The following is a 72,089-nucleotide window of genomic DNA, read 5'->3' as shown; positions in this document are numbered from 1 at the left end:
TTCTTAGAAATTTCTCTTATAATTGTAATTGTTATTTTTTACTTCTGAGTTTTATTTACAATCAATCTTAAAAATAATCCAACTTAATCTTTAATTATTCTTTTTGTTTTCATTTTTTTAAATTTAACTAAATACTTATAATTACAAGGTTAAATATGTAGTCCATGTGAATTCAATAAATTATTACTTGACGACAACTGTACACTTGCAATTTTCTCACATCACTTCCTATGAATTGATGATTTGGGGAAGTATCTGGGGGTCCCCACTTAGCATAAAAGGGTAAGTAAGAATGTGTATAAAGGAGTCCTGGACAAAGTAGGATAAGGGCTCAACAATTGAAAAATGAATAGCTTATCCTTTGTTAGAAGAGCTACACTTACACTATCTATGTTGACAACCTTGCCTTCCTATGTTATGTGAACAATTTTTTCTCCTCGTCAACTATGTGATGATTTGGATAAGAAACGCAAAGGTTTACTATGGAGAAATATAGCTACACAAAGGAGAATTCAGCCTATTGCTTGGATTGATATTTGCAAACCAAAGCCTAAGGGTGGTCTTGGTTTCAAGAGTGCTAACACTTAAACTCTTGTTTCGTGATGAAGAATTTTTGGGAAATCTATATGCAACCTCAAAATTTTTGGGTTTAACTATGGAGAAAAGTCAAACATTAGAAGGGAAATTGAATGTCTGTCAAAAACTCGCACTTTTTTTAGTAGTGAAATAGTTTTACTAATAGTAAAGAATACAATAGAAAAGGTAGATGAAGCACACGATAATTTTTATACAGTTCTCAACCTCTAATACTACATTAATTCTTAATCTAACCAGATTGAGTTCTACTATCTTTAAAAAGATACAAGTATTCTTTTAACAAGCCACTTCTGGCTCAAATCGAAGTGTTATTTGAATTTCCTCTTCAAGCAATCTACCCAAGTATTATTTCAACATAAAGTTTCTCTAGGCTTCAACACCAAGTATTCTTTAACGATTAAGTCTCTTTAGGCTCAAATGAGTATTCTTATACAATCAAGCATCCCTAAGCTCAAATGAGTATTCTTTTATAGACAAGCCTTTCTGTAACGACCCACCCTAGGCCGTCACATCAATAACCAACCAAAATAAAATAATATAAAATAAAGAAAATAGAGCAAAAGTCAGCTACGCTAGAGTGTAAATATACAATAACATATAAATTGTTTCCAAAATATATAATATAATCTTCTATAACAGAGTCATCATCCTCAGTAAAGTTATACAGTAATCCAAAAAGATAATATAATTACAATGTCATGAAAACATCAAAATAAGACACCCTAGGTGCTGGTCAAGCTCTAAACCTAGCCACTTCTCAAAGCAGCTATCCAAAAGACTCCTTGCTATCCCAAAGCCTCATACCTGATCTGCTCCCCCATATAGTGAGATCATCACAGTCCACATCATGGAAATATAAGGGTTAGCACATATAAAACCAATCATAGTACATCATAATAAAATATCATTAAACAGATATTTATCCACAGTATTTATCCAGACCAACAAGTCATTTTCAACCTAAATATAGACCAACCCAAAATATAATGTATACACGTCCATGCCAATGTATACATATTTTATGATAATAAAATAATCCAAAACCAATGTATACAATCCATACCATATGTATACATATTCCATATCCAAAACAAAGTCACACCACTGTATAATCCATGATGTAACCAACACATCCAAACCAAATGTTGGCCTCAACACCATCCAAACCAAGTGTTGATACGGTGAAACATGTCAGCAACCCATGTCCCACGCCTAACCTCTCATGGAAAATATACAGTTGGATTACGTCGTCACGTAACCCTGGTGGGGCCACCTCATCCATCGGTATGACTCGGCCTAGACCCATACCGGTAGCAAATAGAATACTTAGAGGAGTACTTCAGAATCCACCTAACATCTGAAGTGGTTTATTATATAACCTTTGGAAAAGTTCCACATTGGAATCCTCACCATGGGATTCCCAAATTCCATATTTTTCCAAAGATTATATCATGATCTCACCAAGAGATCTAATCCATACCATAACCTTACTCCTTTAAGTCCTATTTACTTTTCCAAACCACATACACATAGCATATTCCATAATTAAACATAACTATAACCATGCCAATTTGTCAATATAATAATAATATAAATAATTAAATATCCAAAACAACCATCAATTGATCCAAATTATATTATGTGAAATGAAAATCTCCACATAAAATAGCATATTAAAATTTTACTATTCCTATCATGCTCATACGCACTAGATTAATTTTATAAGCACTACCCTTACTTGGATAAACCTGAACTGAAACTCGGGCAGAACCTTCTCCTCTTTCTTGCTTAAACAAGAACCGAAACTCGGGCAGAATCTCCACCTCTCTCCTTAAACAAGGATCGAAACTCGGGCAGAATCTCCACCTCTCCCTCCTCTTTTCTCTCCCCTGGCAGAACCTCCTCTACTGGATTCTTCTTTCTCTCTCCTCTTTTCTTTTCTCCTCCCCTCTTTTTCTTTCTCTCTCTCTCCTCTTTCTCTCTCTAGGATTCTCTTCTCTCCAGTTATATTTTTTTTTCACCCCCCCTGCCTCCTATTTATAGGCAACCAGAGTCACCCGGAACGGCCCGTATTGAATTCGGAACGGCCCGTTCCGAATCTTTCAAATGTACGCAAATTTTTAAACTGGAACGGCCCGTTCCAAAATCGGAACGGCCCGTTCCCAAAAAGCAGAACGGCCCGTTCTAAAATCAGAACGGCCCGTTCCGAGACTCATCCAGAACGGCCCGTTCTCCTTCCGGAACGGCCCGTCCTCCCTCCAGAATGGCCCGTTCCAAAGTCAGAACGGCCCGTTCTCCCAGTTGGAAAGGCCCGTTCTGGACCCGTTCCCAACTTAAAATTTAGTGTCTTTTTATTGCTTGGAACGGCCCGTTCCAATTTTGGAACAGCCCGTTCCAAGTTACCCATTTACCCCTCAAACTTTAATAAAATTTGCGAAAATGCCATTAATAGAAATTACAAAAATACCCCCTTTAGAAAAATGAATATTACAATTCTCCCCAACAACAAAAATTTTTGTCCTCGAAAATTCACTTACTTAAAAAGAGATATGGGTATTGATCCTTCATCTTGTCTTCCAATTCTCAAGTGGCTTCATTAGTAAACTCATCCCAAATAACCTTCACCAAATTGATAGTTTTACCTCGCAATTGTTTAACTTTCTTATCTACTACTGAAACTGGCTGTTTCTCAAAAGTTAGATTCTCTTTAATTTGCACTGCCTCTGATTCCAAGACATGACTCGGATCGTGAATATACTTTCTCAGTTGTGAAACATGGAACACATCATGCAGATTAGAAAGGAATGGAGGTAAGGCAATCTGATATGCCACTAGTCCAATCCTCTTGAGAATTTGATACGGCCCTATAAACTTAGGGTTCAACTTCTTAGCTTTGATAGCTCTTCCCACACCTGTGGTAGGAGTTACCTTCAAAAATACATGTTCTCCCTCTGAAAACTCCAAAGGTTTCCTCCTCTTGTCTGCATAAGACTTTTGCCGAGTCTGAGCAGCTTTCATTCTTTCCTGAATTTGTTTCACCTTTTCAGTAGTCTGTAAGATGATCTCTGGTCCCACCATCACTGATTCTCCCTCTTTAAACCAACACAAAGGTGTTCGACATTTTCTCCCATACAGAGCCTCAAAAGGTGCCATTCCTATACTTGCGTGGAAACTGTTATTATAAGTAAACTCAACCAAAGGCAACATCTCTTCCCAATTCCCTAGATGATCCAAAATACAAGCCCTCAACAAGTCTTCCAAAGATTGGATAGTCCTCTCAGACTGCCCATCAGTCTGTGGATGATAAGAAGAACTGAGTCTTAACTTAGTCCCTAACGCCTGATGCAAACTTTGCCAAAATCGAGAAGTAAAACGAGGATCCCTATCAGATATGATACTGGAGGGCACACCATGTAATTTAACAATCTCCTTAATATACAATTGAGTTAACTTTTCCAAGGACCACTTTATATTCACTGGAAGGAAATGAGCACACTTAGTTAATCTATCCACGATCACCCAAATAGAATCACAATTCTTAGCAGATCTTGGTAATCCATCCATGGTTATACTATCCCATTTCCATTCTGGCACTTCCATCATTTGTAACAAACCTCCTGGTTTTTGATGTTCTACTTTAGCTTTCTGACACACAATGCAAGATGCAACATACTCGACTATCTCCCTCTTCATACCATTCCACCAGAACATTTTCTTCAAATCTTGATACATTTTTGTCATACCCGGATGTACACTCAACTTACTTTTATGACCTTCCTCAAGTATCAACTTCTTCAACTCCTCATCTTGTGGAATACAAATTCTACCCTTGTACCTCAAGATTCCATCCATATCTTGTTCAAATCCTTCAGCTTTCTCAGAACCCAACAACTCTCTAACCTTATTCAATCTCGTATCCTGAACTTGTTTTTGTTTCACCATCTCCAAGAAATCACTAGTTATGGTAGTCATACCACAACTAATAAAATCTGGGGCAATCACAACATTAAGATTCATATCCCTGAATTTCTCTACCAACTCCATCTCTCTAACCATCATTTAAGACATATGAAGAGATTTTCTACTCAAAGCATATGCTACCACATTTGCTTTACCTGGATGGTACATTAACTGAAAGTCATAATCTTTCAAAAACTCAATCCACCTCCTTTGCCTCATATTTAACTCTTTCTGATCAAACAAATATTTTAGACTCTTATGGTCACTGAACACATCAAATTTTGCTCCATAGAGATAATGTCTCCAAATTTTTAAAGCAAAAACCACCGCAGCCAACTCTAGATCATGCGTAGGATAATTCCGTTCATGAGTCTTTAACTGCTTAGATGCATAGGCCACAACCTGTCTATCTTGCATAAGAACACATCCTAAACCTTGATGAGATGCATCACAATAAACCTCAAAAGATTTATTAGGATCTGGCAGAATCAATACTAGAGACGACGTCAACTTTTCTTTTAACTCTTGAAAACTCCTTTCACACTCCTCCGTCCATATAAAAGGATGATCCTTCCTGATCAGTTGTGTCAAAGGCATAACTATTTTAGAAAATCCTTCTATAAATCTTCTATAATAGCCAGCCAATCCCACAAAACCTCTAACTTCAGTAACTGATTTCGGACGCTCCCACCTCAAAACCGCTTCCACCTTAGTAGGATAAACTGCAATTCCTTGTGCAGAAATCACATGACCCAAGAACTTAACTTCAGATAACCAAAACTCACATTTTGACAACTTTGCAAATAATTGTTTCTCCTTCAATACTTGCAAAACTATCCTCAGATGTTCTCTATGTTCCTCCATAGATCTAGAATAAACCAGAATATCATCAATAAACACCACCACAAACTTATCCAGAAAGGGTCTGAAAATCCTGTTCATATAATCCATGAAAATAGCTGGAGCATTCGTCACTCCAAAAGGCATGACAACATACTCATAATGGCCATACCGAGTCCTGAAAGCAGTCTTTGGTATGTCTTCCTCCTTTACCTTAATCTGGTGATACCCATATCTCAAATCAATCTTGGAGAAAATAGTAGCTCCCCTTAACTGATCCATCAAATCATCTATTCTTGGCAATGGATACTTATTCTTAATTGTCAATTTATTTAACTGCCTGTAATCCACACATAACCTCACGCCACCATCCTTCTTCTTTACCAATAACACGAGTGCTCCCCACGGAGAGACACTAGGTCTGATCATCTGTTTCTCCAAAAGTTCTTCAACCTGCTTCTTCAATTCAGATAGCTCTACTGGTGCCATTCTATAAGGAGAAATAGACACTGGTCCCGCCCCTGGTATAAGATCAATACTAAATTCCAACTCTCGCTTTGGTGGTAATCCCGGAACATCATCCGGAAAAACCTCTGGAAATTCTCTAACAACATCAATACTATTCAAAAAAAATTCATTCTCTATACTAATAAAAGATAAGATCATAAACCCAAGAGCTCCACCCTTTAACAACCCATCCACTTGTCCACTAGAAATAAATCTCTTCTGTTCAACAGTAGGAAAGATTAATCTCTTTTCTGAACAATCTATCAAAATCCTATTGGCAGAAAGCCAATCCATCCCTAAAATCACATCCAACTCAGATAGAGATAAACAAAACAAATTCACTTTATAACAACGCCCTTCCACCTCCACTGGACATTTCAAACAAACCTCAGAAGTCAAAACAGACCCTGAAGCTGGGGTAGAAACAACTAGATCCACACACAAAGAATTCACAACCAAATTTAACCTTGCCACGCACTCATAAGAAATAAAAGAATGTGAAGCACCAGAATCAAATAAAATAGAAATATCATTACCATCAGCTTTGCCCTTTCCCTTTACCAGATCGGATGATGTTTCAGCTTCAGCACCTGTCAAAGCAAAAACACGGCCTGTTGCAGTAGGCCGATCCACTTTCTGGTTCTCTCTAGCTGGAATATTTTTGACATTGCAATCTTTAGCCATGTGACCCACCTTGCCACATTTAAAACACGTATAGTTCTTTGTAGGACAGTCCTTCATCATATGTGGGCCTCCACAGATATAACATCTAATACTCTGAACATCTCTTGTGGTAGTAGTCCCCATCGGTTTCTTATTAGCATTTCCAATTTGAAACTGAGATGGTCTCTTTTGAGGATGTTTCCCCCTCCCAAATCCAGATGATCCCTCTAGACCCTTTGCCACTCTATTTCCTCCTTCAAATCTCTCAACTGTTTTTGCCTTTTCAACTAGAACTGGGAACTCCATAATTTCCATAGGGACAATAGTCTTTTTCAGCTCAAATCTTAGACCCTCACTAAAATTCCTGCATCTCCAGGCTTCAGTGATAGCTTGAGAATAATACCTAGCCAAGTGTTCAAACTTGACCACATACTCTTGTACTGACATATTTCCTTGTTGCAGTCTCAAAAATTCAGCTTCCTTAGCATATTTGGCGCTATCTGGAAAATATTTCTCTAGGAATAACTTTTTGAAATTTTCCCAATTTATCGCCTCCCCTCTAGCTTCCATCATAGCTTGAGCACCTTTCCACCAGAAACTAGCCTCACCCACCAACATATAAACAGCATAAACTAGCTTCCTCTCCTCGGGGCATTGCATCACCATGAAGATTTTCTCCATCTCTTCAATCCATTGATCAGCAATTTCAGGTCCATCAACACCTGTAAATTGAGGAGGATTCCCTTTTCTGAACTCTGACAAGCCCCTATATTCATCAGGTACTTCAGTCTTAGCTGCTTCAGCTGCAGCCCGGTTGGTCTCCATCTGAGCCAACAAAGTATTTTGTTGTCCAATAGCAGCAGCAATTAGCTCCATAGCCTGAGCAATCTGCCGCTCATCTACACCTGAAGAAGGATGAGAATGGTTTCCCCTACCAACCATCCTAATAAAGATAAAAGATCAAGGAACCCATGAGTTTACACTAAAACACATAAGAAATTCCTTTCAAAAAAAATCTATTTCCACTCAACAGAAACATAATAAGACCATTTCCCACAAACCCTAAAGAGACTCGACCAGCTCTGATACCAAAATTGTAACGACCCACCCTAGGCCGTCACATCAATAACCAACCAAAATAAAATAAAATAAAATAAAGAAAATAGAGCAAAAGCCAGCTACGCTAGAGTGTAAATATACAATAACATATAAATTGTTTCCAAAATATATAATATAATCTTCTATAGCAGAGTCATCATCCTCAGTAAAGTTATACAGTAATCCAAAAAGATAATATAATTACAATGTCATGAAAACATCAAAATAAGATACCCTAGGTGCTGGTCAAGCTCTAAACCTAGCCAGTTCTCAAAGCAGCTATCCAAAAGACTCCTTGCTATCCCAAAGCCTCATACTTGATCTGCTCCCCCACATAGTGAGATCATCACAGTCCACATCATGGAAATATAAGGGTTAGCACATATAAAACCAATCATAGTACATCATAATAAAATATCATTAAACATATATTTATCCACAGTATTTATCCAGACCAACAAGTCATTTTCAAGCTAAATATAGACCAACCCAAAATATAATGTATACACGTCCATGCCAATGTATACATATTTTATGATAATAAAATAATCCATAACCAATGTATACAATCCATACCATATGTATACATATTCCATATCCAAAACAAAGTCACACCACTGTATAATCCATGATGTAACCGACACATCCAAACCAAATGTTGGCCTCAACACCATCCAAACCAAGTGTTGATACGGTGAAACATGTCAGCAACCCATGTCCCACGCCTAACCTCTCATGGAAAATATATAGTTGGATTACGTCGTCACGTAACCCTGGTGGGGCCACCTCATCCATCGGTATGACTCGGCCTAGACCCATACCGGTAGCAAATAGAATACTTAGAGGAGTACTTCAGAATCCACCTAACATCTGAAGTGGTTTATTATATAACCTTTGGAAAAGTTCCACATTGGAATCCTCACCATGGGATTCCCAAATTCCATATTTTTCAAAAGATTATATCCTGATCTCACCAAGAGATCTAATCCATACCATAACATTACTCCTTTAAGTCCTATTTACTTTTCCAAACCACATACACATAGCATATTCCATAATTAAACATAACTATAACCATGCCAATTTGTCAATATAATAATAATATAAATAATTAAATATCCAAAACAACCATCAATTGATCCAAATTATATTATGTGAAATGAAAATCTCCACATAAAATAGCATATTAAAATTTTACTATTCCTATCATGCTCATACGCACTAGATTAATTTTATAAGCACTACCCTTACTTGGATAAACCTGAACTGAAACTCGGGCAGAACCTTCTCCTCTTTCTTGCTTAAACAAGAACCGAAACTCGGGCAGAATCTCCACCTCTCTCCTTAAACAAGGATCGAAACTCGGGCAGAATCCCCACCTCTCCCTCCTCTTTTCTCTCCCCTGGCAGAACCTCCTCTACTGGATTCCTCTTTCTCTCTCCTCTTTTCTTTTCTCCTCCCCTCTTTTTCTTTCTCTCTCTCTCCTCTTTCTCTCTCTAGGATTCTCTTCTCTCCAGTTATATTTTTTTTTTCACCCCCCCTGCCTCCTATTTATAGGCAACCAGAGTCACCCGGAACGGCCCGTATTGAATTCGGAACGGCAAATGTACGCAAATTTTTAAACTGGAACGGCCCGTTCCAAAATCGGAACGGCCCATTCCCAAAAAGCAGAACGGCCTGTTCTAAAATCAGAACGGCCCGTTCCGAGACTCATCCAGAACGGCCCGTTCCTCTTCCGGAACAGCCCGTCCTCCCTCCAGAATGGCCTGTTCCAAAGTCAGAACGGCCCGTTCTCCCAGTTGGAACGGCCCGTTTTGGACCCGTTCCCAATTTAAAATTTAGTGTCTTTTTATTGCTTGGAACGGCCCGTTCCAATTTTGGAATAGCCCGTTCCAAGTTACCCATTTACCCCTCAAACTTTAATAAAATTTGCGAAAATGCCATTAATAGAAATTACAAAAATACCCCCTTTAGAAAAATGAATATTACACTTTCTAGGCTCAACCCTATAATAATAGTTATATCTGGGTAAAGTTTTACAAATGTTGTTTCATCTTACAAATAATACGTGATACAACCAAATAAGAATAATGTCTTTACAAAAAGAGTGAATAAATATTTGTACAAGATATTTTTTTTTTGTCATCAATCGATTCTTCTTTCTAATCTTGAAGTTTTTTAGATAGTAGTCAGGATGAAGATAATCGTTGCAAAACCTTGAGGTTTATCACAACCTTGCTTCATCTATCTTCGTTATGGGTCCCTTAAGATGAGAAATGCTCATTGAAACATTAATTGCATTTCACCAAATTGACACTTCTTATTTGATCAAGGAAGTTACTTATCAAGGGTAAACTTTTTTATGTTCATCCTTTAGGAGGAGTTTAGTACACGAAATGTTTTCACTTTTTTGAGAATTTTAAATCGAGAATCTTAGTTTTTCATGTGTGATAGCTATTTAAGAAAAAAAATTCCTAGGAAATATAATTTCTTGAGGACCATTTTTATCTTACTTTTCCACAAATTCATTTTCATAGGAGAGTGTGAGAATTCAACTTCCCCAAGTTAGGGAGAAAGTTATATATATATATATATATAAACCCACATTATCACATTTAAAATAAAAAAAATACATATTTAGGATTCATCTTCTTTCAAAATATTCATCTTCTCACATAATCCATTATTCATTTTTCAAATATAGAGAAAGAAATAACAACATGATGTACTCTCTCACAAACTCCATGTAAGTCCTTCTCTCTCTCACTTTCTCTCCTATTTTTGTATCTCTATGTGATGTGAATATTTTTGTTGATTCAAAACTTATTATTTTTGTCATCTCCTATTTGATTGATTTTGTGTCAATACCTATTTGATTCAATTGTCAAATTGTGTGTTTTCGTGATTCCATCAAATACAATTTTAATACACAAAAGCTAATTAATATTTTTTTATCCATTATCATTTGAACAATAAACACAAAAATATATTAATTTTATTAACTAATTAAAATATAAACTAAATTAAATAATTCATTAAGCATATTATTTTTTTATCTTTTTATTTTTAATCACTTTTAATTATATATTTTTTAAGAACAAAAGGAAATCGTACAACATTTTATGTATAAACTATTGACAAATTATTATATTGTGTTTTTAATTAAAAATATTTGATTGTTTATTAGGGAGGAATTGCTATTTATTTATTTATTATAACTGATGGAGGACCATCCTTGAAGCATTATATAGGGCCTATCACAAGGTCCTTGGGTAGGAGAGTAAAGGAAGATGAAGGACACACCACACCAAGAGCCATGATCATCATGTGTATGGATTTTGAGCCCTCTCATTAATTTGTTATTTTCTTTTCCTATTTTGACCTTGTATTTTAGTGTACATTAGATATTAGGATTTTATTTTGTATTTCTATTTAGCCTTTGTATTAAGAGGCAAAATTAGTCTTATGATTTATTTTAGGACTTAAACCTTAATTTAGAATGTCAGAGTCCATTTCTTTCTTTTTCTAGGCCTAAGGGTATTTTAGTCTTTTAGGAGAGATGAGAGCCATTTCATTTGGGTTGCATTTAGGGCTCATTTAGGGTGCATTTGGACTTGAAAATTTTGGCCAAATGCTCCCAAGAAACCCTAGATGCCTTTCTCTCTCTATAAGTACTCTAGGTCATCCACCTTGTAGCCACTTTGGAAATTAATGATATTGAGTGAGCCTTGTGCCTCTTTATTCCTTCCTTAGTCCCCTAGGAACTCCACGACCCCCTATCCTTTCCTCTCTTCCTTGAGTGAGCTTGGGTCCCCCTTGGTTGGCCTTCATCATCCTAGGTGAAGTGAGCTAGCCTAAAGGAGCTACACCACTAAACACTTTCCCCTCCCTCCTCCATTTTGTGTGTCACCCTTCACCTCCCTAAACACCATCTCCACCACTTCCATACCCTTGAAAAGATCACCTTTCACGTCAACTCAACCTTCGAGAAGAGAAGGAATGAACCACTAGCCCTCATGGAGAAGTTGGTTCCATCATGTGGTATCAAGAGCCTTGGTTGTCTTCAAGGGTAACTTGTCTCTTCTCTTTTGTGTCTTCTAAATGTTTCTTATCATGTTTATGTCTTCTCATATATCTTGATGTTATCTCTCAAATATTGCTTAAAATTTTGTCTTCTTATTGAGTGGTTCATTGTTGGTTCATGAGCCTTCCTTGTTTTGCTTTAGGTTTCCTTTAAATAGGTTATTGTGTGCTCCTCTTCATTTTCATCTTTGCTGGAAATTTTCTTTCAAGAACATAATGAACACTTTATGAACCCCTTTTATTTCTTATTTTTTCAAGTTTTGTCTAAAGTTTGTGTTTACCCTCACCTTTTCACCCAAATACAAAGTATGTGCATAATACCTTTACTTGATGCATGTAACATGGAAATGAATGATGCATGTTTTCCCTTCTAGGTGGCTGGCCGAAATTTTCCATGCTCCTTAGAGGTCATTCATGTATGTTATTTAGTTCATGACATGTTCCAAAAGTTTGTTGAATCCCATGTGGATTTGTCTCCTATACATGCATGGTTATCCACTCTTACATGCTCATCATTACATGATCATCCCTTGTCCTTTGTATGACAACCAAGTAGTGTTTTGTGCTAAAAAAATCTTCCAAGAATTTGTGTGTGCTTACTAAAAAATCTGCACCAAATTAGTACGTAGTACAAGACACATTCCACCTTACAAAAGTTTCTTTTTGCATGCCACTTGTCCTTTTTGTGCTACTTTTAATTCACCCACAAGTGTAAAAACCAAGCAACATAACAAGATTAAAATTCAAAAAAAAATTGACCAAGGGGCTGCACAAAAGCTGGCGTGAAAATACAAAAAAAAATTCAAAGGGAATTTGTTGCTTGACTTGTGGAAAATTACCATTTTACCCTTGCACACTTGGAGTGGACATGGACCATTTTGAGACCAAAAACCGTGGCTGGACATTAAGGAAGAGACCTCACATTAATGGTTTTTTTTTTAAGGAAAAGGAATATTAAACACTTAATTCTATTTTAGAACCCTTTTAGGATTTTCCTTTGAGTGCTTGCCTTTTTAAATGTGCCTTAATTTTTTTGCTTGTCTTTCTTGGAATTCCTTGTGTTTTGTATTATTAATATTCCCCTTGAGTTTAGCCTTTCTAATTGAGCATTTTTAGTTTTTATTTCTTTGGCCTCCTTTCTTGCTCTTGGTTGGTTTGTTTCACTTGGTGTAGATAAAGCCTACTTCCACACTTCCATACAATTTTGGGGAAGATTGAGTTAGAGGAGTTGGTCGTGAAATCCAAAGAGATTTGGGAGGGATCCATCACAAACTTAGAGTGCCAAATACATTGGGAGGAAACTAACCAAGTTTGTTCATTGTGAAGGGAACACCAAATTGGAGCTTGAAGATTTTCTTGTTTTTTGTTCCTTTACTCCTTTTTTTGCGCCAATTTGTGTTGTTTTGATTGGGCAACTTGTAACAACCCAATTTTCACAGATTGTTTGAGGGCCCAAAGGCCCAATAGGGGTGATTAGTAGCCTAGAACGAGTTGTTCCCAAATTGGAACGGGCCGTTCCAAACTACTAAAATGAGAGTGATTTTGTATCCCAGAACGGGTCGTTCCCAAATTAGAACAGGCCGTTCCAAAATATAAAAATTGTCTACAAATTTTAGATGGGAACAGGGCGTTCCCAAATTGGAACGGGGTTTTCCAAAATTGGAACGGAGCATTCCAAATCACCAAAAATGCCTAAAACCCTAATTGAGAACGGGCCGTTCCAGATATGGTCGTTGTGGGTTAAGTGCAAACCCAGAACGGGCCGTTCTGGTTTGAGAACAGGTCGTTCTGGATGTGAATTTTACACATGTCGTTAGAGTCCAGAATGGGCCGTTCCGGATTTGAAACGGGTCGTTCCGGCGACGCCTGATGCCTATAAATAGAGCGCTTTGGCACTCCCAAAATCACACTTTTTAGTTCTGACTTCTTTCAATTCTGACTTCTTTCTTCTACATTCTCTTCTTTTCCTTCTACACTCTCTGAAGATCGAGGGGCACTCAGAGGAGGAGACCAAGGAGATCTCTTAGTTTCACCTACTTTTATCCAGGTACAGGGGAAAAGGGGATTATTTGTATGCAAAGTTACATGAGGGAATTGGGTAGAAGAGGAAGCTCGTAGGATTATGAGTAATTTTGGAGAATTATTGGTCTTATGTGATTCTGTATGTATTATTATGAATATATATTTAATTTGTAAGAATGATGATTTGGGAGAGAAAAAAAAATTATAGAAAAGTGCCTATAAGTTAGGTTTTGGAAAATTTGGATTATTTCTATTTGAGAAATTGATGATCCCAATAGATTCTGTATGTATTGAGGATTAGAAATATATATTTAATTTGTAAGAATGATAATCTAAGAGAGAGAACAAAATTGTATAAAAGTGCCTATGAGTTAGGTTTTGGAATAACTGGGAGTTTTACCGTTATGTTAAGATTATATTAAATTGGTAATTTCATTGATTATTATACCAATTTATGAATTGTTATTGTTATATAACTTGATAAGAATTGATGATCTAGATGTGAATTGCTTGAGGGGTGTGTAAACCTTTTTTTATTGGAGATATGGAATTGTGTATGTGATATGGAATTGAGCTATGAGATGAGATATTGTATGGATATGATTAAGATTGTGATTGTGGTTCCTCATACATATGACCAGGGATGAGACGACCCTGGGTAGGTGATGCTTCAGGAATGGCGTGCCCCTGGCATAGTGTGGGATGAGTGAGGCAATTAACACGCATCACTTATGTCAAATATGGCAGCCTTGGCATGGGGTTAATTGTAAGAGATTGTGTGGATTCTAATTTGATTGGGGTTCCTCACACTAATGATCAGGGATGAGACGAACCTTGAGTAAGTGATGTTACAAGGACGAGCGTGTCCCTGGTATGGTGTGGGATGAGTGAGGCAATTAACCTGTATCACTTGTGTCAAATGTGGCATGGTCTTGGCATAGTGTTAATTGTAAGATTTGTGTGGATTGTGATGGATTGATGTAATTGAGATGTGAAGATGATGAATGATTGATAAATTATGATATATATAAATGCTTGTGAATATTTCATTAAGGAGTTATGATAAGATTATGTTGTGTTTTTCCTTGTGTGCTTTCCATATAGATGTTTTCTTTTCTCACCGTACAACTTATGGATGTTTTAGGTGAGGAAGATTCGGCAATGAGTGGCATCTAGAATGCCAACGGTTGAATTGTGGGTATGCTCTGATATTGTGACATCGGGGCAAAGGATTTCTAGGACATGAAATTTTTATATGGATTTGGAGCTGTATTTATTATTTAAAAAAAACAATTTGTAAACTCTTATGTTTCATTTTCTAATTTATTTATTTTCAATCATTTTGGATATTAAAGAACATTTGTGAAGGTTTTTATTCGAACCCTTTTACCAACGTTGAAAGATTTATTCTTTAGCTTATTTACATTGTTACAATATATGTGTTGGGGTAGTAAGGGTGTCACACAACTTGTATCTTGGTCCTTATTCATTCAATTGGGTTGTAATTGGCCTCTTAAATTAATTAGTTTTAGGAGTATTTTCATTTAGTACTTGTGGAAGTGTCTTGAAAACTCCCAAGGTCACTTCAAGCTTCCACCCTAGGACCTCCGACTAATATATGCATTATTGCTTTCCTTTAGCTATCTTATTGATTCCTTAGGTTGTTGTATGTTCGTTTAGAGGCTCCGAAAGTTTCCTACTAGGGGTCCGAACACAAACTCACTCTTGTTGTGCTAAATTGTTTTTGCGAGAAAAGTGAAAAGGGGCTTAGTGATTTCTACTTGAAAAGGCTTGGTTTTTAAGAGATTCTTTGTAGTCCACCTCCCTTGATAGTTCACTTTGTGCACTTAGGCCTCCTATCACTATTCTTGCCCTCAAAAAATCTTTTGTGAAAACCTTTTATTACTCACTCTTTGTGAAAATATTTTCAAGAACCTCTTTATGAAAACCTTTCTTGATCAAAGATGAGTGATCATTCAAGTGTACATGGACAAAACACCCATAGTAGTAGACATAGTCTTAGGGATGAACTTAGGGAACTTATGGAATACATAAAAAGAAAAGAAGAATAAAATGAAAAAGAAAAGGAAGAATATAAGAGAAAAGAGAGAGAAAATGAGAAAAACAATAAGGAAATAAAAAGAGATGCTAGCAAAACTAGTCATGGGGGTTAGTTGGGGGATCCAAACCAAGGGTTCCCTCAACTAGGTCCCAAAAAGGCAAAGGGGTAAGAATCCCTAGAAGTGAAAGTGAGGGTAGTCAACACCCTACAAACCCCCCAAGTGATAGCCATTATAGTAGTCATTACAATGATGATTACTATCAAAGGCCACCAAGAACCCATAGGTCAAGGGAGTCTTCCAATAAGGAACCTAACCTCAACCTTCCTTCATTTTATGGAAAAGATAATGTTGAAACTTATTTGGATTGGGAAATGAAGTTTGAGCAACTCTTCTCTTTCCATGGGGTAAGTGAAGAGAGAAAGTTTTCTTTAGCAACCCTTAGCTTCCAAGGGCATGCTATGTATTGGTGGACCTACTTGGAAAAAGAAAGAAGATTGCATCATGAACCCCCAAAACAATATTGGAATGAACTCTGTAGTGCCTTAAGAAGGAGGCATATTCCCCCATACTATGATTGTGAGCTTATGGATAAGCTTCAAAGGTTGAAACAAGGGTGTGGAGGAATATAGGCAACAAATAGAGTTACTAATGATGAGGGCTGGTATAAGGGAAGAAGAGAGGACCACCATTTCTAGATTTCAAAGTGGTCTCAATCTTGAAATAAGAGATAAAGTTGAACTTTTGCCTTATAGATATTTAAATGAACTTGTTCAACTTTGTTCAAGAGTGGAGCATCAACTCAAAAGGAAAAATTTTAGAAAAGACTCAACTCCCTCTTATTCCAAGAATTTCAAGAAGGAAGGACCCTCTTCCAAACCTTATTCCAAAGAAAAATAAAAAGAACATGACAAAGAAAAATCCTCTCTTAAGGCTCCTTCTAAAGAATCTAAGTCAAGTGACATCAAGTGCTTCAAGTGTCTTGGAAAGGGACATATTGCTTCTCAATGTCCCACAAGAAAAACCATGATTTTAAGAGGCCAAGACCACTATAGTAGCCTTGAGAAAGCTACTTCGTCTTCTCCTACTTCAAGTAGTAAGGATGAAGCCATAGATTTGGAAGAAGAAATCTTACCTTGTAGTGGAGACTTACTCATGGTTAGGAGGCTTCTTAACAACCAAACTAGTGATATTGACCAATCTCAAAGGGAGAACTTATTTCACACAAGATGCAAGGTTTTAGAAAATACTTGTTCTCTCATTGTAGATAATGGGTCTAGTTGCAATTGTTGTAGCACTAGATTGGTTGAGAAGTTAGCCTTAGCTATAATACCCCATCCTAGACCTTATAAATTACAATGGATTAATGAGGAAGGAAGGATTGTAGTCAACCAACAAGCAAACATATCAATCTCCATTGGCAAATATAAGGATGGAGTTTTGTGTGATATAGTGCCATTGGAGGCTAGTCATGTTTTTCTTGGGAGGCCTTGGCAATTTGATAACAAAACCATCCACGATAGCCTCACCAATAAGATAAGTTTCCAACACTTGGGGAGAAAAATCATTTTGTGTCCTCTATCACCTTCTCAAGTGAGTGAGGATCAAATCAAAATGAAAGCTAAGAGGGAAGAAGAGGAAAACAAAGAAAATCAAAATCAAAATCAAAAAAGAAGAAAAAAAAAGTCCTCCTTCATGGACTAAAGAAAGGGAAAAGAAGGTATCAAGTTTAGAGGCAAGTGTCCCCTCTAAAGAAGTTGTTCACAAGAGTCACTTATCTCTCAAAAATGATATTAAAAAAACACTTTTGCTTGAATAACCTTTATACCTTCTTTGTTTCAAAGAGACACTCACTGACACTAGTCATGAACTTGAGTCTCTACCTCAAGAGGTCCAAATACTTTTGCAAGAATTTGATGATTTATTCCCTTAAAAGGTTCCAAGTGGAGTTCCACCTTAAGAGGAATAGAGCATCAAATAGACCTCATTTCGGGAGCAAGTCTACCAAATAGGCCCGCCTATAGGACTAATCCCCAAGAAACCAAAGAGATAGAAACTCAAGTTGAGGACTTGTTGAAGAAGGGATGGGTTTAAAAGAGCCTTAGCCCTTGTGCCGTCCCCGTTCTTTTGGTGCCTAAGAAGGATGGCAAATGGAGGATGTGCACGAATTTTAGAGCCATCAATAACATCACCATAAAATATAGGCACCCAATCCCTAGGCTAGATGATATGTTGGATGAACTACATGGGGCCATCATATTCTCCAAAATTGATCTTAAGAGTGGTTATCACCAAATTAGAATCAAAAAGGGTGATCAATGGAAAACCGCTTTTAAAACCAAGTTTGGTTTGTATGAATGGTTAGTGATGCTTATGGTCTCACCAATGCCCCTAGCACCTTCATGCGCCTAATGAATCATGTACTTAGGGATTGCATAGGGAAATTTGTAGTTGTTTATTTTGATAACATTTTAATTTTTAGTAAATCCTTAGATGAGCATCTTGGACATCTAAGAAAAGTCTTAATAATTCTTAGGGACAACCACCTCTATGCCAACTTGGAGAAATGCACCTTTTGTAAGGAAAATGTGAACATTTTAGGTTTTATTGTTGGCAAAGGGGGAGTGCAAGTTGACCCCGAGAAAATAAAAGCCATCCAAGATTGGTCCACCCCAAAAAGTGTGGGAGATGTGAGGATCTTCCATGGTTTAGCAAGCTTCTATAGAAGATTTGTCAAAGACTTTTCCACACTTACATCCCCACTTAATGAGCTTGTTAAGAAGGATGCTCCTTTCATTTGGGGTGAAGCCCAAGAAAAAGCTTTCAATGATCTTAAGGAAAAGCTCACCAATGCACTCATTCTAACCCTCCCAAACTTTGCTCAAACCTTTGAGCTAGAATATGATGCGTCCAGTTTTGGCATAGGTGCCGTGTTACTTCAAGGAGACCACCTCATTGCTTAATTTAGTGAAAAACGTCATGGGGCCATCTTGAATTATCCCACCTATGACAAGGAGCTTTATGCCCTTATTAGATCCCTCCAAGTTTGGGAGCATTACTTAGTGACTAGAGAATTTATCATACACACCGATCATGAGTCACTTAAGTACATTAGAGGGCAAGGGAAGTTAAACAAGAGACATGCCAAGTGGGTTGAATATCTTGAGCAATTCCCTTATATTATCAAATATAAGAAGGGAAAGAATAATATGGTGGCAGATGCTTTATCTAGAAGGCAGTCATTACTCTTTTCCTTGGGGTCTCAAATTCTTAGTTTTGATAATATAAAGGAGTTGTATGATGATGATCAAGATTTCCAATCCACCTTCACCAAATGCCTCCAAAAGCCTTTTGATGGGTTCTATCTTCTTGAGGGGTACCTTTTTAAAATGAGAAGACTTTGTATACCCCAAGGATCCATTAGAAAGATTATGGTTAAGGAAAGTCATAAGGGAGGTCTCATGGGCCATTTTGGGGTTGATAAAACCCTAAGTCTTTTAAAATTTACATTTTATTGGCCACAAATGAGAGTGGATGTTCAAAGGCATTGCTCCAAGTGTATCACTTGTCTTCAAGAAAAATCAAGAGTAATGCCTCATGGAGTCTACACCCCTCTTCATATAGCTAGCTCCTCTTCGGTTGACATTAGTATGGATTTTGTACATGGTCTCCAAAGGACCCAAAGGGGGTTTGATTCTATCTTTGTGGTTGTGGATCATTTTAGAAAAATAGTTCATTTTATACCATGCCACAAAGTAGATGATGCTAAGTATATTGCTAAACCTTTCTTCAAGGAGGTGGTCCATTTGCATGGGTTACCCAAGACTATTGTGTCTGATAAGAACTATAGTCACTTTTGGAAAATTCTTTGGGAAAAACTAGGAATAAAGCTTGTCTATTCCACTACTTGCCACCCACAAACCGATGGGCAAACCGAAGTAGTGAATAGGTCCTTATCCACATTATTAAGGATCATTTTAAAGGGGAACAAGAAAACTTGGGATGAATGCCTCCCCCACAGAGAGTTTGCCTACAATAGAGTAGACCACAAGACTACTAACCTATCTCCTTTTGAGGTTGTATATGGCTTTAATCCCCTTACCCCACTTGAATTGATCCCACTCCCTAATACTACTTCCTTGTACCACAAAGAAGGAGTATCTAGGGCTGAATTTATAAGAAAATACCATGAGAAAGTCAAGAGCCAAATTGAAAACAAACCGAAAAATATGCCAAGTACAAACAAAGGGAGGGAAAAGGTAACCTTTGAAGTTAGGGATTGGGTTTGGCTTCACTTGAGAAAGGATAGATTCCCTACTCAAAGGAAGTCCAAACTAAGCCCTAGGGGAGATGGCCCTTTCCAAATTCTTAGAAGAATTAATGACAATACATACATCCTAGACCTTTCCTCTGATTATGGAGTTAGTTCCTCTTTTAATGTTTGTGATCTTACACCTTTTGTAGGGACTAATGACATGGATGAGGATGACGATTTGAGGTCAAATCCTTCTCAAGAAGGAGGGGATGATGGAGAACCATCCTTGAAGCATTATATAGGGCCTATCACAAGGTCCATGGCTAGGAGAGTAGAGGAAGATGAAGGACACACCACACCAAGAGCCATGATCATCATGTGTGGATTTTGAGCCCTCTCCTTAGTTTGTTGCTTTCTTTTCCTATTTTACCCTTGTATTTTGGGATACATTAGATATTAGGATTTTATTTTGTATTTTTATTTAACCTTTGTATTATGAGGAAAAATTAGTCTTATGATTTATTTTAGGACTTAAACCTTAATTTAGAAGGTCAAAGTCCATTTCTTTCTTTTTCTAGGCCTAAGGGTACTTTAATCTTTTAGGAGAGATGAGAGCCATTTCATTTGGGCTTCATTTAGGGCTCATTTAGGGTGCATTTGGACTTCAAAATTTTGGCCAAATGCTCCCAAGAAACCCTAGATGCCTTTCTCTCTCTCTATAAGTACTCTAGGTCATCCACCTTGTAGCCACTTTAGAAATTAATGATATTGAGTGAGCCTTGTGCCTCTTTATTCCTTCCTTAGTCCCCTAGGACTCCACTGCCCCCTATCATGTCCTCTCTTCCTTGAGTGAGCTTAGGTCCCCCTTGGTTGGCCTTCATCATCCTGAGTGAAGTGAGCTAGCCTAAAGGAGCTACACCACCAAACACCTTCCCCTCCCTCCTTCATTTTGTGCGTCACCCTTCACCTCCCTAAACACCATCTCCACCACTTCCATACCCTTGAAGAGATCACCCTTCACTTCAACTCAACCTTGGAGAAGAGGAAGAATCAACCACTAGCCCTCATGGAGAAGTTGGTTCCATCAATAACTAATCTCATTAACCTAATAATAAAAATCAAATATTTATATATCTTTCATAAGTTATGATATTTTTATAAATATTTAAAATTTATAAATTATAAAATTGTGTTACTAATATCTTAATATGACTTTTAGCTTCTAAATTTAACAAATTATTTAAGCAAAATAATGTTATATATGTTTTTTTTATTATTTTCTAGTTTATTTATATTTTAATTTTAATTGTTATTTTCATTGTTAATTTAACTTTTTTTTACTATGATAAATCATAAAAATTATATTTACACTTTGATTTTCTATGTATTTTGTGTATAATTTAATCATTTATAAATTGTTGATTTATTATTTCTAGCTAAATATAATATTTTAATAAAGAAAATTTTTGTAAAAAGTATTTATATTTCCAAGAAAAGTAATAGTGTAACTAAACGTAATAATCTTTATATTTCTAATAATCTTTATGAGTAACCAAATAAATTTTGATCATTTCTAAGAATTATGATTTTTGAAATTTGAAATTCTTAGTAATTACAATTTTTTGGTAAGAAAAAATTCCTCTCCTAACAAAGGTCTCCTTAATGTCTTCAATTGTAATTAAAAACTTAATATTTATATGCTTATTTGAACTTCCACTCTTACTAATTTTTTAGTTTGTGTATTTTACATGTCAAATATTTTATTATATAACTAAAATTTATAATAAATATCATATAAAATTATAATAAATAAATTTTTTAAATATGTAAATTATATTTTATATTTAAGACAAATAAATATATTATTTTATGTAATATTTTTTATATTTACCAAAAACATATATTACTTTTAATTATTGATAAATTATTTAAAATATTAAAATCTAGTTCATAAATAAATATGATAAATAAAATAATTGAATAACATAAAAAAAATTAAAAATCAGAAGAAGAAAAAACACTCTCTTATAAGATAATTCATATTTAACATATTGAAATTTTTTATCCTTTTAAAAAGAGTATCAAAGTCAAATTATCACAAATACTTTTATCTCTCTTGCAATAGAGTTTAAAGTTATTCAGAATTTAGAATAACTTATATTCAAAACTTTCAAAAACATATTTTAAAAAAATAAATATTAAAAAAAAAAGGCAATGCTCCAATTTTATGTAAAACAAAATTGCTATTCAGTAATATAAAAAAAAAAAATTGTGGGCCTATTGGGCCAAACGAATTGGAAGCGAAGCAACCAAGTCGCAAATAACCCAATAAGAACGTTAAGTTAAACGAGTGGGATCCTAAATGAATGACGCAAGCGCTGAGTGCTAATGCTAAACAAGTAAACCTTCTTCACCGTTTCGTTTCGCCGACAACAAACCGAGGAACCATTCCTAATTCCTCATTCCACACACACACACACACACATACATATATAAATACTCTGTTCCTTCCTTCGATTGCTTTCTCTGTTTCAACAAAACATTTCGAGTTTCTCCGAAGCATGCCGGGATTAACGTGCAACGCTTGCAACACCGAATTCAAGGATGACACAGAGCAAAAGTTTCATTACAAGTCCGAGTGGCATCGCTACAACCTCAAGCGCAAGGTTCCTTTTCCTTTTCTCTATTTTCGTATCCTTTTTTTTTTATTTATGCTAAACCCTAATATTTTTATTGTTCAATCATGAAACATTGGAATGTTTGAGAATATGCGATGCAAATAAGCCTTTTCCTTTTCTCCTTTTTGAAGTGTCGTATTTTTCCGTTATGATTGTTATTTTATTTACTAGTTTGATTATTTGGGGAGATCTGTCTCGTGTTTTGCGTTATTTATATATTATTGTTGTTTCGTGAATTTTGATGATATCGTTGGGTTGTGTCAAAATACTGAATGTGTTCCCAGTGAGGTTGGCGTAACTGGTAGGACCAAAACAACTTCAAATCAATTGTGTTGAGAACATTTGTTGGAGTAATTGTTGAGGTTTTTTTTTTTATACCTTTTAGAACCTGTGAAGATAAACATCTTTATAAGTACTTATGATAAGAACATAAGAAGGTTAAGTGGATTGAGTATCTCTAATAAGCTAAAATCAACTCATGCACTTATGTTTTTGGAGGAGTTAGATGAGAGAGCCTTTATAAAAGTTAAGTGCATAAGTTGATTTTAGGTTATGGGAGAAACTCATTCCTTTTTAAGTGCTTATGGAGAAGTTTATCCAAATAAGGTCTTATATTGTGTAGGGACTTGGGAGGGAGATGTTGTTAGCTCGGGGGAGGATTCATGCTTGTAAATGATTAGGGTTGATTGCATTTATATAGGAGACATAGAAAGTGAGTTGAGTGTTTGTATGCGATGGTGAGTTGAGTAAATTTGAGCCATAAAATCATAAATGGATGATTAGGATTAAAAGTTATTTATGATCATATGACCACTTAAGTAAGAGGTTAGTGTGAGAGAAGCAAATTTCAAGCATATAATTGAAATGGATGACTATGATTAAAACGAGTTAAAATAATTTCAACCATCTTTTTGTGGTTGTATGACTATGATATATGCATGTGGATACACCCGCATGATGTAGCAGAGGGGGAGGATTTGGTGACTATTCCTATTTTTTTTCTTTTCAATAGCTTGGTTTATTTCCTAGAAAATATTAAATTAATGTCAAATTTTTTAAATGTATATAGGTGGCTGGGGTTCCTGGGGTGACAGAAGCGTTATTTATGACTAGACAATCTGTGATTGCTCAAGAGAAAAATAAATTGAGTGAAACCCCCATGCTCTATAGCTGTGGTCTTTGTGGAAAGGATTATAAAAGTTTTAAGGCTCATGCTGAGCACCTTAAATCGCGTGGCCATATGATGAGGGCTTCTGAAGGAACTAGTCATGCAGATGAGAAGGCAATAATTAAGCCACTTCCACAACGTGTTGTGAATAGGCCTCCTCCTAGAAGAGAGGCAGATAACTCTGAAAATGATGAAAGTGAAGATGAATGGGAGGAGGTTGATCCTGATGATGATATGGTTGATGATGCTGCAAAGTCCTTGACTGATTTGAATGTGAATGAGCATGGTGACAATGTTGATATGGATGAAGATGATGATGATGATTTTGAGGAGTTAGACCCTTCATGTTGCTTTATGTGCGATCAAGAGCACAAAACAATAGAAGACTGCATGGTTCACATGCACAAGCATCATGGATTCTTCATTCCAGATGTTGAGTATTTGAAGGATCCAAAAGGTCTCCTCACCTATCTTGGCCTTAAGGTATATTTCTGTCCCCACTTCCAAACAAAAAGAAGAAAAAAAAAGGTTTGGTTTGAGCCTAATTTCTCCGTTTTCCATTTTCTAGGTCAAAAGGGACTACATGTGTCTGTACTGCAATGATAGATGTTATCCTTTCAGCAGCTTGGAAGCAGTCAGGAAACATATGGCAGCAAAAAGTCACTGTAAAGTGCATTTTGGTGATGGTGATGATGAGGAGGAGATAGAATTGGAAGAATTTTATGATTATAGCAGCAGGTTAGTTTAATTCCAACTGCTTTGGTTTGAATTGCTCATTCTTTATTAAGTATCCCCATAAAATTGGTAAGGCTTATTGATACATCCAATCTCAAATGTTCTTTATGTTTGTTCAGTTATGTGGATGATCAAGGCAAGCAGCTTGTTGTTTCTGGTGATGCGGATAACAATGTAGAACTTGTTGGTGGGTCTGAACTCATAATCACTAGGAAATCTGGTGATAGAATATCAACCAGAACACTTGGTTCCCGTGAATTTTTGCGTTATTATCGTCAGAAACCTCGGCCATCACCAGCAAATTATATGGCTGTCACTGCTGCATTAGCTTCAAGGTTTACCTTTCTAACCTTTTGTTCTATCTCTCTGTAATGCTGAGGGGCTAACATTTGGGTATCATTCAAACAAATTATTGTCGCATAGTGATGGGGATTTTTTTTCCTTTATTTTCAGATACAGGAGCATGGGTTTGACCACTGTCCAATCAAGGGAGCAAATTGTGAGGATGAAAGTCCTGAAGGAAATGAATAGGTCAGGTGTGGAGAATATGCGTACCAAGATAGCGATGAAGAGTAATGTCATCCGGAACTTGCCAAAGAATGTCCCGTATTAGTCCTCACGGGTAATAGTTCACTTATTTAAGTGGTGAAGCTGTGGTAGTTATAAGTTTTCCTTCTGAAGTAATTATGCATTTCTTGATCTCATGAATCATCCAAAAGGTATCATCAACAGATTTAAAGGTACAATGACACGATACTTTCTAATGAGAGGTATTATGCGCTATACTTTTTCTTTGTCGTTAATGGTATCATCAACATCTGGATGACAAGGACACTTGGTTCTTTTGGGAGAAAAAGGGAGCTACCATATCATTTCACAGGAACACATGGAGTTTATTGATGATATTTATAGACTTGAAAACTGAGTTGGTATTTTCATTTTAATCCAGAAGGAATTACAATTATCTGTTTTGGTTTTTTCTTTTTTTTCTTTTTTGGTCTGGGGAGGGAGATGGGTGATTGAAATAGTCTACTATTCTTTCGATACTATGCATTCCTCTTTTCAAGTTTGAGGTTTTGAGAATAATTTATATAGTATTTCATTTACATAAACTATATGGATTTGGTTTCCTATTTTCAAAAGCTAAAAAGTTGAGAAATTTTTAGGTCGTGTTCCATCTTCATGAACCACATTGTCAATGATATGGTCAAATAGGACGAAAATGAATGTTAGCACTCGATATGGAAACGTTACTGAATTTGCTTCCTTTAAAATGAGTATTATTCACTTTAGACACTAAATAATTATTGGTTGGAAAATCATTGAGATTGTGATTACATAATTGTGGATGTATAAAAAAATTAGAGATAATCATCCAAACGCTGCGAGTGTAAAGTTTTTTACACTGGCAACCAATTATATCTTTTAAATTATTTTTTTATTTTTATTTCATTAAATAAGCAATTGATATGATATTATTAAAAGATATAATTGGTTGTTAGTGTAAAAAAAAATTTTACACTGACAATGTATAGGTGATTAATTCAAAAAATTAACTAGTTTAAATATGAATCACTGGATTTTTTTTATCAATATTTATTCTCTTAAATGAACCTTCTCATTTTATGAGAAGCAAAACCAATGTTACATTGGCATGAATTTTGTCAGTAACAGGGTGTTATGTGTTGCTCGTTTGACAAATTTTTGTAATGGATTGACTTTGAAGGTATGGTGGGGATTAGTAGAAACCCAATATATGTTGAGGCAGCATCTCCATTTGAATATTCGGATTTTCTTGTAACATTTGGTAGTCACATCCTTTTCATGCATCATAAAGGATTACAACAATATGATGTGATGAAAGTGATTCTTTTTGCATGAAACGAAACGCTCTAATCAATGTCCCCACCTCTTAAGGATTGTCAATTGGTGCAAAAAATAAATAAATAAGAATTGTCAATTTTTCACCTGTTTGGCCTTGCAACGAATTCTGTAAAAATAAATAAATAAATAAATAAATAAAAAAAAGATTCCAAACATAAAATAAAAAAAGGTTGTAATTGCACTTATTTAGGTGTTTCTCTTCCACATGTTTGTCGTGAATGTTATATACAAATAATTTTAACAAAATATAAAATGATACTAGTTTGTCGTGAATGTTCTAGCCGATTTTTTATACTTTGAAATCAATGAATTCTAGTTTTAAACTACAGAAGTCAAATTCCAACCCGAACGCATGATTTCACTTTCATATCATGTGATAAATTATATGTGGCAATACTCAAAAGGAAATTTACTTTAATATACTAAAACCTTTTGTTTTTTATTGATTAAAAATTACTTTGGGTACATTTTCAATATAATTATTATAAAAAAAAATTGACAATTTATAATCGAGTAATTCTATAAAATTTTATTCTATATATATATATAGAGAAGAAATTTGTTTAATTCAAGAATAAATCTACTTAAATTCACTTTATTTTATAATTCATGTTCTACATTAAATTTTAGTCATCTAATTGTTGAATATAGAATTTTTAATGCATAGATTAAACTTGCAAAATTTTAAAAAATTTAAAAAATTATTTGGTATTTCGTTTCATTAATTCAAATGAATGAATAATTATAAAAATTATTTTATACATTGATTTGAGTTAATAAAATAAAGTAGTAAATGGTTTTAAAATTTTTTTTTAAAATTTTTAAACTTGATCTATTTATTAAGAATTTTAAATTTAATGATTGGATCGTTAAAATTTGATATAGAATGAGTTATTAAATAGAGTAAGTTTAAGTAAACTTATTCTTAGAGTATAAGGATCCTTACTCATATACATATATATTATGAATAAATAAAAATATTTATTACATGTAGAGTTTGATACACTCAATCCCTTTAACTAATATCATAAACACAACAAAAATAAGAAAGGAGTTCTTGAATAAAGTACTTCAATAAAAAGTTAGTAGAAAGGTTTAAAAAATGTTTCAATAAGTAAATAACCTGTATTTCTTTCTTAAACTAAAAACATTGTTCTAAAAGTGTAAACATGATAGACAAACTAATTGAAGCTATGTAGCCATCCAAAAACCATGACTAACAAGAATAGCATTCTATTAGAGTACAATGTGAACATGTAAGCAAGTCTTTAAGCCTTATCTTCTTGTTGATGATTGTCACCTACAATGGCATTTATCCAAATAGAAACAAAGTAACAACAAAATAAAAGGCTAAAATACAATTCACTCTGACTTCTAGTGTGAGATATGGTCGGATGGCTACAAGCCAAACAACACATAGAAAAATATATAAAAATCTCATTCATAAAAATAATGTAGAATAACCCACCAAACATTAAACAACAATGCACACATGCACATACACATTAAGTTTCAACAATTCAACCGTTAAATTACAAGTTCTATTATATAGATCAAGTATACAAATGTTTAAAAAAATTGAAAATTATTTAATAGTTGATTTCATTAATTCAAATTGATGAATATTCTTAAAAGTATTTTTTATGCTAATTTGAATTTGTCTAATGAAATGTTATATGATTTTTAAAGTTTGCAAAAATTTGTAGACTTGAAAGAACTTTTAATTTAACAATTGAATCATTTAAATTTGAGGTAGAATATGAGTTAATGAGTAGAATAAATCTAATAAGACTTATTTTTGAAGTAGATCCCTATGTGTATGTGTGTGTCTATATATATATATATATATATATATATATATATATATATATCAACATTCATGCACATAATTCTCATATGACAAATGCACTAACTTGGTTAACTCTAAATGTTAACAACAAACACCTAGCCAAGGTGTCTAGCACACTCAACTAGGGGAAGATACCCTAGGGTGCGTTGGGAGAGCGGTGTCATGCAAGGTACACCCCATGCAAAATTGAGTGAAATTGAGGCTCTCAAACCCCGCGTGTCTCCAAGGTCATGAATCCCCAAAATCACAAGGGAGACCTCCCCTATCTTGTATTCAACATTGATAGCCTGTGACAAAAACACTTTATCCATATAATACATGCCATACACAAGACCCAATGCAAGACCCAACATCTCATCTTCATATCATCACTTGTCACATGTTCACATTATCCCAACTAGGCATACATGCCTAGACTTTCTACATGGCTAAGCCATTAGCTTAGACCTCACAACATGTGGCAATTCACAAGGTCATGGGTTCACAATTCAAGCGCGATAATATTTACAACATTTTCCAATAACACCTCAAAGATAGTCATTACAAGACCATCCATTATGACTATAAATTATTAACTTAATCACTTTCACACTATTAGTAATATTAAAAGTTATATCCTTAAGCTAACTATCATCAAATTACCTCAATTCATAATTATAAATTCATCTCATCACTTATTAATACCTCAAATATAGTTACTAGGAATTCAATAATACTAAAAATTTTAATCAATTAATCCACTATTTTCACAAATACTAATAGAATCACATCTTATTCTCATAAGTATAACTACCACTAAATCACTAACAATTTGTTCATGTCCTAGCCTACACAAGGTTCATTTACTCAAGGTGTTTAATGAGGCTCACCTTGCAGTTAGCATCATCCCCACAAAGAGCAACCCTTGCTTTCTAGAGGTCTCTTGCTCAACATGGTCATACCCACACCCAATTTTAAAGTAAAAGAGAGTCATTGAGACTTTTCACACCTAGCGCAATCTCATTTGCACTCAACACCTCAAGATAGTGATAATTTTTGCTCTCAAAGATCATGGCACCATGTCTCCACTCCCAATGGGATGATAGATTCGTACCCTCTTGTAGAAACTACAAAAATTGTCTAAGACACCAACGTTCACTTTTGACTCATCTTATTCTATCAATTCTTCTTTAATTACTTGATTACCACACCAATTGCTTAATCTTTTATTACATTATTCAATCTTCAACCTACTCTATCAAATTAAAGTTTCTACAAGAACCTAAGGGTTTCACACAAATTTGCAATTTAACACACAAAGATAATCACATATCCCAAAGCACTCATACATCTTCAAGATCAATAATTCAATCCAAATAAACAACTATTTCCTTAAATGCAATCAAACAATGAGGTTCTCAAGGTTCCTCTACAAGACAATAGAGGTAACTAAATGGGATTGGGGGTCAATCTCACCACTCAAAATTATTTCACACACAAAATGAGAATACTCACCCTCATACCTTGGAAAGCCCTCGACAATGACAATAGATCTCCGAAAATTCTTTTTGCATCTTCGATGTTCTCTCTAAGCATATCCAATTTTTTTTCTCTTTAAAACTCTCTTTTAATTAAACCACACACCTTGAGTTAAGAAGTGAACCCAAAGTCAAAAACACTTACTTTTTATTAATTAAAATAATTAAAACTGCAACACATAATTAATATTTTCGCAAGCTCTTCTTAATTTCACAAAATGCAATAAATCTTCAAAAACATATTATTTATATACTCACTCCGTTCCTATATATAAGAAACATAGGACGAAAATCATACAAACCAAGGAAATGTCATTTGAGTTGTTAATCGTAATTAATATATCCTAAATTTAAATTTTATTACTAAAATACTCATATAATTAAATGTTTTAATGACACTAATATGAAAAATTGGTCAGTGCCTCTCTCTTAATAAATTAGGGATATAAAAATAATCTATTAATTAATACAAATGAAAATATGACTGTTTCTTATATTTAGGAACAAAAAAATTATACTTTTGTTTCTTATATATAAGAACGAAAGTAGTAGAAAACTTGGAATGTTACATATAGCATAAAATCATTTCTCTATTATATATATATCGATCATAAACCTAAAAAATGATATTAAGATTAGACTCGAGGATGAAGTGCATGTCACCATTGTAAATAATTAATATGATCCAACAGAAAATGCAATTTTTTTTATTAACGATTGGATTATATCAATCAACCTGTAACAGCCCGATTTTCACAGATTGTTTGAGGGCCCAAAGGCCCAATAGGGCTGATTAGTAGCCCAGAACTGGCCGTTCTCAAATTGGAACGGGACGTTCCATATATGGACGTTGTGGGTTAAGTGCAACCCTAGAACGGGTCGTTCTGGTTTGAGAACAGGCTGTTTTGGATGTGAATTTTACACATGCCATCAGAGTCTAGAACGAGTCATTCTAGATTTGAAACGGGCTGTTCCGGCGACGCTTGATGCCTATAAATAGAGAGCTCTGGCACTCTCAAAAGGCACACCTTTCAGTTCTAACTTCTTTCAGTTCTGACTCCTTTATTCTACATTCTCTTCTTTTCCTTCTACACTCTCTGAAGACCGAGGGGAACCCAGCGGAGGAGATCAACCAGATCCTTAGTTTCAGCTACTATTTATCCAGGTACGGGAGAAAAGGGGATTATTTGTATGCAAAGTTACATGAGGGAATTGGGTAGAAGAGGAAGCTTGTAGGATTATGAGTAATTTTATAATTATTTCTGTTTGAAGAATTATTAGTCTTATGTGATTCTGTATGAATTTAGGATTATGAATATATATTTAATTTGTAAGAATGATGATTTGGGAGAGAGAACAAAATTATAGAAAAGTGCCTGTGAGTTAGGTTTTGGAATAATTAGGGGTTTTACCATTTATGTTAAGGTTATATTAAATTGGTAATTCCATTGATTATTATATTAATTTATGAATGTTATTATTATATTACTTTATAAGAATTGATGATCTAGATGTGAATTTCTTGAGGGGTGTGTAAACCCTTATTTTGTTGGACTTATCCGTTGTGTGTATGTGATATGTTATTGAGCTATAAGATGAGATGTGATAAATGTGAATATGATTGTGATTGTGGTTCCTCACATCAATGACCAGGGATGGCACGACCCCTGGGAAAGTGATGCTACAGGGAGGGCGTGACCTGGCATGGTATGGGATGAGTGAGATAATTAACACGTATCACTTATGTCGAATATGGCAGCCCTGACATAGGGTTAATTGCAAGATTTGTGTGGATTGTGATGTGATTGTGGTTCCTCACATCAATGACCAGGGATGGCACGGCCCCTGGGTAAGTGATGCTACAGGGAGGGCGTGACCCTGGCATGGTGTGGGATGAGTGAGACAATTAACACGTATCACTTATGTCAGTTGTGGCATGGCCTTGGCATAGTGTTAATTGTAAGATTTGTATGGATTGTGATGGATTGATGTAATTGAGATGTGAAGATGATGAATGATTGATAAATTATGATATATATATATATATATATATATATATATATATATATATATAAATGCTTGTGAATATTTCATTAAGGAGTTATGATGAGATTATGTTGTGTTTTTCCTTGTGTGCTTTTCATATAGATGTTTTCTTTTCTTACCGTACAACTTGTGGATGTTTTAGGTGAGGAAGATCCGGCTATGAGTGACATCTGGAATGCCAACGGTTGAATTGTGGGTATGCTCTAATATTGTGACATAGGGGCAGAGGATTTCTAGGACATGAAATTTTTATATGGATTTGGAGCTATATTTATTATTTAAAAAAAACAATTTGTAAACTCTTATGTTTCATTTTCTAATTTATTTATTTTCAATCATTTTGGATATTGAAGAACATTTTTGAAGGTTTTTATGTGAACCCTTTTACCAACGTTGAAAGATTTATTCTTTAGCTTATTTACATTGTTACAATATATGTGTTGGGATAGTAAGGGTGTCACATTTAGTGGTATCAGAGCAGGTCGATCCAATCGGCCGTGAGTTATGAGTCTACTATGCTTGTTTGGTAGATGAATGATGAAATGAATTGTGAAACTTATTGATGTGCTAATGATGAACGATTATGTTTGTTGTTTATTTAATTGTGTGTACTCTAACAATGTTTTGCTTTATGATGAAAATAATGATAATGATGATGATGTTTCCCTGGTGTTGTTAGTGTTGTGCTTACACTTATATTGTTTTCTCAGAATTTGGCTAAAAGACATGATATAGCTTAGTTGATGTTATTCATGATTGCTGATTTGTTTTGATACTTCTTGCTTACGTAAGAAGTAGTGGTTGAGTGGTATCATTCGTGTTGCGAGCATATGTGCCAGTAGTAGTGGACGAAGCCTTGTGCTAGCCAACTAGAACTATTAGAATCTTGGATGTGGGTGAGACATTGATTTGTCGAGTGTATTGAGAGTTTATGGTTGATGGAGTTTCTGGAATTTATAGTTTTAGCGATTGAATCCAAGGAGGTTGTATATTGAGAATTGGAAGTTTTGATATTCTTGATGAGAGATTAAAATGTTGGTATTTTCCTCGAGTGTTGGTGCTTTTTAACCTTTTATGGTTTAGGTAGCATGTGAGTTTTATTTTCTAAGTTTGTTGTGCTAAATATGTGAGTTGTTTTAGTTTAGGATTGTAGTGGGAAGCTTGAATATGAAGTTGAGGTGTGGGTTTGGAAGGATTGAGGTATTTTTGTGGCATTAGATATATTGATACACTATTGTTGTCTGGTGTAGAAGATATTTTCGCTACAATTTTGTTGTGTCAATATGAGTACCGTATTGACAGAATTAGATTTTGTGATCTTCATAAAAGTTGTAGCCTTGGATGTTATCTTTCTAATGGAACTAGAATCAAGTAAAACGGAGGTCTATAACTCTAGTTATAACTGCTTTGGTGATCATAAGTCTAGTTGTAAGCGCTGAATATATTTGTTGTGATTTTTGAATTTTTAGCTAAGAAGATGATCTTTTTAGAATCTTATGTCTTCATAAGAGTTGTAGCTTATTCTCTTAGCTTTCTTTTGAGACAAGTTTGAGATCATTGGGATGAGTATAACTCTCTGTGTATCCTTTGCTTTGACAGTTGTAGAAGGGAGGAATATGTTGTGATGATGTTTTTGAGTTGTTAGGCATAAAAAAGATAAAAACTGATTTGGATATGAAGTTCTAAGGTGTTGTCATTGAGAGGTTGTTTAAGATGGTATGATGCTATGTGGTAAGGTTGGTTCATGTACATGCTATATGGTGTAAACGGTGATTGATTCGTACATGCTTAGGGATGGTATATATGAAGGATTAAAGTAGGTATTCTAATATGATTTGATATGAGGTTAGATGACCTTATGGATCAATTAGCGAGTGTTTATGTGTTTAGTAAGATTGACCTTAGGGTGTGATATTATCATATTGGAGTTGAGAGTGAGGTTATATCCAAGACATATTTAGGCTAAGTTATCTAAGTATGATTTTTGATTGTATGAAGTGAATTTTATAGGTCTTGTAATTTCTAGCGGAGGTATAATATAGATTTATTTAAGGTAGAAGTTGTGCTTAAGTGGGAGATACCTAAGTCAATTAGTGAGGTTAGAGAGTTTTCTTAGATTAGCTCATTGTTATTGGAGGTTTATTGAGTAAATTTAAGATAGCATTACCTTTGAGCATATTGACTAAGAAGAATGTTGTCTTTGTGTGAGATAGTAAGTGTGAGAGTAGTTCCCAAACTGGAACGGGCCGTTTCAAAATACAAAAATTGTTTACAAATTTTAGATGGGAACAGGGCGTTCCCAAATTGGAACGGGGCGTTCTAATTCACCAAAAATGCCTAAAACCCTAATTGAGAACGGGCCATTCCAGATATGGCCGTTGTGGGTTAAGTGCAACCCCAGAACGGGCCGTTCTGGTTTGAGAACAGACCATTCTGGATGTGAATTTTACACATGTTGTTAGAGTCCCGAACGGGCCATTCTGGATTTGAAATGGGTCGTTCCGGCGACGCCTGATGCCTATAAATAGAGGGCTCTGGCACTCCCAAAATCACACTTTTCAGTTCTGATTTCTTTTAGTTCTGATTTCTTTCAGTTCTGACTTATTTCTTCTACATTCTCTTCTTTTCCTTTTACACTCTCTAAAGATCGAGGGACACTCAGAGGAGGAGACCAAGGAGATCTCTGTTTTATTTTCAACTACTTTTATCCAGGTACGGGGGAAAAGGAAATTATTTGTATGTAGAGTTACATGAGGGAATTGGGTAGAGGAAGAGTCCCTTAAGATTATGAGTAATTTTATAATTATTTCTGTTTGAGGAATTGTTGATCCCATTAGATTTTAGATTTATTGAGGATTAGAAATATGCTAATAATTTGTAAGAATGATGATTTGGGAGAAAGAACGAAATTATAGAAAAGTGTCTGTAAGCTAGGTTTTGAAAAAATTGGATTATTTCTGTTTGAGGAATTGATGATCTCATTAGATTCTGTATTTGTTAAGGATTAGAAATATATATTTAATTTGTAAGAATGATGATCTAGGAGAGAGAACGAAATTGTAGAAAAGTGCCAATTTTTGGAAAAATTGGGGGTTTTACTATTTGATTTAATACTGTATTAAATTGGTGAATTAATTGGGTTTTATATTAATTTATAAATATTATTGTTATATTATTCTTATAGATGTGTATTCATGGTGAATTTCTTGATTGGTATGTGAATCATTGTATTGTGTGGACTTATCTATATGAATATGGAATTTGAGTTATGAAATGAGACGTGTGAAATGTGAATGAGATGTGATTGTGGATCCTCATACTGATGACTAGGGGTGAGTACGGCCCTAGACTGTTAAAAGGGTAGTGTGACCTTGGTACAGTGTTATGTCAAGGGTGAATACGGCCCTAGGCTGCTAAAAGGGTAGTGTGACCTTGGCATAGTGTTATGTTAGGGGTGAGCACGATCCTAGGCTGAAGGGTAGCGTGACCTTGACATAGTAAGATTTGTGATGATTGTGATTGTGATGTGATTGTGGTTCCTCACACATATGACCAGGGATGAGACGACCCTGGGTAAGTGATGCTACAGGGATGGCGTGCCCCTGGCATAGTGTGGGATGAGTGAGGCAATTAATATGTATCACTTATGTCTAGAGCGGCACGACCTTGAGGTGGCATGACCATTGACATAGTATTAATTGCAAGATTTGTGATAGACTGATTTGATTATGAATTGTGATGTGAACATGATGCATGATTGATAGAATGATGATATATCTATAGAAATGCTTGTAAATAACATTTCAAGTTATGATGAGATGATGTTGTGGATTTCCTTGTGTGCTCTATATATAAATGTTTTCTTTTCTCACCGTATAGTTTGTGGATGTTTTAGGTGAGGAAGATCCGACTTTGAGTGGCATCTAGAATGTCAACCGTTGAATTATGGTACGCTCTAATATTGTGACATCGGAGCAGAGGATTTCTAGGACATGGATTTTTATATAGATTTGGAATTGTATTTATTATTTTGAAAACAATTTGTAAACTCTTATGTTTTATTCTCTAATTTTTAATTTCAATCATTATGGATATTGAAGAACATTTGTGAAGGTTTTTATGTGAACCCTTTTACCAACGTTGAGAAATTTATTCGTTAGTTTTATTATTACAATATATGTATTGGGGTAGTAAGGGTGTCACATTTAGTGGTATATGTTATGCTTCTAAGATAGGTTTGGGTGGAGTGTTGATGCAAGAAGGAAAGGTAGTAGCTTATGATTCTAGGCAATTGAGAATTCATGAGAGGAATTACCTTACCCATGACCTTGAGTTAGCGGTTTTAATATTTATACTAAGATTTGGAGACACTACCTATATGATTCTAAGCTTGAGGTATTTAGTGATCATAAGAGCCTTAAATATCTTTTGACCAAAAGAAATAGTTGGAATTTCTTAAGGAACAAGATTTTGATCTTATTTGTTACTTGGCCAAAGCCATTGTGGTGACCGATGTTTTGAGTAGGAAACATTTATATTTATCTTCCCTTATGATTAGAGAGATGGATCTTCGGACTCAAATTAGAGATTTAAGTTTGACTTGTGAGATTACTCCTAGTAATATAAAACTAGGTATGACTTGAGTAACGAGTGGATTGTTGAAGGAAATTGGAGAGACATAATTAGTTGATTCATTTTGGTGACAAGACATGAGTCTATAGGATAAGGTGATGGATAAGAGTTTGACTTGGGTATAAATGGAGTGGTGAAATTAGAGATCTGGTATGTGAACCTAGTGAGCTTACGATTGGGCACTTGATCTTTGGAGATGGTCATAGAAATAAAGTTAATATTGTGACAGATGCCTTGAGTAGGATGACCATTTACCTATTTTCTTTGATGATTTAAAGGTTAGATTTGATTGAAGAATTTAGAGACTTAAGCTTAGTGAGTGAGCTTACCCTTAGAAGCATGGAATTGGGTATATTGAAAGTGACTAGTGAGTTAATGGATGAGATTAGAGAAACCAATAGTCAGATCCTTTCTTAGTTAACCAAGTGGAGAAGATTGGTAGGTGATGGAAGAGCATGGGCTAAAGGCCCAACCACTAGAGCTATGGCCAGGAGGTTACTTGAAGATTTGACTGCTTCAGAGCTTAGTGGGCCCGATGGGCTTGGTGGGCCTAGGGTGCTTCTTACTTGGGCTTAATTGAATATACACCATGTTTAATTGTACTTTCTTAGTTTAGGAATCTATTTTCATGTGGTCTTGTATTTTGACCATAGATTAGGGTTTAGGCTAGTTGGGCCTAGTTTTGGGCTTCATGGGCCTTTGGGCTTTTGGTACCCAATATTGGGCTCATTATTTTCCTTGTAATATTTCCTATTGATTGTATTCATTAGACCATTGTATTTTGGTCATTAGTTTAGGGTTTAAGGAGGTTTAATAGTTCATTTGAATTAGGACAAATTAGGTCAAATTTAGGATGAATTTAAGTTGCATTTAGGTCACACTTTTGGCACCACCTTGGTAGCACAAGTGTGACACCGAAATGCAACCCTAAATTCACTCTAAATTCAACCTAATCTATCATTTAGCACTACATGACCGGTCATGAGCATGTGACACAAGGTTTGAATTCAAATTTGAATTTGAATTCAAACCTTGGCGCCAACATGTGACCAATCATGTGGCGCCAAGTGTGCTCCTCCAATTCGGATGCTATATGTTTCCCTCCTCTCATATTTTGTACTCACTTTTGATCTTATAGAAATTTGTGAGCCTTTGGCCGAGTTTCCTCTCTCAAAAGTCCCCTAGAGTTCATCTTCAAAACCTTAGGATTCCACCTTAGAATCCTCCTCTTTGAAGTGTGCTCTCCATTGATGCTTGAGCTTGGATGCTTCCTTCCTAGTTTAGGTTGAGTTCATCTTGAGTTCGTAGCTTGCAAGGTGTTCATAAGTGAAGAATCAAGTCTCCTTTGAAGAAGATCCGGCCTAAGCAAATTGAGGAGAAGAATCACTTTCACTTCTTCTAGATTTGCTATCATTTTTGGTATCAAGAGCAAGGTCTTCAAGGAGATAAGTTGTTTCACTTTTTGAGTCGGTTTCTTCTTGTGTTCTTTTGCTGTTCTTGTGTGTTCATATGTCTTAATTGAGTTTCATTTTCGGATCTATATTGTTTTGATGTTTTTGTGTTCCATAGATCCATTGGTTGATTGTTTTTGAATTTCTCCTTCAATCAACTTGTTAGGACCTATTAGCTTGTGCTTGTTTTTTATTTTAATTTTGAGTCTCTCCATTCCTAATATGTGTCCGTGATTGGACTCATGCATTGCATTTAGATTTTGTTTTTAAATCTTTGTTTTGTCTTAGAAGTTTGTGTTTAGTCATTACTTGTTGCAAATTCCTTGAATAGCATGTTTAACCTAGTTTTATTTTGAGTTTTGTGTCCATATATTGCTTTCGGTTTACCTATTGTTCTTGCCTCCTATATGTGCTTTTTCTTTTGCCTTTTTGTGTTCATAACTTGCTATTAGTTCTAGTAAGTTTCCTTAGAGTTAGGTTTCCTTTGTGTTCTTAAGTTTTCAAATCACCTTCCATTAAAAATCTTCTAAAAAATTTTTTCAAGTGTAATCCTATTTCTAGTGCACTTTCTTGTGGATTCAAATTTAATAAAAAAATTTTTAGAGGCTGAAAAACAGAGATAAAACAGAGCCTAAACAAAAGAAAAGACCTAAAGTTCAAAAGAAAAATAGTTCAAAAAGAATCCAAACCAAAACCTAAAACTAGTGCACTAGTTTATCATTTTCACTTGAAATTTGACCTAATTTTTGGCTGATTTGTATTCTCGGTTTCTATAGCTTGGAATCTTTAAAAATTTTGAAACAAAAGGCAAATATACTCTCTGGACTCTTAATTTGATACTGGAAAAAGAAAGAATTAAAAAAAAAATAGAGAAAGAAAATTAAAAGGAAAAAGCCGAGAGGTATACAAGTTGAAAAACCTACTTGATTCCTTGTTATTGTTTTGGCTACTACTTTTGCTATACTTGTCCAATTGTCTTCAAATTTTTTTTGTTTTGTTCATCTATTCTAGTACCTATCTAGGAACTCTTCTCTCTGAGTGCTAGCTTTTATTTGGAGTCTTAATTTTCAGTTTTACTTGTTGAACCTCTTTGAGTCTTGTCATATACATCTATTACTCTTAATTTTGGTATAAGCTTTTCAAATTGTGCTTTGTTGCTTGTCTAGTTTTCTTTCAATAATTTCCTGTGCTGGAAGTGGCCTTAAATCCTTGCTCAAGGATCAAGCATTGCTCAACAAAGAGTAGGAAAAATTTTGGACACTATAATCACCAAATTTGACCTAATTTAGTGACCAAAATCATCCTAAATCTCCTTCACTTGAGTGACCAATTCCTTCACCTTGTGAGGCAGCCACCTTAACCTCTTTGTTGTGTTTCTTTTGCAGGTCCAGGAGCAGCATATTGAAGGATTAGTGGTGGATTAAACACTTGGTTAAGTGTTAGAAAAGTTGAACACAAAACCGCCACTAATTGGTCTTCAAAGCCGTCACTTTATTGCTTTTTAGGCTAGTTTAATTTTTGTCAATTCTCTTGTATTTTTAAACCAATTTGTAAAGCTTGGAGGGAGTATTAAGAAGCTGGTCAGGTATATCTACATTCTTGATAGACTCTCACGTGTAGTACTAGTGGAAGTGGCTTGGAAATTTCATATGTTTCAAGCTTCCACTTAGGATATCCGACTAGTTGTTTAACTTGTTTCTTTTAAGTTTTCTTGTACTTAATTGCTTTACTTTGTTGCCTATAAACGTCTAGACTTGTGTAGTTTTATTTGCTCACGTTTAGTTAAGTGTCAAAAACAAACAAATTGTGAAAAAGCATACAAAAATTTTTGTGAAAAGTTTTGAGGAATTGGAAATACCACAAAGGAGTTTAGTGATTTCCACTTGAAAAGGCTTGGTTATTAAGTGGCTCTTTGTAGCTCACCTCCCTTGATAGTGCAACTTGTACACTTAGACTTCCAAGTGCTATTTTCATTCCTAGAAAATACCAAAAACATTTTATAACTTTTTGCATAGCATATAAAATCTTATTGCTTAATCATGAGTCTACATTCCCAAAATAGTAGTGACTTTGAATCTCCTAAAAGTTTTAAAAGAATTGTCAAGGAGGTTGAGGCACTAAAACTTTGGAAGCATGATGAAATACTTCAAAAACAAAAAGAAAAGCTTGAAAAGGAAGTACAAATCATGGCTTTAGAACAAGAGATTCAACAAATTAAGCAACGAGAAGAAAAACTTTTGAAAAGATTAAATAAAAAAGGTTCTTCAAGGAGCTCAACCAAGAGCTCCAATGATTCTCAAAGTCAAAATAATGATGGTAGTATACAAATGGATGCTTACTATCAACCCCCACCTAGGAGAGTCATTAAAGAACACAAAGTGAGGGAATCAAGGGTTGATCTCCCTTACTTTCATGGAAAAGATAATGTGGACACCTACTTGGATTGGGAGATGAAAGTGGAGCAAATCTTCACTTGTCATCAAGTAGGTGAGGAAAGAAAAGTTCCTTTGGCCACCCTAGCTTTTCAAGGACAAGCCATGTATTGGTGGACATCCTTGGAAAGAGAGAGAAGACTTCACAATGATCCTCCCATCACTTATTGGAATGAATTGAGGAGTGCTATGAGAAGAAGGCACATTCCTTCTTATTATAGTAGGGAGCTTATGGATAAGCTCCAAAGACTCCAACAAAAGGGTATGAGTGTTGAGGAGTATAGGCAAAAGATGGAGTTATATCTCATGAGGGCTGGGATAAGGGAAGAAGAAAGATTGACCATAGCTAGATTTCTAAGTGGTCTTAATTTTGACATAAGAGATAGAGTTGAGTTACTCCCTTATAGGGACCTTGATGATTTGGTCCAACTTTGTATAAGGGTGGAACAACAAAATTTGAGAAAATCCTCTTTTAAAGGAAAAACTCAATCTAGCTCTTATGTTAAGAAAGACTACAAGAGGGAGGGTCACTTTGATTCCTCTAAGAAATTTGACAAAGAAAAAGAAAAAGAAAAAGAAAATGATAAAAATAAAAATATTGTCACTTCTAGTAGCAAAACTAGTGATATCAAATGCTTTAAGTGTCTTGGGAGAGGACACATAGCCTCTCAATGCCCAACTAAAAAGGTGATGATTTTGAAGGAGCAAGACATTTATAGTAGTGTTGATGAGTCTAGTTCCACTACTTCAAGTGATAGTGAATCAAGTGAGGAAGACCATTCCATTGAAAGTGCATATCCTTGTGATGGTCAACTTCTCATGATTAGAAGGCTTCTAGGAAGCCAACCTAATGAGTTCCATCTTTCACAAAGGGAGAACATTTTTCACACAAGGTGTAAAGTTTTAGACAATGCTTGTTCTCTCATTGTAGATAGTGGGTCTTGTTGCAACTGTTGTAGCACAAGGTTGGTGGAGAAGCTTGGTCTTACTATTATTCCTCATCCGAAACCATATCAACTTCATTGGATTAATGAAGATGGGGATATTAATGTTAATCAACAAGTGAAAGTCAAGTTCTCTATTGGTAACTATGAAGACCAAGTGGTTTGTGACATAGTTCCAATGGAAGCTTGTCATATTTTGTTGGGAAGGCCATGGCAATTTGACAAGAAAACCATGCACAATGGCCTTACCAATGAAATTACTTTCACTCATAAAGAAAAGAAATTTGTACTTCATCCTTTGTCTCCTTCACAAGTGATAGAGGATCAAGTACAAATGAAAAAGAAAAGAGAAGAAGAAAAAAAAACTTGAATAAAAAAAAAAGAAAAGAAGGAAAAGAAGCATAAGTTTTCAAAGAAGGATGAAGAAAAATCTTTTCCAAAAGAAGGAATTCAACAAGAACCTTTAAAAAAAAAAACTTTGATTGTTGAAAAACCTTCTTACATTCTTCTTTGTAAAGGTATGCTTCAGTGTCATAATTTAAGTATTGAACTTAGTTCTTTATCTCCTCAAGTTTCTCATTTATTAAAAGAATTTGATGATATATTCCCTAGTGAAGGTCCACAAGGCCTTCCTCCTTTTAGGGGTATAGAACATCAAATTGATTTTGTGCCTGGGGTTAGTCTACCCAATAGACCAGCCTATAGGACAAATCCTCAAGAAACTAAGGAGATCGAGAATCAAGTCCATGAATTATTGAATAAGGGTTAGATACAAAAGAGTTTGAGTCCCTGTGCTGTGCCTGTATTGTTAGTGCCCAAGAAAGATGGAAAATGGAGAATGTGTTGTGATTGTAGGGCCATTAACAATATCACAATCAAGTACAGGCACCCAATTCCTAGACTTGATGATATGCTTGATGAGTTACATGGTGCTTCCATATTTTCTAAAATTGATCTTAAAAGTGGTTATCACCAAATAAGAATTCAAAAGGGTGATGAGTGGAAAACTGCTTTTAAAACCAAATTTGGATTATATGAGTGGTTAGTTATGCCTTTTGGTTTAACTAATGCACCAAGTACATTCATGAGGCTTATGAATCATGTCTTGAGAGAATGTATAGGAAAATTTGTGGTAGTTTATTTTGATGATATATTAATCTATAGTAGGTCTCAAGATGATCATTTAGGACATCTTAGAGAAGTTATGATGATCCTTAGGGAAAACCAATTATTTGCAAATCTTGAAAAATGTACTTTTTGTGTGGATCATGTGGTTTTCCTAGGGTTCATTGTAAGCAAAAATGGGGTTCAAGTGGATCCCGAGAAAATTAAAGCCATTCAAGAGTGGCCAAAGCCTAAAAATGTTAGTGAAGTTAGGAGTTTTCATGGTTTAGCAAGTTTTTATAGAAGATTTGTACCTAACTTCTCTAGCATTGCTTCACCCTTGAATGAGCTTGTCAAAAAAGATATTTTATTTGAATGAACTGCCAAGCATGACCAAGCATTTCAATTACTTAAAGATCAACTTACTAATGCACCCATTTTAGCTCTACCTAATTTTGAAAAGACTTTTGAGCTAGAATGTGATGCATTAGGAGTTGGCATAGGAGCTGTGTTATTGCAAGGAGGACACCCCATTGCATATTTTAGTGAAAAACTAAAAGGTGCCTCCCTCAATTACCCTACCTATGATAAAGAGTTGTATGCCTTGGTTAGAGCTTTACAAACTTGGGAGCACTATCTTGTGTCCAAAGAGTTTGTCATCCATAGTGACCATGAGTCACTTAAATATTTAAGAGGTCAAGGTAAATTAAATAAGAGACATGCCAAATGGTTAGAGTTTCTTGAACAATTTCCATATATTATTAAATTCAAGAAAGGAAAATCCAATGTTGTAGCTGATGCTTTATCTAGGAGACATACTTTGCTTGTGTCCCTAGGAACTCAAATTCTTGGATTTGATAATATTAGGGAATTGTATGAAGAAGATCTTGAATTTGGTGTTAATTATAAAAAATGTCAACAAAAAGCTTTTGATGGTTTCTATGTGGCTGAGGGGTATTTATACAAAGAAGGAAGATTGTGTATACCCCAAGGATCCATTAGGAAACTATTAATTAAAGAAAGTCATGAAGGTGGGCTTATGGGGCACTTTGGTGTTGATAAAACCCTTAGTTTGCTAAAAGAAAAATTTTATTGGCCCCATATGCGAAAAGATGTCCAAAGGCATTGTTTTAGATGTTTAGCTTGTTTACAAGCTAAGTCTAGAGTAATGCCTCATGGAACATACACACCTTTACCTGTTGCTTCTTCTCCTTGGGTGGATATTAGCATGGATTTTGTGCTAGGTTTACCTAGAACCCAAAGGGGAATGGATTCTATTTTTGTGGTAGTGGACCGATTTAGTAAAATGGCTCATTTTATTCCATGCCACAAAATAGATGATGCAAGCAACATTGCAAAACTCTTCTTTAGAGATGTGGTTAAACTTCATGGGCTTCCTAAAACTATAGTTTCAGATAGAGATACAAAGTTTCTAAGCCATTTCTGGCGTGTCTTATGGTCAAGACTAGGAACTAAACTCCTCTTTTCAACTACTTGTCATCCTCAAACAGATGGCCAAACTGAGGTAGTGAATAGATCTCTGTCTACTATGCTTAGGGCAGTCCTAAAGGGTAATCACAAATCTTGGGATGAGTTTTTACCTCATATTGAATTTGCCTACAATAGGGTAGTTCATAAAACTACCAATATTTCTCCTTTTGAGGCTGTTTATGGGTTTAATCCTTTAACTCCTTTGGACTTGATACCTCTTCCTAATGTTGAACATTTCATTCATAAAGAAGGGACTTCAAGGGCTGATTTTGTTAAGAAACTTCATGAAAGGATTAAAATTCATATTCAAAATCAAAATGAGAAATATGCAAAACAAGGAAGTAAAGGCAAGAAGTCTATGATCTTCGAGGAAGGTGATTGGGTTTGGCTTCATTTAAGAAAAGAACGTTTTCCAAATCAAAGGAAGTCTAAACTCAGTCCTAGAGGAGATGGTCCCTTTCAGGTCTTACAGCGTATCAATGATAACGCCTATAGACTTGATTTACCCTCTGAATATGGAGTCAGCACCACTTTTAATGTCAGTGATCTTAAACCTTTTGTAGGTGCTAGCGATGATGAGGAAGAGTCTTCAGATTCGAGGACGAATCCTTCTCAAGAGGGAGGGAATGATGGAAGAGCATGGGCTAAAGGCCCAACCACTAGAGCTATGGCCAGGAGGTTACTTGAAGATTTGACTACTTCAGAGCTTAGTGGGCCCGATGGGCTTGGTGGGCCTAGGGTGCTTCTTACTTGGGCTTAATTGAATATACACCATGTTTAATTGTACTTTCTTAGTTTAGGAATCTATTTTCATGTGGTCTTGTATTTTGACCATAGATTAGGGTTTAGGCTAGTTGGGCCTAGTTTTGGGCTTCATGGGCCTTTGGGCTTTTGGTACCCAATATTGGGCTCATTATTTTCCTTGTAATATTTCCTATTGATTGTATTCATTAAACCATTGTATTTTGGTCATTAGTTTAGGGTTTAAGGAGGTTTAATAGTTCATTTGAATTAGGACAAATTAGGTCAAATTTAGGATGAATTTAAGTTGCATTTAGGTCACACTTTTGGCACCACCTTGGTAGCACAAGTGTGACACCGAAATGCAACCCTGAATTCACTCTAAATTCAACCTAATCTATCATTTAGCACTACATGACCGGTCATGAGCATGTGACACAAGGTTTGAATTCAAATTTGAATTTGAATTCAAACCTTGGTGCCAACATGTGACCAATCATGTGGCGCCAAGTGTGCTCCTCCAATTCGGATGCTATATGTTTCCCTCCTCTCATATTTTGTACTCACTTTTGATCTTATAGAAATTTGTGAGCCTTTGGCCGAGTTTCCTCTCTCAAAAGTCCCCTAGAGTTCATCTTCAAAACCTTAGGATTCCACCTTAGAATCCTCCTCTTTGAAGTGTGCTCTCCATTGATGCTTGAGCTTGGATGCTTCCTTCCTAGTTTAGGTTGAGTTCATCTTGAGTTCGTAGCTTGCAAGGTGTTCATAAGTGAAGAATCAAGTCTCCTTTGAAGAAGATCCGGCCTAAGCAAATTGAGGAGAAGAATCACTTTCACTTCTTCTAGATTTGCTATCAGTAGGGGTATAAATAACTTTTTCTAAGTAGGAATTGACATTATTTTGAGGTGCAAGAACAAATTTTGGGTGCCTAGTAATCTCAAATTAAGGAAGATGATCTTAGAGGAAGGACATAAGAGTACTCTTAACATTCATTTAGGAGCTACTAAGATGTATCAGAGTGGCGCAGCAGAAGCGTAGTGGCCTAATGTGAAGAAAGGAGTAGAGGAATTTGTGTACTCGTATTTATTATGCTAGAAGTCTTTAGGACTTTTGCAGCCTTTAGACGTCCCATTTTGGAAGTGAGATGGTGTGTATATAAACCTTGGTTGTAGGCTTGCCTAAGATGATTACGAAATTTGATTTTTTTTGTTATAGTGGTTAGACTCACCAAGTTTACTTGCCTTACCCTCGTTGATAATAGATATTCCTTGGTGAGATTGTTAGAGTTGTACATGAGTAAGGTAGTGAGGTTGCATGGGAATTATAAAACAAGATGCGAGGAGCTTACCTATTTCTGTTTTCAGGTGAATTTCGGGTACAAAATTTCTAAAAGGAGGGGAGAATTGTAACAGCCCGATTTTCACAGATTGTTTGAGGGCCCAAAGGCCCAATAGGGGTGGTTAGTAACCCAGAATTGGCCGTTCCCAAATTGTAACGGGCCGTTCCAAATATGGTCATTGTGGGTTAGGTGCAACTCCAGAGCGGGCCGTTCTGGTTTGAGAAAAGGACGTTTTGGATGTGAATTTTACACATGCCGTCAGAGTCCAGAACGAGCCGTTCCGGATTTGAAACGGGCCGTTCCGGCGACACCTGATGCCTATAAATAGAGAGCTATGGCACTCCAAAAAGGCACACCTTTCATTTCTGACTTCTTTCAGTTCTGACTTCTTTATTCGACATTCTCTTATTTTCCTTCTACATTCTCTAAAGACTAAGGGGAACCCAGCGGAGGAGATCAACCAGATCCTTAGTTTCAGCTACTATTTATCCAGGTACGGGGGAAAAGGGGATTATTTGTATGCAAAGTTACATGAGAGAATTGGGTAGAAGAGGAAGCTTGTAGGATTATGAGTAATTTTATAATTATTTCTGTTTGAAGAATTATTGGTCTTATGTGATTCTGTATGAATTTAGGATTATGAATATATATTTAATTTGTAAGAATGATGATTTGGGAGAGAGAACAAAATTATAAAAAAGTGCTTGTGAGTTAGGTTTTGGAATAATTAGGGGTTTTACCATTTATGTTAAGGTTATATTAAATTGGTAATTCCATTGATTATTATATTAATTTATGAATGTTATTGTTATATTACTTGATAAGAATTGATGATCTAGATGTGAATTGCTTGAGGGGTGTGTAAACCCTTATTTTGTTGGACTTATCCGTTGTGTGTATGTGATATGTTATTGAGCTATAAGATGAGATGTGATGAATGTGAATATGATTGTGATTGTGGTTCCTCACATCAATGACCAGGGATGGCATGGTCCCTGGGAAAGTGATGCTACAGGGAGGGCGTGACCCTGGCATGGTGTGGGATGAATGAGACAATTAACATGTATCACTTATGTCAAGTATGGCAGCCCTGGCATAGGGTTAATTGCAAGATTTGTGTGGATTGTGATGTGATTGTGGTTCCTCACATCAATGACCAGGGATGGCACGACTCCTGGGTAAGTGATGCTACAGGGATGGTGTGACCCTGGCATGGTATGGGATGAGTGAGACAATTAACCCGTATCACTTATGTCAATTGTGGCGTGGCCTTGACATAGTGTTAATTGTAAGATTTGGGTGGATTGTGATGGATTGATGTAATTGAGATGTGAAGATGATGAATGATTGATAAATTATGATATATATATATATATATATATATATATATATATATATATATATATATATATAAATGCTTGTGAATATTTCATTAAGGAGTTATGATGAGATTATGTTGTGTTTTTCTTTGTGTGTTTTTCATATAGATGTTTTCTTTTCTCACCGTACATCTTGTGGATGTTTTAAGTGAGGAAGATTCGGCTGAGTGACATCTAGAATGTCAACGGTTGAATTGTGGGTATGCTCTGATATTGTGATATCGAGGCAGAGGATTTCTAGGACATGAAATTTTTATATGGATTTGGAGCTGTATTTATTATTTTTTTAAAAAAATTTGTAAACTCTTATGTTTCATTTTCTAATTTATTTATTTTCAATCATTTTGGATATTGAAGAACATTTGTGAAGATTTTTATGTGAACCCTTTTACCAACGTTAAAAGATTTATTCTTTAACTTATTTACATTGTTACAATATGTGTTGGGGTAGTAAGGGTGTCACAACCTACCAAAAATAGATTATATCAATCATAGATTTTACATTTAAATAGTCCAGCCCATAAAATTAACTTTGTTCTAAACTAGAGAGGCTCTTACTTGGCCTATTTTTTTTATTTATTACCAAGGTATTTTTTGCGTTGAACACAAAGACAATCTCCTTCAAAAGTTTAACAAACATCAAATAAGTAAATATCCTCTCCCAACTTAAATTTTTTGCATTCACAAAAGTCAAGATTCAAATCTTGACCATTTGATTAAATGACATGAGTCCTTCATCATTCATGCCAACCCAAATTGATTTTTCCTTGGCCTATTTGCTTCAAAGTTGATTAAAATTTATTTTAAGTAAGTTAAATTTAAAATCATTAGATATAAATAAAATACACTTTGAAATTAATCTCAATTAGATTTTACATTGGAATGTGTACTATAGTGTAATGAACTAATTTCATATGTAAACCAAACATTCAAGTTATAGCCGTCTTCAGAAATTTTTTACTTTATATTCAAGTTCACAAATGCACAATTCTTGTTTCTTACACAATTATTGTTTTTACACTATTCTTATATTTGCACCGAAATTTCAGAAACAGTTCTGTTAAATATTTTGACAACATAAAGTTCATGTGAAACCAAAGCTAATCCAAACTAAAGTGGAGGCTAGATGGGAAATCTTTCCATATCTCTAACTGGAAACAAATCAGATCAATTGGATTATATAAATATAAAATTGGATGACTATGATTTATTTTTGGCATAAAATTGGAGAAGATAAAAGGGATAAATAAGAGAATGCTAGAAAAGAAAAATATGAAAGTAAAATTTACAAAAAAAAAAACATTTCAACAATTGATTTAAAATCTAATAGATTTAGTGGTTAAAAACTCTCCCATCCTAGCCTTCACCCCCAAACCGAAACCACGAGTACAATTGTGCATAGTTACAAATGTAAGAATGTGTAAATGTTCATATATGAAGTCACATGGGCAATTAGTAAATGGGAAAAATATAGAACAATTTTTCAGTGACATAGAAACTGTCATTCTTATGATATTCTACCATATCACAATCAATTATCTATATCCTATATGTACAGGGAAAATAACAGGAAAAAAAAAATCATTATTCCAAAGTTAAGCAGCAAAATGCTGGCTAAAATCACTATGGTTGCCTATCAGGAACTGAACTTAACAGGCTTGTAATGGCTAGCACACTTCCTTAGATTCAGATAGAAAATGTGATTTTGAAGCTAAGAAGCATAAAAGATAAGAAATTGAGTATGTGACCAAATCGATCTGCCAAATTTATAGTCTCTCAACGACCACATCTCATGGTAAAAGCAATAGACAGACTAAACTTAATCTTTGCATGGAAACACAGGCTGGTTTCCCATGTCCCTTCTTTTGCATCCCTTCAATTCATATACCTCCTGCAAACTAAGGGAAAATTCATAAGTAGTTTAAAGGTAATGAAACAAAAGGATATTTAGTCACTTTGGTATACTTTTTCATAAACACTTCTATGAGAGAAAAATAAGAAGGAAATATGAAATAAGTTTCTTCCATAAACTGAAATTAATTTGTAGAAGTATGCTTCTATCTATTTTTCCAAAATCTTATTTTAACTCATGTATAAGCTAGTTTTAACTTATGAAAAAATTTATTTCAATTTTCTTTCTTATTTTCCTCTCATAGAAGTGTTTCTAGAAAAGTTTATCCAAATAAACTCATTATTGAACACCAACGCATACCTAATTGTCATAGAAGCGGGAACGACGTCTCTGAGATCTGTGCATGACATTACTGAAATAAGAATATTGAAAATCCAAATAAAACTCAAGAAAATCATTGTAATTCAAAGTTCAAACACAAATGAAACACTTAATCAAATACACCAAGTCGCTCCTAAGAATGATAGTCAATCACATTGAATCATTGGAAAGTGGTGGCCTAAAAAAGAACTATTGAATAATAACTTAAAAAAGCTAATTAGTACAGAATGTACAACTATAATTATATTTTTGCAGTAATGCAAATGACACACCATTTACTTAAATGACAAGTTAGATTATTAACATTGAAGACACAAAAAATTGAAAAATGAACGGTAGAAAATAGTAAATTGTTTAGAATGTTTAAAAATTCATCTTTAGCACTTAAAACCTATTTTTCAATATACCAAAAGAAAGAGTGAAAAAGTTCTGCATGTTAGTCTTATACTGAAATTGTTAACAACCCAGGAAGTTAAGACATGAGATCTAAAGCAAATTAATATTACTATATTGAAAGATGCAAAGTGAATAAAAAAGGAAAAGTCTACGCACCTGCGATAACCACTGCTGCTCCTTGAAGAGCCATTTGCACTACTAACAAACTCATCATCGATCTCTTCTATCCTATAATCTGCATACTCCACCGATGCTACAGAACCTTCATCAGAATTTGAAGTATCGTAACTTAAACGGTGATTACCCCTTCTAGCATTACTGATTCTTGCTCTTCTTCTATTTCTGGATCTCCTGAAGTGGTCCAAGTACAGAATACAAGAGGTCCACCAGTTGCCTTCATCTCCAGGGAAGTCCTCAAACTCATCTCTAGCATCATCATCCCCGTATTCAATCACATAATCTCCTAAAACAACCCCTCGCGGGATTTCTGAATGAATGGTGCTCAAAACATCTATGATCTCTGACGATTGTTGAAAATTCTCCCAATCAAGCTGGCGGGCAGGATCAATCTTTGATGGCCGCGCATGGGGGTGTTCAAGTTCAGCATGTTTTTGTAGGTCCAAGTAACTTCCCTTGAACGTACAATGCACCTCATCACAACAACGCTTCTTCTCATCAAGATGTGCACGAGCTTTATCAACTATGATCCACCCAGAAACCTCGCCTCTACACAAGGGGCAAGTCAGGTTGCATTGACCATTTGACACCTCGGGATCACTACTTACAGAAGAAGCTTCATTAGACACCGGAGAGGATGGCATGCCACATGCATTTTTAAAGCGATCTAAACAATTTGAGTGCAAATGATTTGTATCACATACAAAAGCTCGACATCCTTTATCATAAGATGAGCACTGAAGGAGTACACTATTGTGAGGAAAATCCAAGCATATAGGACAGACGACATCATCCCAACTGATATCCAATTGAATATCCTCCATGTTGTTTACAATCACAATCCCCGAAGCCATATACAAGCCACTTACACCAAAAGCATATTCATGCTCCTTATTCTTCAAAATCAAAACATGGAGATAAAAACTTGGAAATGTATCAAGAAAACTGTGTCCTGGATAATAGACAGCTGAAAATGGTAAAAGACAAAAATAAATCTGTTATATGTAGCAAAGGTAATAATGAATAACGTGGAACATTTAAGTGTGCAAGTGCAAGCAAACATGGAACCAACCAGAATGTTATTCTCATGACAACATTTTCTTTTTACAGACTGAGGAATGCAAATTATCAACAGCAAACAAAAAAAGCTGAAGTGTCAAAAACCTGAACTAATTCAGTCTGAAGAGATAGTTGCATATTCCTTCAAGCCCTTCAAAGAAATTAATACAAAATCAAAATTCAGAGTCGATTAAAATCAACTGAAGCCCTAATACTAATTGATCAACATTTAACAATACACTGATATCAAAAACAACCCAAAAACCACAGAACAGTGTCATCTAAGAGATCACATCAATTAAATTCCATAATCAATATTTCACCCAAATCTGAAATTTCAGGACAGAAACCAAAGGACACGTAAAATATCAAAAAACCAACCATCAAAGTAGAACAAAATGACCCCATATTGAAACTAAAACACATAATTATAATAACAAAACAGTTAATTAAAATATAAGGGGAAAAAAACACAAATCCACCCATCGAGTATAGCGAATTAACAACACAAGAATCATTCATAAGACGTTAAAAACCCTTCATCTAACATCCAAAAAAAAATTCCGAGGAAGAAAAAAAAAAAAAGACAACCCAATATTCATTATTGTACAAAAATGACCAAGTTGACCAATCCAAAATAAAGGGTATTCCGAATGGATGAAAAAACCGGTAAAACACAAACCTAGGGTAGACATAAATTGAAGCGGACCCATGAAATAAACAAAGACCCATAAAAGAATAAACAAAAAAGGGACAAACTTTGAGAGAAAAGTGATCAAGTGCATTGAAAAACGGGTGCAGGGGGGAAAGGGCATGGTGACCAAACCTTAAACACGAGAATTGGTAACGAAAAAGAGAAGCCTCGTACGAGGAATTGGTGTTTGAGTTTCAAGTGTTGTTTTTGCGATCTTTGTGGGAATGGCGATGCAAGTTTCAGCTCTAGTGTGAAAGGTGCGCAGCTTCTCTCTCTTCTTTCTTTTCCCTTCGCAAAGAGCAATTCCTCAATTTCTACTATTTATATTTAGAAAATAAAATTAAAAAAAATTGAGGGTTTTAAAAATATTACATTTGGAGTTCGTTGCTTTAAAATGAGATAATTTTGACCCGGCAAAGAATAATTCGGATATAGGAGCCAAAAGTAAATCATTAACATGAGTTGAATATTTATGTAAAAGAAATTTACACACTTAACTAATAAAAAATAATCGTTCTTATGAAATTTTAAGTAATTATTATTAATATCAATGATTCATCGTATATGTCTGTTCCGACTGTTCGTAATTAGATAATAACGTAAAAATTATTTATACCATTGATCTATATACTTTCTTTTTTCACTTTAGTTAATTTCAAAAACTATTTCTTTTAGGTTAAAACTATCTAGTTATTTTGAAATTTTTATTAGAATTTAATTTCTAAACAATTTTAGAATAGAAATATTATATTTTTAATTAGTATTTTAGTTAGAATTAGGAGTGAGAATAATTCGATCTAATCTAAGCATAAAGTTTATTTGAACAAATTTAAACTTTAAAATTGGATTCGGTAGATTTTTAAGACGAATTTGAGTAATATTTTAAATTACTCAATCTAATTTAATATATAATATTATTTTAATATATATATATATATATATATATATAATTATTGTACATTATTAATAAAATTTATTTAGTTCTTAATATTTTTATAGCATGATATTGTATTTATAATGAATTTGTTTATTTTGAAATATATATTATAAAATGTACCTTAATTTAAGTTATGTTCTTTTTTTTAGTTTACAACAATTTAATTATACATGATGTTAAAATTAATATAGTGTATCAAAGTTAGGTCAATCCAACTTTATTCATATATATTTTTAGTTTTGGTTAGATCGGTTTAAAAAAAATCCAGTTAAAAAATTGGTTCAAGTTTGGACAAAAATAAGTTCAATCCAACCTGACACATGCTCACCCCAACTTAAAATTGGTAAAATGGATCAAGTTTATTAATTTAGTCTAAACTGATAAATTATAAGATTTTTGGTCTAGATTTCAAGCTAAAATTAAAATGCAGAACTTTTTAGCCCAAACTACTCCTTATTATAAACGAGTTTTGGCAAGGCTATCTTGGTCAAACTTTTATAAATTATTGTCCAAGTGGTTATATATTATATATGTATAGGCACCTTTTGAATAAAAATATTTATTAAATGATGTGTATTAATTATATGTGTGCTTTATATTAAAAATAATTACAATTGCCATAATATCAAATTTTAATCTTTTCGTAACTGTATTAATATAATAAGTTAAGTTAACTGTTTATACTTATTTATTATATTAAAATAAATATGTCAATAAAAACAATTATTACAATAGTTATCTTGCTTGAAATTAAAAAAGAAAAAAAGGAAAAAAAAGACTAACAAAAATTAAAAATGCTTGTGAGATATATATTTCACATAATTTTTACTATGTTTATAACCCCTTTTGAATTTAAGGGTCAATTAAATTTCATAATTTCATATAGAAACATCTAATGTTATAAATTTCATGTCTTCAATCAATTAAAAATTGAAACAAAATTAGGTCATAACATTGAAAATGATCATTATTTTAAAAAGACAAAATCAATGTTGCAACGTTGTTAATTCATAATCTTTATTGTTTGATTGACAGTTGTTGTGGAAAGCTTTGAGATCGGGAGACCCTGAGAGTGATTGATCTCTATAGGGTTGGACCAGCGATAATAGGAGTCAACTTAAGAAGATATAAAAGGAGATGTTTCAACAAAAAAAAAGATTCATAATTCAAGTTTTCCAAAAGCTATAGAGAGAAGTTAGAGAGAGACTTTCTCCTCCTTCCTCCTTCTTTATTCTTCCTTCTCACTTGAACCTTTCCTTTTCTACCATTTTCTTAGTTGATTCTAGTGAAGGTGGCAAAGAATCTAAACTTCGGGGTCAAAACTTCAAGCTAGTGGTGTGTAGAGTCGCTTTTTCTTCTCCTTTTTGCAAGTTTTTCTCTAAGAGGTAAGGGAAGTTTGTGCTCAAAATTCTAGTTGATTGTGTGATAATGATGACGAATTGAACATGTTGATCATTAGTTGTGTGGAATTTATGTTTTAAATTGAAGAGTAGTGAAACTTGAGGTTGGAAAAACATTGTGCATGAAGTGTAGTTGATGATTATTGCAGATTATTAGTTGCATGTTTTCTTGAGTTGTTTTTGAGTTGTATAGGTCGTATATGTGCGGAATGGGATTTCATCTTGGAAATTTTGTTGATTTTTAGGTAGATTTGGTAAAATCAGATTCTACACAAGTGCAAAATTTAATATCGTGTCAGGTGCACCTTCAAGACATCGGGCGTGACTCTAAAGAGGGGTCTTTGTCTTCCTCGTGCCAAATGCAAGATTGATGGTGTTGGACATGAGGAAAAAGACTCGCCTCGAGTTGGAATCACATCAGGTGTGGGTTGAATGGCATTGAGTGTAAGGAGAAAGATTCTTCTCTACCTAGATTCATGTTGGACGCTAGTGTGTGGCGTCGACTGTGAGTCAAGTAGAGAGCTCTCTGTCTAATTGGGATTATGTGTGGGTGTTACCATGCCAAGTGCGGGAGTGTGGGGCACTCTTTGTCTTAATCACGCCGAGCATGAGTGGTGCGACGCTAGGTGTGGGCAAGATAGGGAGCCTTTTGCCTCAATGGTGTCCGGTGCCTAATTAGTGATGTTAGGCGCGAGTCGTGTGATGAAAAGTTGTGTATTTAAGTTGTTTTAACAATTGTTTGATGATGAATAAGTTGTATAAGTGATGTTGTAAGATGATATGTGTTAATATGCAGTAAGTTGAATATGTTGTAAAGTTGTGAATTATTTTAAGTTGCTTAAGTTATTTTGATTTTGCTCTCTTAAAGTTGTTTATGTTGTAAAGATGTACGATGTTTAAGTTGTTTAAGTTGATAAGTTGTATGTTGAATGTTGATAAAGTTGTTATGTTGATAAGTTATAGATATATGGGTTAGATACATGTTTTAACTGCGATATATTAAAACTAGTGGAGAGTTAAAGATGTTTTCAAACTTTAATATCTCATTGTGCAGATATATATTGTGTTGAATCCTTTAGTAACTAAGTTGGTTTATGAATGAGTGAGTTGTTTTTAGTTGCCTCCTCTAGGTTGTTTATGTTGTAAAGATGTACGATGTTTAAGTTGTTTAAGTTGATAAGTTGTATGTTGAATGTTGATAAAGTTGTTATGTTGATAAGTTATAGATATATGGGTTAGATACATGTTTTAACTGCGATATATTAAAACTAGTGGAGAGTTAAAGATGTTTTCAAACTTTAATATCTCATTGTGCAGATATATATTGTGTTGAATCCTTTAGTAACTAAGTTGGTTTATGAATGAGTGAGTTGTTTTTAGTTGCCTCCTCTAGGTTGTATGTGGTATCATGTGTAGGTAAGGTCGAGGCGCACATGTATATAGCGACCAATCAAGTAAGGTATGTAATATCCTAAATTTCTAATACAATATTCTCAATTTTATTATTATTATTATTCTTAAAATAATAATCTAAATTTTTAGTTGTCATATTCTAAAATAAATAGAGATTAAATACAATATTTTTATATAATTTTAATGCATTAGAATTTTTATCACAATATTTCTAGGAAACTAAAATGGAAAATTATTAAAAAATAATGATATTATAAAATTTTAAAATCCTATTTATAATATTTTTCAGAATAATATTTTAATTACTATTATGAAAAATAAATATTTAAATTTTTTAAGTGTTTAATATAAATAATTATTTTAAATTTATGTATATATATTATAAAAAAAAAGTTTTAAAAAAAAAAAGATACCTTATCTACATTAAATGTATGGATAAGCATATCCATTAGTAAAAAACCCTATCTACAAATAAACAATGGTTGGAAATCAACCAAAAAGGAAAAATGTATCATTACATGCAAACTAAGTAATCATTACCAAATTTGTTATAAATAGGCCATGTGGTGGGGGAATATGGAACTAAAAAATTTTGAAAAGAGAGAAAGAGAGAACTTACGGAGAGAAAGAATATTAAGAAGGAAGAGAAAAAAAGAAAAGAGGGAAAGGAGAAAAGAAATATACAATTTTAGAGTACCTCCAAGTCATTTCATTTTTCTACTAAGGTAAGGGGAAGAATATCTTTATCCTTTTAAAATTTTAAATACTATTATGTTTGTTTATTTATGTTATATTTATGTATATTTATTTAGTGAGATATCCCTAACCACATTTACTTGCTTAATTTGAAATACTTTTTACTCTTAATAATTAATGAGGTGTTCCTAGTTTATTTTATTTAATTATTTTATGATGTTTATCACAGTCAATTAATAAATTAATATTCTTTAATATATTCCATTTTTGTAAACTATACTATATTAAATTTTAAATAATTACAAATATTTAAACTTATTTAGCTTAATTATTTTATATTAATTCTAACTATAATATAGCTTTGTTAAAATATCCTAAGCTCATTTTTTTATTATTTCTTCATATATTATAAAGATAAATGTTATTTTATGGCCATAAGGAATAAAGTTTGAATTAATTTGTAGTTGGAGGTTTGACCTTGGAAATTTAAATGAGTAAGGACTTAAGGTGAAATATCTTTTTTGTTGACTGATATTATACTAATATTCATTTATCCTGACTAGTCACTACTAAAATAATTCAAATTTTATTATAACAAGAAAATCTAAAATATATTTATATGTATAAATATATATATATATATATATATTTAATATTGGTTATAAATAATTTTGTACATTCTATTAAATTATTTGTATTTATTGGATATGAGTTCTCACTCCTTATTTTTCTTTATTTTTAAAATTAAATATATTACAAATAGACGGATATACCTGTGATTTCAGGTCCTTTTACAGTTGTTATTATTGTTGTCTTCCCTGGAGGGAATTTGAATGTTGATGTTATTTCCAACTCTGTCACGCTTTGTTGGGATACAAACAAGTCCCACATCGATAAAATATGACAAATAATAACAACTTATATAATACAAACATACTTCAATGATTGAGAGGCCTTTTGGGTGATGACCAAAAGCAAAACCGTGAGGGCTAAGGCCCAAAGCGGACAATATCTCATCATTGTGGAGTATGTTTGTGTAATAACCTTATAAAAATAACTTATAAAATATCCTCTCAGACAAATACCATAAAATAACCTTATCAGTGGTATCAGAGCCGCAGGTTGGATTCGGTGACAACCAATAACCCTATAACCCCTCATAACTCATAAAATATAATGTGCTATATAAAGACAGATTCCGCTGCATGAAAGGTTAGGTCCCTTGTTTGAGAGGAGGATTGTTGGGATACAAACAAGTCTCACATCGATAAAATATGACAAATAATAACAACTTATATAATACAAACATACTTCAATGATTGAGAGGCCTTTTGGGTGATGACCAAAAGCAAAACCGTGAGGGCTAAGGCCCAAAGCGGACAATATCTCATCATTGTGGAGTATGTTTGTGTAATAACCTTATAAAAATAACTCATAAAATATCCTCTCAGACAAATACCATAAAATAACCCTATCACGCTTCAAGGCATATGATTATCTTCATTTTTTTAACAAGAAAACCCCACTATTATTGAGGGACCTATTATAGTAACTTTCTTTTGATCACCCATCAACCGTATTAATCCAATTATAAATTTATTTCCACCACCAATGTAACTATTGTAATAGAAGTCAAAGAAATAAATAATGTGTAAAATAGTATGATGTTGTAAATATTTTTAGAATAGTATGTAATGTAATTATAAGCTAACTATTTGTAAATAAGTTCACAAAATCTTCCTTTATTTTTATGTATAATATTATTAATGGTATACTTGTGTTAACAACCTATAAAATAATATATATATATATATATATATATATATATAATATTATATTTAATATATATAAAATTGGGCATTACAAGGTACCAGGTCAGAGATTTAGTCTCTAACCTAGTATTGTAGGGTTGTGGTATTTGAAGAATAGCTGGTGGACTAATTCTATAGGTGACTTAGTGTTGTAAGCTAATGTCATAGTAGGCTCATACACAAATTGTTCTACCTTGACATAGTGTCATATCTTCTAGTTTAAGTGACGAAACTTTCTGTATGATCTAAGTCTATGTCATTGTTTTCTGGTATTATACTAGTTGTTGAGATTTGGTATGATCAAGTCGCTTAAACTGTTTACCCTAAGATGTAGGAGGTCTCCGTAGTTGATATGTGTGACAACACATTAGATGTAATTATATGTCTTGAAATGTTGAACATGTTGAAGTTGATTAAGTGTTGTGCTGAAATTTGTTGTTATATTGTGAGTCGTTGTATTTTGATATAATGGTGTTGTTGATTTTTCTATTGATTATATTGTAGTAGCTGAAAGGTGCGTAACTTTGATTATATGTTGAATTATTTTCATAAGCTTATCCTGTGTTTTTCTTATGGTTGGAACTGCAATTATCATACTTGGCATAAGAGTAAGACAGGATTAGCGAAATGACTTATGGTGCTAGCAGTTAGTCACACTAGAGTGACTAGATTTTATTGGTGGCTACTCTCATGTAATCATGTTGTGTATAGATGTCGACCGACGCTTAGGTTTATTTAACTCTTAGTATAGTATTTTGTATGTAACATGTATGTACTTGATACCAATACTAGTTGTTTATAAACACTCTTTCTGATGTATGTTATTTAATCTTTCGTTGTGTAGTAGTAGATTAATAATAAGTGTAGTGACCTGTCAAGTTGTTACAAATTCAAATATAAGAAATAAATTACTAAAATAAACATTTTAATAAATAAAAAGGATTGTCTTCGCCTTGGACATGAAATCACAACAGGAAATACTATAATATCCCTATAGGCTATAGGACCGATCTAGTGAGAATGAGTTATATCTCCTTATCAAATAAAAAAATGACTAAAATGAATTTAAAAAAAAAAAAAAAAATCAAAAGTGTAATTTAACCTTTTTTAAAAAAATAACTTTTCATCTAATAATCTTTTAAAGTAAACCCTAAACCCTAAACCCTAAACCCTAAACCCTTAACCCTAAACTCTTAATCCTAAACCCTAAATATATACTAATATATTACATAAAATAAAAAATATTAAATATTAAATATCATATTACAGTATGAAAATTTAATACCCGTACAAGATATGGGTTATTGCACTAGTTTATTTATTTTTTTATGCGTATGAAAACTTAACAGAAAAACGTGCCTAGTGAAAATGAGTTACTTTAAAAAAAAGTGAAAAAAAATAAATAATAAAATTAAAAAAAGATGTACAGTTAACTTTAAAATAGTGAAATAATTAAATAAATTAACTAAGAGATAAAAGAATAAAAAACAATATAGACATTAAAATAAGATATTCTCTTTATGCACTAATTTAATTATAATATAATAAATTTTGCTTAATAAAACGACCTAGATATTATATAAAATAATATTTTAGTATGTGTGATGTATAAATTAAATATTTATTATGTAACGACCCGACTGGTCACTACGCCCGGCATAGCACACTAGAAACACCAGACAGATAGAACAAGTATATGAATATAGGATCTAGAATATATAGATATACAAGGTTCCAGTCTGACTAGAGTTAAAGTGTACTAAAGAAAAATACAACCAAATGCTACTATCCCACGTAGCCACAAGCAAAACAACATCGCCAAGCAAAACAGCTGCAAGGTCCACCAACCTCACCACAAGACGCACATCTATTCCTGCCCTGCTCCCATACATAGTATGATCATCGCAGTCTAAAAACATGGAAAACAACAAAAAGGTAAGCTAGTGAAATTAAAATTCAGCATACAATTATATAAATGTCAATATAAATAACAACAGATACAGTTATCAGCACACTTGTACAGCTTATACCACTCAACAATATCAGCACCGCAATACGGCAATATCAGCACTGCTTAGCAGCAACAACAGCACCACTCTAGTGGCTATAACGACACCGCAAAGCGGCAACAACAACACCACTCTAGTGGCTATAACGGCACCGCAAAGCGGCAACAACAGCACCGCCTTAGCGGTTAGAATCAGCACCACATGTGTGGCTAACAACAGCACCGACTTAGCGGCTATAATATCACCCAACCCAGCATATCTCAGCATAGTACAGCACAGCACAGCACAGCAATTCAACAAAATTATTACTTTCTACAATTCAGCCCAACGGTCTATAATTCCACTATACTATATAATTTCTCTTATTAATCCATTGATTCCAGCTCAACAATACACCTCTAATACAACTAACATATTTATCTCAGCTTTATCCCCTAATCATCACAACATATTCATCAAATTCGCTTGGTTCAGCATATAACATCATTGATTAACAATTTCGGCACAACTCAACAGTCAACATCCTATAGATCATCATCTCCTTGCGCGCCCGGCGCACTCGAGGTTGCGCCCAGCGCGACTCAACCCGAGAGCACCAAGGCTCTCCCGCGCCTGGCGCAATTCCAAATTGCGCCTAGCGCCTGTCTGGCAGAGACTCAAGGAGTCTCGTGCGCCCAGCGGAGCCTAACGCGCGCCCAGCGTGGGGAAGGCAGAGACCTACCAGGGTTTCGCGCCCAGCGCAATTCACAATTGCGCCCGGCATGCCCTTGGCAGAGACTCCCAAGGAGCCTCCGAGCCCAGCGAGTCCAAAAGTGCGCCTAGCGCAGTCCAAGTATCCCAAAAACATGTTACTCTTGATATCGCGCCCAGCGCAGCTCGAGTCACGCCCGACGCGGGCCAACCAGAGACCCCCATTTGCAAGCTCGCCCAGCGCACACAGCCTTGCGCCCGGCGGGCTTGCCTAAACAGAGTCTCCTGGTGGTCGCGCGCCCAGCGCGAACTCATCAGTAACTTCCCCAAGTTCGAAAAATTACTCAAAACCTGCAAATCTTAACAGCAAACAAGCATGCAATCCAGCCAAAATGTCACATTCTCATCAAACATCAAGAAAAATACCTCATTTTCCACATGCAACCACAATCCAAGAATTTCCTCAAAATTTCTCAAAAATCCCGAAAACCCCAAAATCTTAACTTTAGAAGTTCTCAACTAAAATCATCAGTTCTCAGCCGGTTAAATGAGTCCCCAGACCCCCTTTTAACCAAACCACAGCATAAAACTAACTTCCCTTACCTTGAATCCAGAAATTTGAGCTCCGGGCACTTGAATGAAGAAGGAGAACGAAAGGGAGTTTGAACAAAGAGGAAGAACAAGCTTGGGGACTCAGCTCTCGGACAAGGAATCAGTTCTCCTACCGCTTGCACCTAGAGTCACCAAGATTCACCACAAGGAATTTTGAGAGAAAAGAAATGAGTAAGGGTTGAGGAGAAGAAAAATAAGTGAAGGAGGAGGTGAGTGGGAGAGAGAGAACGGGGTCTCACATATTACATAACTAAAATTTAAAATAAATTATTTATATAAATAAATATTATAATTGAGTATATAAATTATATTTAAAATTTGAATAAATAAGTATATAAATTATATTTTAAATTTGTGATAAATAATTTATATTATAATATAAGATTATTTTAGATTTAATTCATAAATAAATATAATAAATAAAAGAAATTGAATTAAATATGAAGTTAAAAAAATTAAAAATAAAAATAAAAAACTTTAAAAATATCCTTATATAAAATAATCATTCATGTTTCATTGATTCATGTGGAGATCTAATAGTCAAAGTCCAATTATTTTATGTGTTTTTCAAATTCTTGATAACCGCTATAAAAATATGGTTTCCTTTCCATATTTCCATCAATCTGGTTTCGAGATGAAGCTCTCGGAAATAAGGGTACATTTAATTAATGCTAGAGGATAGCACTGGTCACTTTCTCGATAACTTTTTTGTTTTTTAACCAATACAAATAAGTTTGAAATAATAAAAGCATTGTATCAGACAGGTTCCACGATCCTACCAAGAGTTTGGGATGGAAAAAAAAATTCACTTATGGATAAAATTTACGAAGAATAATAAAGTATTTTAATAGTTAAATTTAGTTTTTAAATTGAAGAATCTTGATTAATAAAATTGTGTATAATATTTAAATAATTAAAGTTTTAATTTTTATATTTTTAAAAGAAATTATTAGAATAAATAAAAATTATTATTAAAATATATTTTAAAATTATTTGTTTTTAAAATAAATATTCACAAACATCTATAAATATTGAAAAAATATATGAATATTCACTTAACAGATACCTGCATAAATATAAATATAGTACAAGGATGATATTTATCCAATGGAGTAAAAGCCCTTGACTTAAACTCATAATGTCTTTGTAGGTACCATTGCCAACTTGAGCCGAAAACATATCAGACAAACATTTTGTAGGGATTTAGAGTGTTTATTCCCCCCAATAAGTATATTTGGCACCCATCATGGAATTGTGCTAAGCTTTCCTACAATCTCACCTTTCCGAGCAATGATAGATGTGATCAAGTCACTGGTCAGAGAGTGGGAGATGTCTAAAATTGCTTAATTACTAGCTGTTTGTGGGTATTTTCGTTTATAGTTTTTTTATATTCAAACTAGCAAAGTTTTATACATATAAACTTTCAAAATTGTTCTTCTTTATATTTCAGAAAATTTCTTTGATCAACCTTGATTCTTATTTCTGAAAGTAATCTTTTTCTCAAATGTTCTTCTTTTCAAAAGATTGCTAAAAATTATCATTTAATTTCATAAAAGACAGTTATTTAAAGTGCAAGACGTGATTCAGTTATAAAGAGTAATAATAGAGGTAATCTATTACCTGATATGATAATCTGTTACCAGCTCTTTAAAAATGAACCAGAAACACAAAATTACCAGGGTAATCGATTACAGGATATGGTAATCAATTATCCTGACGAAAACTTTGATTCTTCAGCCTTATTTCAAGCAAGAGACTTTGTTTTAATCTATTACCAACTTTGGTAATCTGTTACCTCAGAAAAATACTTTATCAGTAACAGACGTGGTAATCTATTAACTCAGAGGTCATTTGAATATCATTTTCTAGTAAGAGACTCGGTAATCTATTATCCTGAATGGTAATTGATTAACAATGTTACCTTGAAAACTCTTGTTTGAATCAAGTCATATTTCTATGTTTAAACATTGGTAGTAAATTACCATTTTCAAGATAATCTATTACTTTATGTTTACACATGGAAATACTAAAAAAACAAATTCTTGGTTTCTTAAAAAAATTGATTAGTTCTTGAATTAATAATTCGAGGTGACTCTCAACTTGTAATTAAACAGTTGACTCATGAATATAAATGCATAAATGAGAAGCTTTTAGAATATAATTCTTGAGCCATATGTTAGAGATGATGGAGATAGTTAAAGATGATGGGACATCTTGAAGACTCCTCCAGAGTGTTTTAGTTTTAAACCCTAGTAGTATGTCCTTCTAATGAGAATGCGTAGAGGTTGTGACCTAACATGTACTCCTACACTACTCTAGTGTGTTTCTAGCGACAATGCACAAGTGTGATATTTTTACTAGTGTCACATGTATGATAACATGTACTCCGTATATATTGCATATACATTATAATTTTATCTACTAATTTTTATTATGTTGTGAATGAACTATGTATGCTATATATTACTGTGTGTGTTGTTTATGGTATGAGCTAGAGTGAGGTGTTTCTCACTCCTTTTTATTTTGTGTTATCTTCTTGTGGTTTTTATAGATAATCATCAGCAAGGTGCTAAGGATATCGATGATGAGGTTTAATCCTCAATGTTGGGTTCAGTTCTGATAGGACACATAACACTAAGAAATTAGTTACGACTAGTTAGGATTTGATTCTTAGTATTTACTTTGATTAGTTTAATTTGTATTTTCGTTATAATTTCTGCTAAGTTAGTTTATGTTAAAATGTGATTCTTTCTACTCATTTGAGTTTTGAGTTTATTTATTATATTTGAGGTATTTCATTTTATAATATATTATGTGTTGTGGCATGCGAGGTAGAGGGTGTCACAAAAAGGTCAAACCAGACCTATAAAAATATCCATGACAGATAATAGATTAAGCTTAAGGTTTAATTTTATAGAACAGGTTTGACCTGTATATTCAAAATCTAGCCTTACCTGACCTATTTCTATAACTATTGATGGTCCTATATTTGAGAGCAATGTCATCACTTGATATGATAAGTAATTTATACATCTATACATTATATAAAAGAGATACTATTTGAAAAACTTGTCTAAAGCTTTACAAAGAATTATATTGACCTATAGTTGTATATAGTGAAGTTAGCGGAAAGACACATAGAAGGGGGGTTGAATGTGTGCGTGAACGAAGGAATTTTAAAATTGTTTTCACAAAGAGACTCTTTTTCGTCTAGTGAAAATATTATTTTGAACACTTTCAAAACTGTACACAGTTAGCTCAACAAAAGTATTTTGCGTCTGAGAGTTTATCGTCTGCACAAGAAAAATGTTTCATAAAATAATAAGTTAAACAAGTGTATTTTTCGTTTAAAGATAGTTGCAGTAAAAAATAAGTAGTGGACGAAATTTTCAGTATGATATATTAGCTAAACAAAAATTGTGTCTAAGAAATAGATAAAAAGTGCAAAGAGTTTTATACTGGTTTGCTCGACCTAAGCTACGTCCAGTCTCCTTCAACTGAAGGGTTCCACTAATCACAAAGGATTACAAGTATTATCAACCACTTCTAGTTTGCCAACTTCACTCGTCAGCGCTAGTATTCTTAAACCACTTTTGGTTCCCCAAGTATTATCAACCACTTCTGGTTCGCCAACTTCACTCGTCGGCACTAGTATTCTTAAACCACTTCTGGTTCACCAAGTATTCTTTTAACTAGCCTCTTCAGGATTTACAACAAATGGATGTTTTTGAGTGTGTGTATAACTCTCATAAAAAGGATAGGTTGGTTTCTACACTCGCTAAGGTATGCAACCTTAGTTTTACAGAGATATATGTTTTAAGTGTGTGTATTACTCTCACAAAGAGGATAGGTTGGTCTAAACACTCACTAAGATAAGTTATCTTAGATATACTCAAATATACAAGACTGTACAGGAAGAGATGTAAGTTTGTTTTAGTGTTCGCTTTTACTTATTGCTTGTTGCTTCTCTTCTTGTTTCTTCTCTTGTTAGGTCTTGATATTTATAGTCTCCTGATAAATCTGCCCGTTGTTTAAATTTGAACGTGTCCGTTGGAGCGGAGCTTCCTGTTGGCGCAGATAGTGATTCGTTCATGGCCATATACATCTTTCATTTATTGCATTTGATCTTGCATTTAATGTTTGCTTACTAAATATGTGTTACGTGAAGTCTTTTGCGTAGTTTGCTCACTTTTATTTCTGACTTCAATCATATCCTAGGTATTTCTATTCTCTTTTTGTCATTGTAGCTACAGAGGCATTGTCTTTTTCTAAAAAGTGGGTGTACTTTCTCTAACACACGCATGCTTTGACTTGTGGATACGCGCTTGTCTAGCTTTCTTCTTTCTTCTCACAAATTTGATAACTTCGTGTGCTCTTCTATGAGTGTAGACGATATTTGATATCTCTTGTTGTTAATAGTGGACTTCAGATATTTTTCAGTATTCTTCGTCTGCGTCTGGTAATGCATCTCAAATTTGAGTCACCGTCTGAGAAGTAGACTTTAACTTTTCCTTTCGTTTGATCAGTTATGAAGATGGAAGACTTTAATTTCGCCTAGAATGTTTCTTCGTCTTATGTTATCCATCGTCTGATACTTTGTTGACCTTCGTCTAGTTGACCATTAAGCTTTATCTGATGTCTGTACGGACTTCATCCGGTGCTTAACCTACTTTTGTCTTGTTCTTGATTTAGCCTTATTTGATACTTGTTTTGGCCTTTTGTCTGATGCTTCAAAACTTCGACTGGTAGTACGCCTTGTCTTGTATTTGTTGTATTTTCGTCTGGCTTTTGATCAGGCTTAGTCTTAATGCTTGATCAACCATCGTCTGATATTTTGTACATCTCAATCAGGCTTCATTTGGTTTGACCAGAGTATGTGTAATAACACGTACTTCATTTTTTAGTTTTGTCTGTTCTTATATTTATCTGAAACACTAACACACATGTTAGAAATAACAATATATATTATATTTGTCATGTTCAAAACCTTGTTAGAAATTTCTTCGTCTAATTTAACATATAGGATATCAAGTTGAGATTCTATGCAAATTCAAATTCACTTAGTTCTATATGCAATGTTCGTGTTTTATATCACATAACATCAAGCAGGAAATCAGAATAGCAAGAATATAAAGTCAACTATAAGGATAAACATGATTGAGATTTCTCACTAATTTTTAATACAAGAAGTTTTACGATCATAATACTACATGCAATACACTTATGCATCATTATAGAAACTACTTATTGCATCTTAAGAAACACTTACTTGTAGTGTCCCACTACAAGATTTTTCTTTCTTAAGAAACCTACTTAAGAAAATAAATCACAGAAGTTAAGGAATGAATTCACCTAATGTACACAACAAATCAGAGTAGGTGAATCAACCAAGTAGCTTATCCTATAACTCCATGAAGATGATGATCAATTCAAGTCTTGAAATCTTTCTCAAGGTTTCCACAAAGGTTACCAAACCTCTTATTGCAAAGAAAAACATTTTTCAAAGAATGTTTTCAAAAAAGATATCACAAAGATTCAAGTCTCTCTCTTCTGAATGTGGAAAATGATATATATATATATATATATATATATATATATATATATATATATATATTCTTTGACAAAAATAATCGATTATCTTATTCTTATGAGATCTGAAAATCAATCAAAAACAATTTAATTGATTATTTTGAGTAATAATCGATTATTCCAAAAACCATTAGTACAATAATTGCTTCTTAGATTACTAAAAAATAGAATAAATATTTGATTATTAAGGTAATTGATTATTTTAAGTAAAAACTTAATATCTCAATTTTTCATACCATTTCTCTTTTCAGGTCAATTTTAAAACTTATTTTCATCATCAATCATCATCTAAATAGAGATATAAGGCTAAATTAGCTATCAAGTACAAAACACACAAGTTACAATTTGCTCTCCTTTTTTTCAAGAGGCTCAAAACACAAAACAAGATACAAGTTGCACTTTTTTCATTCAAGAAGTTTATATTTGTAATCATCAAAACTAACAATACAATGTCTTCATCTTGAGCTTGATATCGCTTTAATAACTACCTTAATCTCCACCTTTAGTAGACCATTATACTTTTTTATTATTAAAAAATTAAAAAATATATATATTATTTTAATCAAACACAAAAGTTAAAGTCAAGACTATTAAGTTCAAGAACTAACCACAATATTTGTTGAATCAACATATTTTTATTACTTAATTTTATTTTTAATAAAAGTACGAAGTATTTTAATCTTACACGTTATAATATTTTATTTATTTTTTAAAACCTCGAAATCATGATTTAACGGTTTACATAAGTTAATTCGATAATGTTCATTTTCGTCTATCCTAATGCATTGGATATCAGGGAGTATGTAAATTATTTATAATTTTTTATTGGGGTTGTTGTTGGAAAAATACTTTTTTTTCTTTTTTATTACACTCTTTGTTGTTTTTTAAAAACACAGAAATAAAAACACAAAAAATTCCAGAGCCATGTTTTTTTAAATACACAAAAGATGCATGAGGTCGTAGGCATTTTGTGTTGGAAAGTTTTCTTTGTTTTTTCCGTTTGCAGCAAAAGCATTTGGTACTGATAACATTTTACTTGTATCGTTGTTGACGTAGTAAAAATTATTCATTCTGATAAATTGTTGTTTAAACAATTTATTTTTTTAATTTAAACTGACCAGAAAATCGACTTTTAATAGTTAATAGTATAATTCTTTTCTTACATACGACTAGCAGTGGATTCAGGACTCTAGTAGAAATATTTATGAGGTTTATTGGATTGAAATTTTATAGAAAAAATTATAAGAAAGACGAATGTATAAAAATTAAGATATTTATATGTAATGAGTAAAAAATTAAGAGTGTAGGTTCAAATATTAAATAGATAAAAATTAAGAGTGTAGTTTCAATTCAAATACATAAAATTAAATAGATAAAATATTTTTAAAAAATAAATATTTATAAATATTTTTTAATATCGAAGAAGTACACTTATACACTCTAGTCACTTTACATATTTGAAATTGCACAGGATTTTTATAATTAAAATAATTAATAAATACTTATATAATAATTAAAATTAATAAAAAAAAATTATAATAATATAATAAATTTACCAACTCAACAGTGAGTTTTTACGCCAGTGATATATAATTATTATTTTTTTACGGAAACAAGTAATTCCTTCCAAATCATAAGTATTTATGTTTTAGACTTATTTTTTGTCCCAAAAATTTACTTTTATGCTTTATACAAGTGATATTAATTATTTTTTACATATATTTTTATTTGAAAATTAATATTTCTTACTTCAAAATCATAATTACCCTTATTTTATATGTTTCAAGATATTAAATAAAGATACTTTAAACTTAACATACTATTACTAAATATTTGTTAAAAGATACACAAAATCTTAAAAACATAAAAAATAGTAATATTTGTTAAAAAAGATATACAAAAATTTAAAACATAAAAAATTGTGGTTAATTATTGGTGAAATGTAACATGTGTAAAGAGTTATTAATAATGTTTTATTGAGATTCACATTAGATGTAAACTGTTTTTGTTGACTGGATATAACAAATGTGCTCTTCATTACAAACAAATTTATGTCATCTGTTTTTTTAGTTACAATTTTATGTCTAAACCATAAAATAAGAAGAAAGTCATAAATTTTGAATGTTCAAATACATATAATAGTATATTTGGATGAGAAATTTAAATGGAGTAATTCATTTATTTGAAGAATTTTAAATTCTTTGAAGTGAAATACTTTGTTTGGATGGAGAATTTATAAGGAATTTGAAATTCAAGTATTTGTGAAATTCCTTAAAATAGTAGAATTTCAAATTCTCCCAAAAGAGAAAGAATTTGAAATTTCTCATAGTTTTTCTTCTTATTTCACTTATATATTTTATCTTATTTCTTATCTCTTCATATTTTTAATTATTGAATATTCAAAAATATATTTAAAATTATTAAATATTATCTAATATTAATTTTTAAAATTATTAAATATTTAAAAATTAACTAATATTTTTTTTTATAAAATCTAATTTAAAAATCTTAACATATAAATATATTTTTAAAATCAATTTTATCATGGTGGAATCAAATTATCATATCCAACCTAACAATTTAAAACTTGATAAATTTAAATTGACTTATCCAAATAAAATATTTTAATAATGATACAAATTGAAATCAAAGTAATTCAAATACCAAAAATTTAAAATTCCTTAAATTTGTAAAATTTAAAATTTTTAGGATAACACAATTGATTAAATCATTTTATTCATATTAGTTAAGACCTGACACCAAAATCTTTTTTTTTTTTTTTGTATTTTATATACTTACATGCAAACTTACTCTAAAGATTACATGTAGTTGTAATTTGCCTAATCTATACTTTTAAGAAAAAGAAAAACTTGGAAGTTCACAAGCAGTAATTAAGTGTGTACTTGTGAAGTTACTGTAATTTGTACTGATTCTTTTGCTGTTCTGCATATAACATGAGGAAAAATTAATATGATGAAAATATCTATTTTTTTATTATTTTATTTATATGAAGATAGAAAAAAAATAAAAAATAAAAAAACAATTTCGACATCTTAATTGTGGATTTACACTATTTGGGGAAGTACTTACTCATGAAAATTATTTTTGGTAAAAAGCCAAGAAAGTTTAAAGAAGCCTACAAAGACGAAAAGCACAGTCAAATGTGAAAAATGAGGGAACACGTGTCTTTAATTTTATATTTCATACATTGACTTTTTATTTTTAATTTTAATAAATTGTCATTTTTTAATTGATTATGTTCAAAACTTGCGTGTTGAGAACTCAATAATTGTGTGCACGAAAGATTTGCTCGATTGATCATAAGAGTGGATGAATCCAACCTTATTTTTAGAGAATATTATAAATCGAGTCCAACTTAAATTTGACCAATACAAGTGCAACCCAACAAAAAATATTTGTTACTTTGGGTATTTGAGTTTAATTGAATAGGAGAGAGTGACCTAACTAGTAGTATTGATTAGGAAACCCACCATGCACTTGATGGACTCAATTTTTTTAAAACTAAATTTTTCTCTTTATATATTTTAAAATTTTAATTAATATTTGAAAAATTAAAGAACATAGATGTGTACGTAATCCGAGTTTTTTAAAACTATATTTTTATAAATATTTTCTTGCTTTTTTTGTATTTAATTGTAAATTTATTATATTACACCTTACATTTTATCTAAATAACTATTAAAATTGGTCTAGTGATAGAGAGTTGGAATAATATCAATTATAGTTATTATAATTCTGATGTCAGGTTGGATTAAACTTATTTTTGTCCATCTTGACCCAAAATTTTGACTGGTCATTTTTTTAAACTCAAACCCGACCAAAAAATATACAGGATAAAGTCAAGTTAATCGACTATGTTACACTATATTAATTTTAATATTATGTATAGTTAAATTATAAAATAAAAAGTATAATATATAAATTAAGATAAACTTTACAATATATTCATCGAAAAAACTGTTATATTTATATTGTTACGCCAAGAATGAGATGATAAACACACACACTTGCATATGGAATGTTTTTCATGTAAACAACCTCTTCGTGAGTCTTTGGTGATTGGTTTGAGCTGAGTTTGAACTGATGTGACATAGGGGTGATTACAGGTTTAGAGTTAGACATTCCAAACTTCTCTAGAACCCTTTTGAGATAAGTTTCTTGAGACAGATGCAATAGATTCTTCCTCCTGTCTCTTTTGATTACAATCCCCAAAATCTTCTTAGCAGGCCCCAAATCTTTCATTTCAAATTCCTTGCACAAGTCAGATTTTACTTTGATTAATCCATCCTTCGTGTTGCTTGCTATTAGGATATCATCAACGTAAAGCAAAAGAATAATCAGCACTGCATTATCAGGGAATTTAAAGTAGACACAATTATCATATTGACTTCTATTGAAGCTAATCTTGGTCATAAATTCATCAAACCTCTTATTCCACTGCCTGAGGGATTGCTTTAATCCATAGAGTGATTTATTCAATTTGCAAACATGATCCTCTTTTCCCTTTTCTACAAAACCTTCAGGTTGCTGCATTAGGATTTCTTCATCTAGTTTCCCATATAGGAAGGCTGTTTTAACATCCATCTGTTCTAGCTCAAGGTCTAGAGTTGCCACCATAGACAATAAGATCCTTATGGACCTATGTTTCACAACAGGTGAGAACACTTCATTGAAGTCAACTCCCTCCTTTTGAGTGAATCCACGAGCTACAAGCCTGGCCTTGTATCTGGCTGGTTCAACACCTTGGATGCCTTCTTTCTTCTTGAACAACCACTTACAACTGACCACTCTAGACCCAATTGGCTTCTTAATCATCTTCCATGTATGGTTGTCATGCAGAGATTTCATCTCTTCTTTCATTGCATTCAGCCAACTCT

General features: G+C 33.4%; 2 protein-coding genes across 7 annotated transcripts; one reads left to right on the top strand and one right to left on the bottom strand.

Annotated features, from left to right (window-relative positions):
• The first annotated feature begins 22,445 nt into the window (after positions 1–22,445).
• On the top strand, positions 22,446–25,732 carry LOC109795399 (Zinc finger protein 622). The gene is made up of 5 exons (XM_020354889.3): positions 22,446–22,751; positions 23,833–24,414; positions 24,500–24,669; positions 24,786–25,001; positions 25,120–25,732. The coding sequence occupies exons 1-5, from the start codon at positions 22,452–22,454 to the stop codon at positions 25,277–25,279; spliced, it is 1,428 nt and encodes a 475-aa protein (XP_020210478.2). The 5' UTR covers positions 22,446–22,451; the 3' UTR covers positions 25,280–25,732.
• Positions 25,733–48,906: 23,174 nt separating this feature from the next.
• LOC109795412 (E3 ubiquitin-protein ligase, putative (DUF1644)) lies at positions 48,907–52,347 on the bottom strand. Of its 6 annotated transcripts, none has more exons than XM_029274228.2 (5): positions 52,167–52,347; positions 51,354–51,491; positions 50,261–51,248; positions 49,688–49,739; positions 48,907–49,373 (listed from the first exon to the last, which is right to left on the bottom strand). In XM_029274228.2, the coding sequence occupies exons 3-4, from the start codon at positions 51,133–51,135 to the stop codon at positions 49,688–49,690; spliced, it is 927 nt and encodes a 308-aa protein (XP_029130061.1). In that variant the 5' UTR covers positions 51,136–51,248; positions 51,354–51,491; positions 52,167–52,347; the 3' UTR covers positions 48,907–49,373. The 6 variants fall into 6 exon arrangements, with proteins under 6 accessions (XP_029130061.1, XP_020210499.1, XP_020210501.1 ...); XM_020354910.3 differs by having other exon boundaries at positions 51,446–51,491; XM_020354912.3 differs by having other exon boundaries at positions 48,907–49,366; positions 51,446–51,491.
• Positions 52,348–72,089: the final 19,742 nt, after the last annotated feature.

This window comes from Cajanus cajan, chromosome 9 (assembly GCF_000230855.2).
Source record: "Cajanus cajan strain Asha chromosome 9, NIPB_CcT2T_4, whole genome shotgun sequence".
NCBI classification, from domain to species: domain Eukaryota; kingdom Viridiplantae; phylum Streptophyta; class Magnoliopsida; order Fabales; family Fabaceae; genus Cajanus; species Cajanus cajan.
The sequence above is the reverse complement of the archived record's forward strand: the minus strand, read 5'-3'. Positions and strand labels throughout refer to the sequence as shown.

What these genes read in the sequence shown, in the direction of transcription:
- LOC109795399 (XM_020354889.3), top strand. Translation starts at nt 22,452, where the DNA reads ATGACGCAAGCGCTGAGTGCTAATGCTAAACAAGTAAACCTTCTTCAC. An exon ending in GCTACAACCTCAAGCGCAAG is followed by an intron (nt 22,752 to 23,832) that starts GTTCCTTTTCCT and finishes AAATGTATATAG; the next exon opens with GTGGCTGGGGTTCCTGGGGT. An exon ending in TCACCTATCTTGGCCTTAAG is followed by an intron (nt 24,415 to 24,499) that starts GTATATTTCTGT and finishes TCCATTTTCTAG; the next exon opens with GTCAAAAGGGACTACATGTG.
- LOC109795412 (XM_029274228.2), bottom strand. Translation starts at nt 51,135, where the DNA reads ATGGCTTCGGGGATTGTGATTGTAAACAACATGGAGGATATTCAATTG. An exon ending in AGCAGCAGTGGTTATCGCAG is followed by an intron (nt 49,740 to 50,260) that starts GTGCGTAGACTT and finishes TTCTTATTTCAG; the next exon opens with TAATGTCATGCACAGATCTC.